Genomic DNA, 72,089 nt, shown 5'->3' on the forward strand with positions numbered 1-72,089 from the left:
AGGGGGTCCACAACCTGGACACAAGCCAGGGGACGCCCCCCTTATGGCGCGCCCCTGTCTAGTGGCCCCCTCGGGCACCGCCTTGACGTGCGTCCGACGCCAAAGAATCCTATAAATCAAGAAACCTCCAGAAAAAACCCTGGATGGGGAGTTCCGCCGCTGCAAGCCTTTGTAGGCATGAAAAACCAATCGGGATCCCGTTCCGGCACCCTGCCGGAGGGGGAAACCATCACGGGAGGCAATCTTCGTCATCCCGGCGGTCTCCATGACGAGGAGGGAGTATTTGACCCTCGGGGCTGAGGTTATGTACCAGTAGATATGTGTTTGATCTCTCTCTCTCTCGTGTTCTTGAGATGCCACGATCTTGATGTACCGCGAGGATTATTAATATAGATGAATCATATGGAGTTTTCCCCTCTCGATCTTCTTGTGATGAATGGAGTTTTCCCTTTAAAATTTTCTTATCGTATTGAGTCTTTATGGATTTGAGAACAATTGATGTATGTCTTGCGATGGGATATCCGTGGTGATAATGGGATGTTATATTGATCCACTTGATGTATGTTTTGGTGATCAACTTGCGGGTTCCGTGACCTTGGGAATCTATGCATAGGGGTTGGCACACATTTTCAGCTAGACTCTCCGGTAGAAACTTTGGGGCACTCTTTGAAGTTCTTTTGTGTTGGACCGAACATGATGGATCTGAAATTGTGTGATGCATGTCGTATAATCAAGCCCATGGGTGCTTGTGGTGACATTGGAGTATCTAGGTGACATTAGGGTTTTGGTTGATGTGTGTCTTAAGGTGTTATTTTAGTACGAACTCTAGGCCTGTTCGTGACACTTATAGGTATAGCTCATAAGACTGATCGGAAAAGATAACTTTGAAGCGGTTTCGTCCCCTACAATACTTCCTTTGTTTGTTCTCTGCTATTGGTGACTTTGGAGTGAACTCTTTGTCGTACGTGAGGGATTTGTATATGATTCAACTATGTTAGTATTGTTGGGAGAACTTGCACTAGTGAAAGTATGGACCTTAGGCCCTGTTTTCCAAGCATTTGTACAATGTTTTGCTCGTTGTTTACTATTTGTTACCTTGCTATTTATATATTTTTTAGATTACAAAAACCTATGTCTACGATCCATATTACACTTGTTTGACCATCTCTTCACCGAACTAGTGCACCTACAATTTACCATTGTATTGGGTGTGTTGGGGACACAAGAGACTCTTTGTTATTTGATTGTAAGGTTGCTTAGGTCATGCACTTGAGGGAAACTTGCTATTGTCCTACAAAACTCTGAGCTTGGAGGCCCAACATGAGTCTACAAGATGAAGGTTGTGTAATAGACATCACTAGATATGGTCGGACCACTTAAATGGGGGACTAATAAAAAGAAATACCTCCTAATTATGGGGGACAAGTTCACTAAGTGGATCGAAGCCAAGCTTGTAAGCTATGCCAAAGAAAAGGTGGTGACTGAATTCATATCCAGCGTTGTACACCGTTATGTTGTCCGGCACAACATAATAATGGACAATGGATCCAACTTCACGGCCTAGGAGTTCAGAGATTGGTGCGCAAACTTGGGCATTAAGCTCGATTATGCCTTGGTATATCACTCCCAAACAAACGACCAAGTTAAACGAGCCAATGGGCTCATTATGACTAGTATCAAACCTCGGCTGGTCTGATCTCTAAAAGAATCTAACGGCCACTAGGTGGAGGACCTCAACTATGTGCTATGGGGCCTACGCACCACCCAGAATCGCTCAACAGGGTACACAATGTTTTTATGGTGTACGGGGCCGAAGCGGTCCTCCCTTGCGATATCATCCACGACGCACCTTGGGTGCACATGTATGAGGAAAGAGAGGCTAAGTTAGATCGACAAGATGACTTGGATGCATTGGAAGGCGAGCGTGATATAGCTCGGGCCCGTACTACTTTTTATCAATAGCAAGCTCGGTGCTTTCAAAGCAGAGAAGTCCGGGAAAAGGAATACAACATGGGCGAACTCGTCCTACGCCTCCCAGAGAAGCAGACGCATAAACTTAACCCTAAATGGGAGGGCCCTTTCATAATTGCTGAATTCTTGACAGGAGGAACTTATCGCTTGCGCAACCGAGATGATAATCACCTCGATCCAAACCCAAGGATTGCAGCTCGCCTTCTATGTTTCTACGGCTAGATCGATGTTCCTCCCTTCTTCATAACCTAACACTTCTTCTTTTTTCAGGTTTTTCTTGTTTTACTTTTTATAAGATCACTTAAATTTACCCAGGATATGTTAGGATCAACCAAACTGTTTCAAGCACTTATCGGAATACATTCATGATAAATAGAGTGTCTACCCCAATTTCACCTGGGGGCTTCTATAGCGAAGCCGACCAAAGTATATGTTTCTCCTACATCTTTATGTGCTATATGCCTCGACTGAATATTGATCTATGCTACTATATGCATCATTAGGACTTAAGATTCTTGCAAAGCTGGGTTGCCTTGCTCCTATGCTTACCCCCTACATTACCAAATGTTCGGCTAGGGGGTAAAGGGAGCACCTCTGCGATTGTTACGACTGGTTCACCCGGATACGTACCTCAGACGGGTGAAGCCGAAAGCAAGCGTATCTTAGGATACAACTTGGTCGGCTATGAACGAGGTTCATATAATCAGCATTATTCCCTAAGAAAGTGGGTTATTCATCCCAAAATAGTAGTTGTTTGCACTACAAGCATACATAGTTATAACACCTACATTTTATGTAGTACCCCGAAGAAAGGAACCCATCAAGGAAGCATTTTCTTCGGGAGATTGTTCTTACGTTTCGTCGTAATATAACATAATCCTATCGCGCGCTCCCTGTCTGTTCGCACCACATGGCGGGATTGCCTAGTTCTCAAAAATTAGTTCCTCTTACGATAGGATACGCAGTATGGAACACTACCCAGTTATTGACACGGGAGGTACAAGACAATGGCCAGTTAATGACAAAATTTTAAAACACGGAAGGAAGTGTCTTGATACACGAATACAAAAATTACACATCATCACGTGCTTGGAGACTGGTCAAGATGATCTATTATAGCATCTAAGGGGCAATCTTCTTATGAAAGACGGGCGACGTGCATCACTTGACGTAAACTAGATGAAGCAGAATCTCCTTGCCATCCAGCCCTACTGGCCCAACCCGAGCCATGTGTTCTCGATTCAGTTGGGTAAAGCGGGTCTTCACCATAGCCCATGCCTCTCGAGCTTCTTCGCGGCAGGGCGAAGTTTTCCGCAACTCAAAGCCATTACGGGCTCCTTTGAAACGCCGGGTAAGCACGGCCATCCCTTGCAGGGGACTTTCATTCAGCCATAGCGATTTGACCATACTCCTCATAGCTTTTCGAGCTGTCTCATGCACAATGGATAACTCCTTTAATAGCCCCCCCAAAGGAGGTCGCCTCTTCCTCAAGACAACCAGTCAAGAGACCCGGTCAACACGAATTGCACATCTTTATGATCAACACAATAAAAAGCGAATTATCACATTCCACAATTGACATTTTACTTGCAGAATATGCCTCCCTTTAATTTCTGATTCTCGTCATGGTTTTGCACGAATTGAGCTTTCAGGTTCTCAATCTCTTCGGCTTGCCTCTTATTCTCCTCCTTCAGTTGGTTATTTTCTTCACGACATTGCTTTAATACGTGATGACCAGCTTCAAGCTGGGATTCGGCATACCCCTGAGACTCTTGAGATGCGTCTAGGCCCTTTTGCAATTAGCCTATAGATTCGCCTATGACAACAAAGTTTTCTATTATAAAGGTAACCCCATGGAAATCCAGCACATTGCAAAATATTTTACTCATTGTGTGCTTCTTCGGTGAACTTATTCACCCCATCTAGTTCGACCTTGCTAGCTTGCAATTCGGTCTGGCTTAGCTTGAAATCTTTGTCTAGTTTATCATTCTCCTTCTTTAGAGTCTTCATAGTGGTAAACTATCAATTCAACCCTTAATTCGGCCATACCAACCAAATTAAGGTTCATGGGCTACTAGGTCTGAACTTATGTTCGGTTACCAAAAATCGATGACTTACCTGCAGGTGGGAAGATGTCAGCTTGGCCGTTTCTTCGAGTCCGGCTGTCGCAGCCCCTAGGCACACATCTGCGGAATTGAAAGCATTAAGCTCCTATTCTAAAAAATAGGGTGGCACAAGGACTGCTTTGGCCGCCCATGATTCATTAAGCTTTCGGCTTCAGAATGAGTTGTCGAAAACTCTACGGGGGTAGTCAGGAAGTAAGTCCGTATTCGGAATTCATGCATTAGTAGAGGACCTCGGATTTTGATGACTGCTGAATACTTCGGCAGCGTCTTCGGGTAAAGGCGATTGCGTACGTCTCCTGAATATTTCGGTTAAAGGTCAGGAATAGTCAAGGCAATCATTACTGTGGAAAAGGGAACGATCCATATATATACCTCTTGGTTGAAGGGGCAGTCGATATGTTTTTCGACGTTCCCCCTTGTCCGGCAATCCTGTGCACGGACGATGCAGCCCCAACCGGTATAGCTCGGCATGGAGTTTGGTGCGTGGACCGCTCACCTTCAGGATTGGAGCCAGAAGCATCTGGGATGACGGTAGGTATAGCTCTTCTCTGAGTACTGATTTTCGTCTTTTTTGTGGTGGAGGATGGAAGAGGCCTGGGATAGTCAGCCTGGAGGACTACATTGTCCTTGTCGACACTTTTCTGGTAAAGTACTTCGTCCTCAAAATCAATTGAAAGCTACGGATCCTCATGGAATTTGGGGTCATCATCATGGGAGTAGTTCTCGGGTTGAGGGGCGGGACAGTCGACCGTCTCAATCCAACGCGTCCAAGTATGTTAAGAATAGCAAGGGGTTATTGATTGGTAAAATCAAGCATACGTCCGGAATATGGGATTATGACCACACTTACCCATTCAACGGATTATACACTGAGTAGCCGTCCCTAACAGTTTGCTGGGCGAAATTCTCTTTTTCCCCCTCAAAGAGGTCGATAAAACTAGCCGCCAAAACCTCTTGATTATCCGGGCCGTGTTGCCTAGAACGGGTAGTGTCGCTTGTCCCACTATAGCGCCACATGGGTGCTTGTGCTGTTGAATTGGCTGGACACACCGGGTTATTGCTGTGGCCATCACCTCGATAATGGTCAGCCCACTGTGAGTAAGTAACCTCACCTTGGCGGCTCGACGCTGTACTTTGGGGCTCTCTTCGTGGGAGGGGTTGACCGACCGAGATCTAAACTACTTCTTCAAGGAGACCTCAGAATATTCGCGAAGACCCCTCTGAACTAGTTCAAATAAGGGAATGACATCGATATAAAACCATTCCAAAAAAACAACTCATTGGCTTCCTTCTTTCGAGCCCCGACCGGGTATCCGGTTCCGGCTATACGCCACATTGGCTCCGCCCACTTCCCAAATTGATGTTCCCCTAGTTCGGGGAATGAGGCAGAAGTATTTTATCCATAGGTCGAAGTGGGGCTCGCAGCCCAAGAACATCTTTCACAGGGCTACGAAGCCTGAGATGTGAAGGATTGAGCGAGGGATAAGATTCTGAAGCTGGAGCCCATACAACTCCAGTAAGCCCCTGAGGAAGGGGTGGACCGGAAAGCCCAGACCTTGCAGCAGGAAAGAAACAAAGCAGATCCTTTCGCCGTTTCATGAGGTAGGGAAATTCTCTACGAAGGCCTAGCCGTTGGCGGAGGTCAATCCTGGACGGGTAGGCGCGAGATGTAACATGGGAAGATATCCTTGTACTTCAAGGTTGCGCAACGGGGGTAGGGAAACGAAACAACTTCCCCAATCTCCCGAGAGGTGGCCAAAGGGTCGTGAGGAGGAACCCGTCATATCTCTGGGCGTTGGAGCTCTAGGGTTTTTCTTGCTTGGTGCGTGAGGGGTCATGGTCACCCAAGGACATATTTGATCTGTTTATAAAGAGTATGTTTCCCTCGCAGTTACAAGAAGCGGTTCCGTGTGGGACTACTAGATTTTTTGTCTTCATTAATGTGCACAAGAATTGAGTACCGCTATTGATTATCGAGTGGAAAGTTAGGAGGCCGTGGGCCCTATGATGCTTCGGTAATCGAGAACTGGTCAATGACTGGACCATCGTGCCACAAAAAAGAGGGGATGGAGGAACTCACCTTGCAAGCCGATCACTCTGGGCGCAAGAAGATGTCAAAGACCATGTACGTTAGCGTTGGATGCAAGTTTAGGGGATACTGAGGTAGTCTTGGACTAAAGGGTCCTCGGATGGTCGGCCAATCTCTTAAAGGCCGACCATTTGGGCCGTATTATTGAAGACCAGACCGGATGATGACTTCGTAATCAAGAACGAAAGCTACGAAGACTGACGAATCGTCCAAGTTTGGTAGTTTAGGTCGGCGCCCCTACCCCCGGCTCAAGGTTGGTTGTATGCAACCCTAGGGACCCCTGTTATGTATATAAACCAAAGAGTTTCCTCTCCATAGGCAAGTTGATTCATCTAGGATTTAACTCTTATAATCTCGAGGTAGATCAACTCTGTAATCCTCATACACCATCAATATAATCAAGCAGGACGTAGGGTTTTACCTCCTCAAGAGGGCCCGAACCTGGGTAAATACCGTCTGCTTCGTCTCCTCCAACCCATCTATCCAAGGTCCACAGTTCGGGACCCCCTAACCGAGATCCTCCGGTTTTGACACCGACAGCGGGGGATTTAAATAAGCGGGCTCACGCATGTTTATATGTCGCGGAAGCCGGTGACGACATCGAGCTCCGGAACAGCAACAACTTCATGCGATCTATGCCACAGTTTAGGTGTCGCACCCCGCCCCCTCGGTTTCAACCCCCATGGATATCCTCCACGGACCCACGGCTGATCTACTCTCCTTTGCTGTCAGGAATCTTCCTTCATTGCCATCGACACTCTTTTGTCATCTCGGAAGGTCGCGTTCTAAGGTGGTGGATCGACATCATCAACTGCCAAGTCATACCTCATTGATGATGAAAACAATGACAAGGGCGCCCTATCCGTCTCTTCTAAGGGTAAATAGACCATCCACGACATCACAGGGGGCACCCTGCAGACGTGCTCTTCCAAAGGGAAGTTGCCAAGCTGCGATAACAGGGAGGACACGGTGCACACCCACAGACCGAGCATTTCCATGTGGAATGGGAACATATGTGACAATTGAGGAAACCCATGATCTGTTTTGTCGTGCCTCCTCAAAGGGGGAAACTTCATATTATTGTGCTTGTAGCTTTTGCCATGCTCGGTATTTACCATGTCGTGTGAAACTTTTTCGGTCATGCAAATTGTAATGTTCGAAAGTGCCATTTGATATGGTGGAGTATGAATTGTTTAGTTCAATTTCACAAATTCCTATGCTTGGTTGTCTATAGCGACCATATACCTTGTTTAGCTGTTTTTGGTTGTTTGTACTGAACATATGTCCAATTTCCATTGTTACATTTGGTTGTTCAATCATACAATTGGTTCTTGTTAAATCTGGTGCTGTTAGCACGCCCCTGTTTATTCCAGTTTTCTCACAGTGTGATCATCAATCATACAATTTTATGTTGAAAACATGCTACGTTCTATCTTCTATGCAGTTTCAACAATACCGATATGCATGATTGTTTGGTTGCTATTTGTTCTGTTGTAGTGAGCATATGTCTCCTTTAAAGGTTTTAGGTTGTTTGTGGTTAGCATTTTTCCAGTTTCAATTGCTATATTTGGTTGTTTATACTATGCCTTGTTTTAGTTATTCACAATGCTCAGTACAATTTGATCAATACCAATTCAATGGCCATATTTGTTTGTTGTTTAGCCTGGTGTAGGAAATACACCCCCTATTTTTTTAACTCTGTGATGTTATATACAACTTGATGTTTAAGTACAAGATTTTTTCTATGCAATTCCAACAATACCATTATGAATGACTATATTTGGTTGTTGTTAAGCTTGTTGTAGTGAAAATATGCCTATTTTAATGGTTTTTGGTTCCCATGGCTATATTTGTTTCCCATGTCATACTCCCTCCATCCCATAATATAAGATGTGAATACATCCAATATGTTAGTATATTTGATGTAATTAGATCTTATATAGTAGGAGATAGAGAGTATTGTAATACATCATTGTGCATTTGCAGTTTATGTTCTAATATTACTTGTTGCTTGTAGGTACATATGTCACTAGTAAAGATCCATGCCGAGACACTTTTTGCTTATGGGGCAATGAGATATTGATCAACGAGTATCGTGCGAGGTAAGTAATAAATATTGTTAGTACAATGTGTTAAAAGGTGGCAATTAAACTATTTGTTCACAGTTTGTCCAAGACAACAATGATTTGCAGTATATTAACTCAGAACTCCATACCCTTTTTACTACACATAATGAGTTATTACATGACATTGTGTGTATATTTTTTCTTTGCAGTCGTTCCCAACGTGATCTACTCTAGATCATCTCTCAAACTACATCATAGTTATACATGCAAATGCACACATATTTCTACCATATTAGAATGACCATCTGGAAGCCATTATGAATATATTGAAGGATGGGCGGCCGACCATCACAAGGGGTTGGACTAGAGTCGTTTGTGCATTTGACATGGAGGAGGGCACACTACGGGCATTCAGCTTCACCTTTTGCATCAACTAAAATATCTTTTGCCTCTTTGTGTACCATTTTCAATACAAGTATTCAACCGTCGTTCATCATTCTTTATTTCGTGCTTATGTAACTGTTTTGTGGACGTAACTCATAAACGGCTGTACCCGTGAATCAAATAATGCATTGGTTTTTGAACCTATCTATGTATATGATGGATATGTAAAAAACTATTCCCTACTTTCAAATTCAAATTGTGTGAAACTTTAAATTATAGCGATCAAAATAGAAAAAATATGCTTTGCAGGTCATTATGGCGCACATGGTTTGCAATCTCAACGTTTGTGATATACCTCATGATCCGACACGTTTAACACATAAAAAACATGTGCGACCATGCACACAATCCCCGTTTCCAAACCGTGTGTGTGATGTCAGACAATATCACAAATGGTGCAACCAAATTCAGTGTTAGTGATAGAATCTCTACCGCACACAATTTAAAATAATAAACTGTTTGTGATGTAGTACACATCATAGACATTATGTTATCGTGTGTGACGTTAGTATGACATTTAGACATTTTTTAAACTTATCTGACACTTGTAGGACGGTTAAATTATCTTGTTAGTTAAATATCACAAACGATTCGAAAAATAAGTGTGCATGATATACTCCTTATCCTACATTATTTCAACTGTGAACTGTTTGTGATGCGATGCACATCGTAAATGGTGCACCACATGATGCTAATGTGATCCCACATGAATTTCAAGGATGAATCATTTGGTAAATATTACATATCTCAAACGGTTGACTGATGACTCTTGTTTGTGATAGATGAGGACATGCCATACACATAGTTTTGTGAAATGTTTGCGTTCGTTGATCACCATCACCAATGAGTTTTCTGTGTCGTGTGGGACAAATTCCCTATCACCCACAAAAGCAAGGCGAGAGTTTAGAACTGTATCATAGAAAGATGTTAAATACCGTTCGTATAGGACGTCACTTCATGAGTGCTAGTTTATATTATCACAGGAGGAAGTTCAATGAGGATATCAAATGGCTCACTCATAGAGCCACTAGAAAAGGTTACCATGCCTTTTCGACTTTTGTTGACTCTTTTAGATAGTCCCGAGCTATTTTGTGTATAGTTTGATTTCCTTTTGTTTATTTTATGTTGCTCATGTACAACAATTCTTTTATATTTCATTCTTTGAACCTCGTATCATTTATTGGAAAATTAATAAAAACACACCACAAAGTCCCATTTTTTCCCTAAAAAAGATTACGTGGACAGATGGAAACAAGATTGAAGTCGTGGAGGTACATGGCTTGGGGGCGCTCATCACACAAACCTGGTTTCGCGAAGGGTATGACAACGACGCTTTTGGAGCATATTTGTCCATGTGCGGATTTGGTAATTGATCACAATCCCTATGAACAATGGTTGCTTTGATGTTTTACTTCAACGATTTGTCCATAGGAAATTCTTGAAGTCCATTTGTAGATTTCACGGGGTTTATATGATGACCAAGGTGGTATTCAAGGATTTATCTAAAGATTGGTCATGTGGGAGTTGAGCTTATTGCAAGCATGTCTTGAAGAAGAATATCGCGTGAACATTCATGTTTACCTTCAAGACATCATCTTTATATAGAGAAAATAAGGGACAAGGTTTCCATGGAAATAAGTACAAAGAGTGGATTCAAGTTGATCAACACACAAATTGTAGAAGATGTACCAAGTGGTATCAACTGATCTCATGGTATGGTAAGTGTTGTCCATTACACTTTTTTGTACTAACCCATGATCTTTCTGAGTGTTCTTTGTGGGGTTACGTATGTTTCCATGGGCATGGATCGAAAGGAAGATCACATACATCCCGTGGAGGATGACATCAAGTGGTGATCGTTATCAAGGTTGCGGTATGCAAGTTCAAGTGAAGCATCATGAAGAGAACACAAGCTTGAAGCATGCTATTCATTATGGTGGTAATAGACATGTGAACATGTGCCGAAAAGAGGGTCACCCATAGTGGAGTATGGGAGAGCAACCTACTAGTCTTTATCGATCGGTGCAATCAAGAAAGGTGGTCCATCTTGAGGAGGACAAGATCGTGATCATCTATCTCAAGTGGACCATGCGCAAGGCAAAGGTTTGTCCTTGATAGGTTTTTTATTCTACTCATATCATGGTGGTAGTTGGCAGACCAGGTTATAGGATCGATAATCGTACTATCAAGGGGGGGGGCTCTGGAGTGAGTAGCTTGATTGTATCGTTCATTGAGAGCTTAAACCATTGCATTATCGGCATCATCATATTTTTTGGTTCTTGTTTGGCTTTTTGTTTTGGGAGTTTTGTAGCTTATGATCTTCATCATGATAAGCTCAAGTTTATAAAAAACGGATTTTGTATTCTTATTTTCGGTGTTGGAGATTTTGGCAGATAATACTTGGGAAGGCCACCTTCCTTATCCTAGTGGCATTTATTCTCCATTGATGTTGGATAGCTCTTGTCATCGTCTATCGAACAAGCTTGAGTTTCCTCAATTTGGAGTTCATATGCGAAAGTTATGGCATATCAGGTTTTACTGTATCCATCTGTTTTGCTTGGGGTTCTTTGTAGGACTCCCTCGGTAGTACTGCTTTGGGAAGCAGTAGTGCCGCTTATAAGCGGTACTTCCACTAACCAATACCGTGGCTACTACCGCTGCTTCTAGGGACTCAACTTTTGTGTCAGGTTGCACGATAGTTGAACGGTAGTGTGAGTAGTAATACCGCTTATATGCGCTACTACCGCCTGCCCAATACCGCTCCACTTCCGCTTATTAGTAGTAGTACCGCTAGGTCAAGCGATAGTACTGCTACGGCAACACTATTGCCTCGTGGCTCCTCGCCATTGCTTTGCTCTATCCACTACTAGGAAAGGGCTTATAGGTGACCTCAAATCAGTGGCAGGCGCAGTCTAGCACCCGCCACTGTTATTAGCAGTGGTGAGCTCCAAAACAGTCCCACCACCACTATTAGCTTAGCAGTGGCGGGCACAAGTTTGCGCCTCCCACTGGTAGTACGTGTCTAGATTTGTTGTGGGATGAAAGTTACCAATGGCGATCGATTGTTTCTGCCCGCCACTCATACTTCAGTTAATAGTGGCTGGTGGTAATACGCGCCCGTCACTATTATTGTTTGGTCCCACAGTAAATATGTACAAAATACCACTAGCGGGTGGTAGTATGGGCCCTCCACTCATAACACAAAAAACAGAGATGTAATAGCCAGAGACCGACACAGCCTTGTTTCAACTATGTTTGGTTAGCATATTATAGCAGGAATAGTGCGTGGCTGAGCTGATTAGTGCATCTGTACTCCACCGAAGGGATCATGGGTTCGAAACCCATGCACCCCAATTTTTCCATGTTTATTTTTTCTTTTGCATACACACACACTGATCTGGGTTTGCTTGCCAACCACATCAATATTTTTGCATGCATGTTGCATCCATGCCAGTTGATCTCGTGTTGCACATATCTTTTAACTGTAGCACCGTTACTGATGACCTATATGCGTCAACCGACAAGAATGACGTACAATCACATGCTTCACCTCTTGCTACGTTAAACAACATTTAAACTAAGTATTTAAAATGTGGAGTTTTGTCCATATGCAACTCGTTGCATATTGACCTTCACTTAATGTGTAGGTTTGATTGTTATGAATTGCCATGCCATGCCTTGCGTACTTTAAATGGACATGCATCATATTAGGTTGTGCATCAAATCGTGCATGTGCCGTGGTGAATATTGTGTGTTGATTCTTGTTTCTGGTTTGCTTCTTCTCGATGGAGTTCAGATCCGCTTCGGAATGTGAGGATCCATTCAACTACGTTGGTGCGTCTGCTTCACGGATTTGTTCTTCTTCCAAGCGGGATCACAGGCAAGATGACCATTTCCCTAGTTACCATTACTATCATTGCCATGCTAATTGTCTCGTTTCTTGCACTAGGTCTTGTTCCCTACCACCTATTTAATAAGCCTCTCAAGATTGCCATGAATACTTTTAACCTTTCTACAACCTAGAAAACCAGTGTGTGGCTATATTACTGCTTGCTCAACTTTTTGATAGCATTGCTAGTTGTAGGTGCAGTTGCTTCCATGCGATAACATGGGTTCCTTGTTATATCACCCTATAATTGCTACTTAATTTAATGCACCTATATACTTGGTAAAAGGTGGAAGGCTTGGCCTTCTAGCCTGGTGTTTTGTTCCACCTTTGCTGCCTTAGTTTGGGCTACCGGTGTTATATTCCATTATTGAGCGCTCCTAACACGCTCGGGGTTGTTCTGGGGACCCCGTTGATAACTCGTATTAGTTTAAAACTGGTCTGGCAAGGCCGAACTTTTTAACTACATTTTCCTAATAACTAATAAAAAGCATAGGGACCCTCCGGCACACGCGAATAATTCATCAACCGCCGGGCTAGTGCGCCTCATGAGTGTTAGTCTAAAATGGGCAGACTGCGGGGCCACCACGGGGCAACTCGTCGTTTGGTTTAACTCGTAGTGTGACTCATCCGGTCGTGTCCTAAGAACGAGATAAGCGGCTCCTATCGGGTTTGTTGACACGTCGGGCGACCTTACTAGACTTTTTTGATCTTTTACGAAATGTGTAGCGCATCAGGATTCTGGTGATGCTTTGGGCTATCTAAGAATTGATGTTTTCCACTAAGGAATCAGAGAGATCATGAGTTTCGTGGTCGAGGCTTTATATGCGGCTTTTGGTAATTTGTGATGGACTAGTTGGAGCACCCTTGCAGGGTTAAATCTTTCGGGAAGCCGTGCCCGTGGTTTTGCGGAAAACTTGGAAACTTTGTTTAACATCCGGTTATAGATAACTTGAAGTAAGCTTAATTAAAATAGTCCAACTGTGTGCGTAATCGTGATTGTCTCTTTCGTGAGCTCTTCCTTCGATTGAGGACACGGTGGGGTATGTTAGATGTAAGTAGGTGTTCAGGATCATTCATTTGGTCATCATTAGTTCAAGTCTGTTATACGTAGATCACCCCCCTTTTAATGTTGAACTCACAAGTTAGCCACCTCAAATAAATGCTAAATCGCTTGTTGCAGCCTCACCACTTAACCACACCTCACCCATTAAGCTATGCTAGCCTTGATACCTTTGGAAAGGAGATTGCTAAGTCCGTGCGGCTCACATTTTACTACAACAACAGTTGCAGGTACAGGTAAAGCGATACTTTGACATGAGCGCGCTGATTGCTCTATTTGGAGTTTCTTCGTCTTCTTCATCATCGATCTAGGATGGGTTCGAGGCCGGAAGCCTCGGATAGCAAGGATAGATGTCATTCTTTTATCCGTTATTTTCATCCATAGATGGAGCCTGCTCTTCTACATGGTGATTGAATATGTTGATGTATTGATGTGATATTGTTGTAGCTTGTGGAGAGTGTAAGCCAATTCCATATACTCAGCTCTTTAATACATGTACTTGTAACGATATCCATTCTTGTAAAACGACGAGATACGCTTCTATCCTTGTCGAGGCCCTCGTGCCAAAATAAGGATAGGACCGCATCTTGGGCGTTACAAGTTGGTATTAGAGCAGTACCGACCTAGGATCCCCCTTTATTGATTGAACTAGTCCGAGTTGAGCCTAGTGAAAACTACTTTGAGTCTAGTTATATATCGGAGAGTAGGATTCTGTTTACTCCTCTTCTATGCTCTCATGAGGTATCTTGACGTAATAATTTTAATTCTACTCCTCGTCTCACTAAAAAAATTTAGGATCGCGCGGATATTTTGGAATATATATGATGTTGATGGAGTTCTGACTTGGTGCCTCCTACTGTGTTGATTTTATTCCTGGGAGTTGAGCTCCAGGGGATTCTTGAGCACATCGTTATCATTCAGATTTCTTAGTATCTCAGGATGGAGGATGTTTGAAATTGTCTCCATACTAGTAGTGGTGGAGAGAGTTCGTATGTACTACCATACTTGGTATCGTTGTGATTACGAGGGTCTGAGATAGATGAGTTCCCGATATCTCTAGTTATGTGTTGATGGATGTGATACACTGGACGAGTAGTGTTACTGCTAGGAGTTGAGTGATGGATTTTACTCCTTGTATCGGTGGACCCGATTCCATGACGAGAAAATTTCAGAAGTTCTTAGGTGGGAATTCAAGTAGTTACCTATAGGACAATCTTTCAACAGATGCATGATGTAAGGTTGGGGTTCAAAATCTAGTGGATTCGTTTGTTCACTGTCGTTTTTACAGAGGTCAGTCTCGATATATGTCATCAGTATGCTTCGACAAGCCTTGTAGTTCGCTACACCTAGGGAGCATATTCGAGCTTCATTTCAATATGACAATCCAATGTACGATCGAGCCCCGAACCTTACCATGAAAATATCAGATGAAATCTCTGTCATCAATTTGTTCTGGCTTGTATCGTAAGCCTCATATTTTGTTTTTTTGGAATATGGTGATTCGAGTTGCTCCAGTCTCAAGTGGTGATTAAATATCTTTTCCAAGTGGTGTTCTCATATTTTTATGGGAATGCTAATTATTTTTATCAATCAAATTACCATATCAATTCTTGTCAACCGGAGACATCATGTCAATTCTTTTCCAACCGGAGCGCTTCTCTTCAAGATAATTCAATATTCCCCAATATTTGCAAGATCAATCACTCTTTTCTTTCCAGTGTTTGTCTCATCTGTCCAAGTGGTCTTTGTTTTTCGCCACCGTCCCTCCTTTTTATTCACGGATTTAATTATCATCCATGTGCCTTTATTTTTAGTGTTGCTCCGCTATCTTATCTTGTGTGTTGTTTTGGGTGATTAATTTTGAAGATTCTCAGGAGTTTTGAGTTCATCATGCTTCATTCTTGTTTTCTTCTCCGGTGGATTCAATTCAAGCTTTTAGTGTTCATCACACCCTTTTCATTTTTTCAATGCTTTCCAGTGTTGGAAATTCTCAGCCAAGTCTCTCTGATTTATTCATCCATCTCTATTCTATCTGGAGTGCTGAAGATATCTCAAAAGTTTCTTGTTTTCAATCCTTTCATTTACTTCCAGGTTCTCAACCTCAACAAGTTTTCATTTATACCGGTGCAAGCTCTATTTTGTAATCAATTGTTTCAATGCTGTTTTCTTTGAGTGGGCCCATAACCCATAGGTTTCTCTCAGGATCTTTCCTGGATCTTCTAACATTTTCCAGAGATATCAAAATCTTTTCAAGTGTGACGTAAGAATGGATTCCATCAGTGATATTCCTTCTCCAAGATCGCTTTGAATTATTTCTAATCATTGGCTCAACCTTTTTCTTATTCATCATTCCGGAGTATCTCAGTAATTCTGGTAGTGTCCCTTCTCATCATTCTCAACTTGGAAGACCGAAGGAGAGTTTCTCTTAAATCTTGTCCATTCTTTTGATGGTTGTCATCTCAGCTTCATGCCATCTTCTCAATTGTTATCAATAATGAGTAATTCCTTCCATTTCTAACCAGTGCATTTCAGAGTTGTTTTCGTTTCTTTATTCTCCGAAGGCCATGATTTCAGAAGATATCTTCGTTCTCAGCTTTCACCTTTCTTCCTCAAATTCTTCCCAATTGTTGTTTCTTCGTTCATCTCTAATTATTCCGGTGCCTCATTCAAGTTTTATGTTGGGCGGCTCAAGATCTCTTTGTTCTCATGTATTCCATCCATTTCTAGTGTCCCCATATGTTCTAAATTCTTCAGGTTGATCACGATTTCTTCGTTCTCATGTATCTTCATTCATCCATGGTATTCCCATTCATTTGGGAATTCTTACCGGTGGCTTGTTCAAGCATTCTCTAATTGAATCATGCTCTTGTTGTCCTCATGTAGTCCAGTTCATTTGTATTATCCTCTTTCATTCCCAATTCTTACCGGTGTTTCTTCCAAGAATTCTTCAAGTGTGTGCCTTATCTATCGTTGTTTTGTATTTTTAAGAAGAATAAGTGGTATGGTAAATCCATTGCTTGTCATCCATTTAACTTGATGAAGGATGAGCATAGCGTAATTCTTATTGTTGTTTCATCAACTGATTTCAATTCCTTCTTCCGGAGTAGCTCATGATAGAAATTTTCTATTCTATGTTGTTCATCTTATTTTTTCGGAGTTCCAAGTTTTCTCAAGCATCTGTTCGTGAAGCTTCGTCTAAATCTTTGCAAGGACATAATCTTATTCTTTTCAACCTTCAATTATTTTCTATCATCATTTCATTCGGGTGTTCTTCAAGTGGTTCTTCATGGTGGTTCGTAGAGTATGTAATTCATTCTCAAGGTGTTCTTCAAGATTCTTGTTGGAGAACCTCAAGTATTCTTTCTCTTGCATTCCAAAGATCAATTCTTCCTCATTCATCCTTTGTGGTGGTGTTATAGCGTTCTTGATTCATGAGGAGCCTCGAAGAGAAGTTGTTTCAAAAATGAGATAATTAAACCCACCAATTCCTTCAAGCATGAGATATTTTCAACACATGATTTCTTCATCGAGCTATATTGGTTTAGATTTCAGCTGAAGCTTTTCCTATGGATTGTTGCTATTATGGTGATTATCATTGAACCAAGTTCTCAATGTGTCCTCTTAGTGAAAGAAGTTGTACATATCTTGTTGCTCCCAATCTATCCTTGTTTCTGTTAGTGGCTGCTTGTCACCTCATTATTTTGGGATGGTTTTCATAAGTCCACTACAAGCTTATTCTTTTCATTGTTGGCTTTCCAACAACTCCGTTCAATTCTTCTTGCAAGGATGCTTGTCAAATTCAATTACGGTAGAAGTTTTCATTTTCTTCTTCATTCTTTCTTCCCAATGATCTAGATTCTATTCTCTTGTTCCAGAGTTGTTGTGATGTTGCTCTCCTTTATGTGTTATCTAGTTTTGTCAAGATCGTGTTCTTTCCTTTCTTACTCGCTTAACAGGAGTGCGCGTCTTCTTTCATGTTTCTCCCTTGCTTATCAATTTAGTTGGTTTGTTGTGAATTTTGTCATGATCTTTCCATCTTATCAAATTTTGCCCTCTTTCCTACCGAAGTGCTGCCGAAATTTTGTTTGAATTCTTGCTTGTTCTTCGTGTCATTCTTCAACCCCTTTGTAACCTTCAAGGATCGTTGGTTTCACTCGTTTGTCAAGAAGCACCTAAGTTTTAGCACTTGCTCCTCCTCTTTTTCTGCCCCTTTTCATTCTTAGATCTCGGGTCGAGATCTCTTGTTAGTGTAGCAGAGTTGTAACAGCCCGAGACCGACGGAACCTTGTTTCAACTACGTTTGGTTAGCCTATTATAGCAGTAATAGTTTGTGGCTGAGTTGGTTAGTGCATCTAGACTCCACCCAAAAGATCCTGGGTTCGAAACCCATGCACCCCAATTTTGCCATGCTTATTTTTCCTTTTGCACACACACACACACACTAATCTGGGTTCACTTGCCATCCACTTCAATATTTTTGCATGCATGTTGCATCCATGCTAGTTGATCTTGTGTTGCACGTATCTTTTAAACGTAGCTCCGTTAGCGATGACCTATATGTGTAAACCGACTAGAATGACATAGAATCACATGCTTCACCTCTTGCCATGTTAAACAACATTAAATCTTGCCGGGTAAATAAACGAGAGTGAACTAAGTAATTAGAATGTGGAGTTTCGTCCATATGCAACTCGTTGCATATTGAGCTTCACTTAATGTGTAGGTTTGATTTTTGTGAATTTCCATGCCATGCGTTGCATAATTGAAATGGACATGCATCATGTTAGGTTGTGCATCATATCGTGCATGTGCCTGGTGAATATCGTGTGTTGATTCTTGTTTCCGGTTTGCTTCTTCTCGATAGAGTTCCAACCCACTACGAAATATTAGGATCCTTTCGACTATGTCGGTGCGTCTGCTTCACAGATTTGTTCTTCTTCCAAGAGGAATCACAGGCAAGACGATCATTTCCCTACATACCATTACTATCATTGCCAAGCTAGTTGTCTCGTTTCTTTCGCTATGTCTCGCTGCCTACCACCTGTTTAATAAGCCTCTCAACATTGCCATGAATACCTTTAACCTTTCTACAACCTAGCAAACCACTGTGTGGCTATGTTACTGCTTGCTCAGCCTTTTTATAGCATTACTAGTTGCTTCCATGTGACAACATGGGATCCTTGTTATATCACCCTATTATTGCTACTGAATTTAATGCACATATATACTTGGTAAAAGGTGGAAGGCTTGACCTTCTAGCCTGGTGTTTTGTTCCACCTTTGTCGCCTTAGTTTCGGCTACGAGTGTTAGATTCCATAATTGAGGGCTCTTAACATGCTCGGGGTTATTATGGGGACCCCCTTGATAATTCGTCTTAGTTTAAAGCTGGTCTGGCAAGGCCCAACTTTGGTACTACATTTGCCTAATAACTAATAAAAAGCACATGTACCAGCCGACACCCGTGAATAACTAATCCACCCCAGGCCAGTGCTCCTCATGAGTGTTTCTCTAAAAAGGGCAGAATGCGGGGCCACGACGGGGCAACTCGAGGTTTGGTTTTACTTGTAGTGTGACCCATCCGGTCGTATCCGGAGAACGAGTTACGTAGATCCTATCGGGTTTGTCGACACATCGGGTGGCCTTGCTGGACTTGTTTTATCTTTTACGAAATATCTTGTGCATCGGGATTCCGGTGATACTTTGGGCTATCTCAGAGTTAAGGTTTTCCACTAAGGAATTGGAGGAGATCACGAGTTTCATGATCGAGTCTTTCTGCGCAACTTGTGGTAATTTGTGATGGACTAGTTGAAGCACCCCTTCAAGGTTAAATATTTCGGAAATCCATGCCTGCTATTATCTGGAAAACTTGGAAACTTTGTTTAACATCCGGCTCTAGATAACTTGAAGTAAGCTTAATTAAAATATGCCAACTATGTGCGTAACCGTGACTGTGTTTTTGGTGACCTCCACCTTCGATTGAGGACACGGTGGGGTTATGTTTGATGTAAGTAGGTGTTCAGGACCATTCATTTGATCATCATTAGCTCATGTCCGTTATAAGTAGATCACCCCCCTTTTAATCTTGTACTCGTAAGTTAGCCACCTCAAATAAATGCTTAGTCGCTTGTTGCAGCTTCACCAGTTAACCACACCTCACCCATTAAGCTATGCTAGTCTTGATACCTTTGGAAATGAGATTGCTGAGTCCATGTGGCTCACAGTTTACTAAAACAACAGTTGCAGGTACATGTAAAGCGATACTTTGGCGTGAGCATGTTGATTGTTCTATTTAAGGTTTCTTCTTCTTCTTCTTCATCAATCTATGATGGGTTCCAGGCCTGTAGCCTGGGATAGCAAGGATGGACATAATTCTTTTATCGTTTATTTTTGTCCATAGCCAGACCCCGCTCTTCTACATGGTGATTGAATATGTTGATGTATCAATGTGATATTGTTGTAGCTTGTGGCAAGTGTAAGCCAATTCCATATACGCATTTCTTCAGTACATGTACTTGTAACGATATCCATTGTTGCAAAACTACGAGATGCGCTTCTATCCCTGTCGAGGCCCTCATGCCAAAATAAGGATAGGGTCGCATCTTGGGTGTTACAAGTGATGGGCCCAAAAACACGCCCATCACTCCTAATTTTGGACAGATTTACCGATGGAGTGCAAATACCAGTGGTATGCACTTATTGATTTCGTTTCGAGTCTACAATAGCGCGCCACTTTGTATTTGGCCCAACAATTTAAAAAAACCAAGTAAAGGTAAAAAACGGGTTGCGGGCACTAGGGAAAAATGATCCATTCCCGTCCCCACACAACCTTCTCTCTCTCACCACCCTTCTCTCTCGATCCCCTCACTCCTCCTCGCCACCGCCATGAACTCCCTGATTCTAGCAAGACCCGACGGCCATGGACAGTGCAGAACACTGCCTTAAGCTTGATTCACTCTGCTACTTCATCACCGCTTGCTAGATCCGACTTTCATGGCCCCCATCACTCACGTGCGATCCCTCACCATGCCTAGGGTTTCGGGTGGACTTCATGTCACGTGCTAGCGAGACACCGACGACCTTCTGCTTGTTCTCTTCATGGCCTACCACTTCCTCTTGGGCATCCATGAGCCTGGTGGCAGTTGAGTGGTAGGTGATGCCGGCTATGGCTATGGCTCCAAGGTAAAATCTCTAGTGTTTTCTTAATATTCTTTTGCATCGTACATCTCATACTATTCAAATTGTTTATACGGCATAGTTGATGCGTTGGAAACCCTTGAGCTAATTTATTTTTAGATCTGTCTATGTTCGTCCGCTCTCGTGCATCTCGTTCAATAGCAATATAGATTAGCTTAGGTGCACGAAATATGGGGTCGGCTGGGGTCATTGCTATAGAGATAGCACTCTATATTTCTTTCATAAATTTATTTAGTTACATCTTCCTTGAAAACTCCAAGAAAGAGTTCTACACCAGCGATATTTTCTGGAAGAAAAAGAAGTACATAAAATGATTGCAGTTATAGTGCGAAGGCAAAAATAATTTTTAGATTTGGCAAGATTTATGAAGAAGAAAACATGCATGTATAATGCAATTATGCAAGCTCATTAGAATATTAGAAATTGACTTTGTGTTAAACAAGTACAACCAAAATCCAAAACTAATTGATTAATTTCAATAAGAAGGGAACCCTAGAATTGGAGCTTATTGAGGCAACGAAATTTTTTTTCTTGAAAAATTCATAGTTTAGTTTCAATTCTAAAATAACTTTTAATATTTACTTTCACTCGTTTTGCGCTATTTTTTGACGAGTCACCATTGCGTACTAGCCTTGCCCAATTCAGTGGTCGGCCGATGGTCGCCGCTCCGTGCTCGCTGCATCCGCGTCCTACCCGATCCCGTCTCAACGCATAATGAGGCCTTCACATGGATTTCCACTTTGCAGGATTTTTGAACCAACGAATGGACAAATTGGGCGCCTACATAGTGTAATTTTGTTTTTAGCAAAGTGAATTATTGTTTTAATTCACCCGTTTGGTGTACTCACAAGACCGATGCAACCGGGCCACCAACAAGTCATCAATTACTCATGACATGCAAGGCCACCATGCCTTCAAGGTCTATCTCCCCTCAACCCTTCCATGTAGTTTCATCGTTCTTCTTTTATTTTATTAGCCGAGATGCTGGGTGTGCTTCAGTTGTCTCCTTGAAATGAGGTGTGCCATTGCTGAGGTTGTACATTTGGAAAGGTTGTACACAACTGAAGTTAATAAGATGGTATTGGTGCTTCGTAAATTCGAGGGCTTTATTCTTGATAATTATTTTGAGCATCACCCTTTGCAGTTCTTGGTGGTAGATGCCCACGTACACTCTACTGCTGCACATGAACATAGATTGTATACACCCTTAATTTATATGTTCTTGGTGATACTCGTCCGCTCTCTGCTGCTGCACACGAACATGAATATTGTACATTCCTAATTTTGATGTTATTGTTGGAAAATACCCACGTATAAAGATGTAGCAAAGTGCCGCTGATATGTGTGTTGCCACAAAATTAGTCATTGAAATAGATTCTACTTTCCTATGCAATTGTTTTGTGTAGCATAGCATGCACTAGTTTCTGGATTGTCACACGCTAAGATTCTTTTAAACTTACAATCTGAAACACTTGGTGATTACAAGAATATCCGTGTCGAATTTAATTTTTATCTATCTTTAACTGTGCAAGAGCATGTCCTATTTTCAGGATTTTCAAAGCCAAATCGGCTCAAGGCCAAGGACCAAAAGCGACTTTAACCCAATGACCAGACTTGAAGATAATGACCTGAAAATCCAAAGGAGCGAGGGCATGAACTGAGAACCTTTGGGAGCACCTTTGGACTGCGACATCGACTCCAGTCAAACTACGTAAAGACCTCATTAGTGCATTTGGTATATTGGTTCCATAGCTTATTATATTCAGCATGTTGGCTCATGTTTAGAGATCTTCAGAAAAAAGGACATTTGCCTTATGTGTCGTGGGAATAAACCTGACAGTAGAGGAGTAGGGTACGAATGGAGAGGGCAAACTCCTAGCTACGGCAAGCTTGTACACAAGATGTATGAGTTCAGGCCCCTCTCTTAGATGTAATAGCCCTACGTCTCAGTGCTCGGGTGCACTTGTGGTGTGGAATGTGTGTTACAGGTGGTCCAAACCCTTGTGCCAGAGGGGAGGGGTGGCTTATATAGAGTGCGCTACCCCTCATCAAGGCCTCTACATCTAAGGGCTCGATCAATATGGTTTAAAAATACACGTTAGTGGTAACATATGTATGTAATTAATGCTATTCATGCCCATTACGTGAGCATACGCCCGTTGGCCTCCGTGGATGTGGCTTCTGGTCTTCTGTGTCGAGTGGGACCTTCCGAGTGAAAGTTGGTTGTCGAGTGGAGGGAAATATATTCTGAGTGACTTTGTACCGAGTGACTTTTTAGGTGCGATGGCCATCCAGCCGGACTCTTCTTTTGACTGAAAGTGCATGTTATGCCCCTAATCGTCTTTTGGTATTAATGACAACACATACATAGGAAACTAATTCTATTTCTTGAGTGTATCTCACGATGACAAGTACTTTAGTAGATTGAGAATTATGTGCCAAAGGTTGTCTGAGAAGTTTGGGGATTTATATTTCGAGAAGGCTCGGGATTAAGAAAAGATGATGTGGACTCGTCTTTTGAGTTTACTGATATTGAGTATAGGGATCCCGCACTATTAAGAGGGGATCACAGGTTTTGCGATGAACTTGCTCATACCACATCTTTACTATCATACCCAATACCACATATTCTCCACTCTGTTCTTATATCAAAACAGGTCTATTGCCTCAGACATCCGGCTCCCTCCAGACGTCCGAGGGTCGGACGTCCGGCAGGCTTCGGAAATCCGCAGCCCTTCACCAGAAGTTTGTGAGTCATATAACTCGCAAATCCGGCTCCCTTCGGACATCCGAGGGCCGGACGTCCGACCATCCCCGGAAATCCGGAGCCCTGCACCAGTAGAAGTTGAGTTCTATAACTCGGATTTCCGGCTCCCTCCGGACGTCCGAGGGCCGGACGTCCGACCTCCTTCGGAAATCCGGAACCTACCTCCAGAAGAAGTTGAGTCGTATAACTCGGATTTCCGGTCCTCTCCGGACGTCCGGTCGCTGTTCAATTCAAATAGTTCAGTCGTATCTACAGGCCTCGGACGACCGACCCCTGTCAGACGTCCGACCCCTCGCGAACGCCCGGACTTTCGGCAACTGTCGGACGTCCGGACCCTGTGTGACTTAAGGTGCCCCTAACGGCTGGATTTCACTCCCCACTATATATACTCTTCTCCTACCTCGTGAAAGGGGGTTCAACACAACTAGAATACACCCAAGAACTCCTTTCCTCTCATTCACTCTTGTCTACACCAAATCCTAGATCCCAAGAGCATTTGTGAGTCCCTTTGAGTGTTGTTCCAATCAAAAGATAGATCATCTCCCTCTCCTCCTTCCCACCAAAGTGATTTGTGATTTGAGGAAGTTTTGAGCAACCCACGTGATCTTGTTACTCTTGGAGGTTGGAGACTCCTAGGCGGTAGGAGTCTTTGGAGAGGAATGAAACCATTGTGATATCCCCCGGAAAGTTTGTGCAGGTTTGGAAGCCACCTCAAGGCTTACCACTAGTGGTTGAGAAACGCCTTCGTGGAGTTATCTCAAAGGGAGAATAGGGTGAGCCTTTGTGGCGTTGGTGTGCCTTCGTGGTAACATCCGCCCCTCCAACGGTGAAGTAGCTTCCCTCCAAGGAAGTGAACATCGGGATACATCCTTGTCTCTCTTGGAGTTTCGGTTATTCCTAACCCAAACTCTCTACTTGTGTTAATCCTTATTACGTACTTGTATTTGATTATTGTTTACCATTTGTCTTACTTCACTCTAAATAGCTTACTCCTTGTCATAGCAATTATTAGGCTTACACTCATATTCCGCACTTTTGCCTAAAATTGCTAAGTAATTATTAAAATTTGGATTTGTACCTATTCACCCCCCTCTAGGTCCATCTCGATCCTTTTCAGTTGGTATCAGAGCCTCGTGCTCTATTCGTGTGGCTTAACCGCCCTAGAGCGAGATGGACGGCGAACCAGGTACGGTAGCTCCAGTGCAGAGGGATGGGACTTCCTCGGAAGTCAAGTATTTCACCTCTGAGGACCTGAAACGGGCCCTAGCCAAGCAAAAAGAGGAGCATGATGCTTCTCTTGAGGCCATGGTCCAAATGAGATTAGCATCACTAACCACGGGGACAACCACGTCTCGGAGGGCCTCAGGGCCACATGTGCACGATACTCCATTTGGCCAACAACCTCCAGAAAGGAACCAAACCAGTGTTCCATGGCTTTATGCTAGATCTCAAATTGAGAAACCTAAGTACAATCCTGGAGGAAAACCTCCCTTGCTTGATGACAATTCCGATTTTGCTTTGTGGAGAGTTGGTATGCAGGATCATCTTAGGTACGCCAATGATGAGATGTTGGACATCCTCGAGCATGGGTACAGTCCTGTAGATCCAAGGTGCCTCACTCCGAGAGAAACTTATGACAAGCATCTCAATGACACTGCGATCATGTGCATAAGAAAAGGAATGAATGACAAGCAACGAAGACCTTACATTCACATCACAAGTGCCAAGGAACTGTGGGTAAGCATTATAAGGACCAAGACCGGTACCTCCACTCTTCGGCTTGCTCAATATGAAATTGCCAAGGGGTAATTACAGAATTTCTATATGGAAAAGGGTGAATCTCCCAAGCAACTACTAGAATGGCTCATGACTCTCGCCGCAGACATTGAGTCATGTGACTGTGACAAGATGCAAGATGGTTTCAATCTCACCAAGAGATTTCTTGTGGACAAGTTACTTCATGCTTTTGCTCCGTATCACCATCAAATGGTATGGGACATGAGGCAGCACCATGGGTTCAAAGAAATGACTCACGATGTCATCATATCCACTTTCCAATTATTTGAAGAGTCAAAGGCAAATGCAACAAATGACCTTGCCATGCATGGCACTTCAACATCAAAGATCAATCTTTCTTTGAAAGCCAAGCATGAATGTGACAAAGAAGAAAGTGAAGAAGAAGAGGGTGATGATGATTGCAAAGATGATGATGATGTTGACTCTGATGAAAGCCCATCTTTTGAGGACATTGCTCTCTTTGTAAAGAAGTGCAGTGTAGGAAAGTTCAAGGGAAGATTCCCAAAGAAGAAGGTAAGGAAATGCTATAACTGTGAGGAAACCAACCACTTCTCCAATGACTGCCCTTATGAGAAGAGAGAAGACAAACCAAGGTTTCCAAAGACCTCTGTAAAGAAGAAGTTGCCAAACCCTATGAACTCCAAGTTCAAGAGGACAGATGGAAGAGCAATGGTTGCACAATAAGAATCAGATCCAGAAGATGTTGGTGGAGTTGCCGGAGTAGCTCAGGATACACAAAACACATTGAGGCTAGTTAACAAAAGTGGTGATGTTGTTCACTACAACTATATGAAGAACTACAAGGGCAACGCTCACAAGTGTTTGATGGCAAGGACTGCCATGGGAGATGAGGAAGACCAAAACTCCCATGATAAGGTCAAGGTAACTCCACGGTTAAGCTCTTTCAGTCTAGCTTCTACTCCATCTGATGAGTATCTTGATGCGGAAGATCACTATGAGGATAATGACATAGATCATCCCATGTTTGCTAAAATAAACAAATTTATGTGCTCTCTTAAAGGTAAGAAGCTCACTATGTTTCGCATACTTATGGAAATGGTGAGTAAGCACACCAATACCATCAAGGAACTCGAAACCCTCGTCACTGAGGAGAAGGAAAGAAATGAAATCCTTGAGCAGAAAGTCCTGTATGAGGAAGCACAAAATGATGCACTATGTTCAAAAGTAGGTGAAAACCTTGATAAACATGCTAATGATCTTGCCTCCTTGAAAAATGCTGAATCTGTGTGCAAAGAATTACTAAATGATAAAGACCGACTTGTGAACTCTCATGCTTCCCTTTCTAAGGACTGTGAGCGTCTATCCTTGTCTCTCAAAGACAAGGAAGAGAAACTTACTGTTCTTACAAAGAGCTTTGAGGCACTTAAGGTCACTTATCTTGACACTCTAGCTAAGGCCTACTCCTCACCTATTATTAATGTTGTTACCTGCACTACTAACTCTAGTAGTGAACTGACATCTATCCTTGACGAAAACTGTTCGCTAAAGGCACAGCTAGAGAGAGGTCTCATGACATGTGCACAAGGACAAAAGACTCTCAATGAGATCTTAAGTCGACACAATGGAGGCTTCGCCAAGGAAGGGCTTGGGTTCAACCCAAGCACTGCCAAGAAAAGTGCATCTCCTCTCAAATGTACCACTCCGCTTAAAGAAATATTTGTACGAGAGGGACACATGGAGAAAGGTAAGGTTGTGAGTGGATCGGCCACTAGGGGTTCGTCTACTCACAAGAAGACAACCGAATTCATGCCTCCATCCTATGCACTACGCAAATCAAAGGAAGGAGAGGTCTATGCTAAATGCGTTGGTCCTCGTAATGCATTCCGATTCTATGCTATTTGGGTCCCTAAGACTCTTGTAACTAATGTGAAAGGCCCCATGACAAAATAGGTACCTCAAACCAAGTCTTAATTCGTTACAGGCTGTTTTCTCCGGAGGAGCCAAATGGGTGATCGACAGTGGATTCACCAATCATATGACCGGAGATAGTAACTTGCTCTATGACTTCATGCAAGCCATTCGACCATAGATGAGCATTGTATTTGGTGGAGGGTCGAAAGGGCAGGTAATTGGGTTGGGCAAGGTGGCAATCACAAATGACATGTCTATTGCAAATGTCATGCTTGTCCAATCTCTTTAAATCATTTACTTTCAGTTCGCCAATTGGCTCCCGTCGGTTATGACACATTATTTGGACTAACGGATGTGAAAGTCTTTAAGAGAAACACTCTTGAAGTGGCCTTTGTTGGAGAGTTGGATGGCAACCTTTACACGGTTGACTTCTCAAAAGAGAGAACCTTCCATACAACTTGTCTAATGGCCAAGGCCGACATGGGATGGCTGTGGCATCGCCGGCTCGCCCATGTTAGCATGAAAAATCTCCAAAATCTCTTAAACGCCAATCACATCCTTGGACTAACAAATCTATCTTTTAAGAAAGATCGTGTGTGCAGTGCATGCATAGCTGGGAAACAACATCAATCAAGACATCCACCCAAGAACATTGTATCCACTTCGAGGCCGTTAGAGCTCCTTCATGTGGATCTGTTTGAGCCTCCTTCATGGGCAAGTCTTGGAGGGAAAAAGTATGGCCTAGTCATTATTGATGATTACTCAAGATATACATGGGTGTTCTTTCTCAAGTCCAAGGACGAGACGAAGATCGCCTTCATTGACTTTGCCAAACAAGCCCAGCGGAAGTTTGACAAGGACATCAAGGCAGTAAGAAGTGATAATGGCTCTGAGTTCAAGAACTACACCCTAGAAGAATTTCTTAGTGATGAGGGAATTGAACATCAGTACTCCGCGGCTTACACCCCTCAACAAAATGGTGTGGCAGAGAGGAAGAACTGGACACTTGTGGAAATGGCAAGGTCCATGTTAGACGAATACAAGTCACCACATAGTTTTTGGGCTGAGGCCGTCAACACCGAAATGGATCTCACCGCCCCTGAACGAATCGCAGCCAGAAGACATGACGGAGAGTGAAAATGCAAACTTGTCGGAAGTTGCTTTGACGCCTGCGCCACGGTGGGCGCAAACTGTCGTGGGAATAAACCTGATGGTAGAGGTGTAGGGTACGATTGGAGAGGGCAGAGTCCTAGCTACGGTAAGCTTGCACACAAGATGTATGAGTTCTGGCCCCTCTCTTAGAGGTAATAGCCCTACGTCTGAGTGCTCGGGAGCTCTTGTGGTGTGAACTGTGTGTTACAGGGGTTGCGAACCGTTGTGCTAGAGGGGAGGGGTGGCTTATATAGAGTGCGCTACCCCCGTATGTTAATGATAACGTATGTATTTAATTAATGTTATTCATGACCATTAGCTGAGCGTACGCCCGTTGGCCTCCATGGAGGTGGCTTCTGGTCTGCTGTGACGACTGGAACCTTCCGAGTGAAATTTTGTTGTCGAGTGGAGGGAAATATATTCCAAGTGACTTTGTACCGAGTGACTTTTTAGGTGTCATGGGCATCCATTCGGAATCTTCTTTGTGACCCCAAGCTAATAATGAGGTACCCTTAGGCAGGACACTTAGGTCAGGCCTTTGACCTTACCCTAGGTACATAAGTAAAGTAAATAAGATGGTATTGGTGCTTCATGAACTAGAGTGCTTTATTCTTGTTAATTATTTTGAGCATCACTCTTTGAAGTTCTTGGTGGTAGATGCCCACATACACTCTACTGCTGCACATGAACATAGATTGTATACACCCTTAGTTTATATGTTCATGGTGATACTCGTCCGCTCTCTACTGCTGCACACGAACACGAATATCGTACATTCCTAATTTTAATGTTATTATCGGCAAATACCCACGTACAGAGATGTAGCAAAGTGCTGTTGATATGTGTGTTGCCACAAAATTAGTTATTCAAATAGATTAGACTTTCCAATGCAATTTTTTTGTGTAGCATAGCATGCCACTTGTTTCTTGATTGTCACACGCTAAGATTCTTTTAAATTTATAATCTGAAACACTTGGTGATTACAAGAATATCCGTGTTGAATTTAATTTTTATCTATCTTTAATTGTGCAAGAGCATGCCCTATTTTCAGGATTTTCAAAGCCAAATCGGCCAAGGCCAAGGACCAAAAGCGACATTAAGCCAATGACCAGACTTGAAGATAATGACCTAAAAATCTAGAGGAGCGAGGGTATGAATTGAGCACCTTTGGCACCTTTGGACTGCGACATCGACTCAAGTCACACTACGTGAGCAACTGATTAGTGCATTTGGTACAGTGGTTCCGTAGCTTAGTAGATTCTTCTTGTTGGGTCCTGTTTAGAGATCTTCAGAAAAAAATACAACTACCTTATCTAGTCGGGCTTCAAGAAATGTGCATTACTTTCCATGTGTATCCTTAATTTTTTCCTATGTTTCTAGCATCTTTAGTTTCGTGCTCAGAGTGATGTTGTGTATGTACATATGTGTATTACATGGACGGTACTGTGTATATCACAGTACAATATTGTAAGTCCATCTAGTGCCCCTTAGTGATTTTGGTGGTTTGAAAACTTATAGGTTATGAGACAGATATGTTTGCGAGTATATACATGCTTTATAAGTCGCTGAGGAGGTTGAGTTATCCGATGAGTATCGACCCCTAAAAATGTATGTCTTCGGGTGAAGACTTTGGTATTTCCTTGAATACTTTGAACGCGAAGAAATTGCGAAGAAATTGATATTCCTCATGAAGATATTGAAGATGAGGAATTTGGTGTGTCCTGAAGATACCACTCTGAAGACTTTGAAGCGTGAAGATTTACTCTTTCTGTTTCATTTTCTTTACTCCTGAGTCATAGGACCACCGTACTGTTAAAGGGGGTCGAGGTAAAACTATGGAATAATTTTCCACATGATGCTCAACCCAAGTCTAAATCCACCAAAGCCTCAAAGTGAAGATTATGAGAGACATGAGGACTTTCGCAGTTGAAAGTTCCGACCGTTGCCATGCCACACGTCACCTCAGTGATATTATCCACCCAACGGTCTTATTATCTAAGGGTATTTATTTCAAATCATGTCAGGATGCTCCTAAGCTATAAATAGCCGTCCCACAACCACTAGCTGGTTGGCTGCTCCGAGAGAAACTGAGACATGTCATTTAGAGCAACCCAAATTCCTCAGAGTCCGAGAGAGAAAATCATCAAGTGAGGAAATAACCCTAACACCAAACCCAAACCAAAAACCAAAGTGATTGAGCATCACTGAAGAAGTTGTTCCTATGTGGAATTGACGCTTCTTACCTTTGAGGACTGTGCATCCTCCAGACGGTTAGGCGTCATGGTCTAGAGGATCCAGCAGTTAGTTGTGGATCGCTGGGTGAACGAGTTTGTGAGGGTTTGGAAGTCTTCCCAGAAGACTTACCACGAGTGTTGGGCGAGGATTGTGTGTCCTTAGCTCAAGGAGAATACGGTAGGGACTGTGTGTCCTTTTGGTTTCAATACCAAGCCGCTCCGAACCAGATGTACAACTATCACTGCAGTTGGAACTATGTCATCAACATGTGTCTTCATCAAGCTACGCGTTTAATTTCTTCAACTCTTTCATTGCCTTAACTATATGTTGAAGAATTTCATCTATACTGTTGGAAGAATTTGTCTGAAGACTTTCTCTGAATTTACTCAACCTCAAATTCTTCACTTGAGTTAATCTTCACCTGTTTACTACGAACTATGCAAACTGAATATCTGAAATCTCATTGAGTACTTTGCTGTAGTCGTTTTTGCACACATGATCATGTACTATTTTGGATGCACTTAGTTCATGATTGAGGAAATTCTAAAAATTGCCTATTCACCCCCCTCTAGTCGATATAACGCACTTTCAAATATGTGCATTTTTTAAATCCTAAAACAACTAGCAGTGGCGGGCGGAGCATAGTGCTCGCCACTCGTCATCCTTGTTACGGTGCAAACTAGCTCTCGTGCACCATATTAGGAGTGGACTATGCTACTTCATGCTCGCCACTTGTGGCCTTTTAATAGTGGTGGGAGGTTAGTAACGAGCTTCGCTAGGCCCCTAGCCCGCCACTGGTTCTATTTTGCGTCCACCACTGCTATGCATTCCTGCCGTAGTTATGGGTACTACCGTTCGAGCGGTAGTACCGCTTATGTGCGGGATGCGGGCATGACGGTTGAATTTGGAAGGGCCTATTTAAGGGGGTCTTCTTCCCCAATGGTTCTTATCCTTTGAGCTTGTGTTTGCACCCCATTGTTGACATTCTTCGAGCTTGTTATTCTCAATCCCTCCAATAATTCTTGTTAGTTCTTTAGGGAAAAGAGAGAGGATATTGGACATGGTCGAACTACTCCTAATACTAATTTTGTATGTATTGATATATTAGACACAACAAGGTTGAAAGTTGAAGGTGAGCATATGCAAAAATATATAGTTTTTAGTCACAAATATAAAGAGGGAGTTGAAGCATCAAACACATTAACATACGCGGAAGGGACGATCTCTCGCATTGTCCACGTAGGCAATGCTAGGAGATAAATCATTAGCTAGGCCCGCGACGTCATTCGAGTTGGGCATGTACAATGGTGCTATCTTAGGAGTGCCACATAGGATAAATGATGAGGAGGAGCAGAGAGAACTTGAAAAAAGGCTTTGCTTTCTCTTATTTAAGAGAAGACATAACTGATCTCTTAGCACAATATGTCTCACCATGTTTTTTGGAATAACTAATTATAGAAGATAAGGCTATGAAATGACCCATTGTAGACTTTCTTTTTTGTCATCTCTAAATTACATGCAAGATTTAAGATAAGATTATCTTGTCAACCATTGTACATGCCCTAAAGGAAAAGAGGAGGAGAAAATCGCCTTGAGCCCCTTCTGCACGCGACCTCCTTTCCTTTCCGAGAAATCTCTTTCGTTTTCTTCCGGGTGGATTGCCGCCACCGCCACTTCCTCGTCCCTACTACTCATCTCAGCCACCAGCGACGACCTCATATGGGCGGACAGGCGTGCTGCACTATCCATCATCGCCCTCTCCTCCGCCTTCTCCACTGACACCTTCTCCTCCTCGTCCTCCCACTCCTACTCCACTTCCTCCTCCCGCACGTTTCCACCCTCCTCGGGAGCGCCAACTACCTCAGACGCTAGTGCTCGCCCCCCGCCGTAGAGCACCGCCCCCTTGCTGGAAAGCAACTCAGCTTCTCCATCCTCACTCTCTCTGACAAGGTCCTGTCGGGCCAAGGCACGCGGGGCCGGTCCTTCTACGACATGTTGTTGGCCGTCACACGGAACTAGCGCGCCTATGCGGCCACGCACGGGTACCGCCTTGCCGTGATGCCCCATGGCGCCGTCGACCCCTGTCGTCCACCCGCGTGGAGTAAGATCCTTGCCCTCCAAGCACATCTTGGCCATCACCACTGGCTCTACTTGAACGACATGGTGGGTCCCTACCCACTACTCACTACCACTCTCTGTTGTTTCCATGTTCTGCTACACAAGAAACTATGTGATGTGATGGCTCAAACTACTTGGAGCCAATCGTGGTGGTTTATTGATCTTAATCGATCCTTGATTTCGGCACACACTCGTTACTCACCCTGAAATTTTGTTGCTAAGCCTGATACTTCTATTGAATCTTGTTCTAAGCACTAAGTTTACAAGAATATTTCGAGGTCCTCTGATTTTCTTATTTACTTAGTTACCATAAGTTCTTTTTCTCATGATTTGTTTTCTGAAGGAGGAGATTTTGTTGTCGGTGATTGGGCATAGTGATTTTGATGCATCGCCTAATCTCATTCTTATAGATGATATCAATGGGGTGAATGCTGGTAGGCGGAACTTGCACATTGTTCGTTTTTTTACTTTATTTTTGTCCAAATCATTTGACAAGCAAAGCAATGGCAATATTTGTGATATATCACGCTCATTAACGCTGAATATCTGTTCACCTACTACTTTATCTTGTGAATACACATATGATAGTTTAGTATGATAATTTGTGCAATGAGGCTGATCCATCAATATTTGTGGGCTAGAGCAAACCGATCCAGGGATCATGCACCAACTGTTGGGACCCCGATGCAAAGCCATAGGAATCCAGCCTCTAACAAGTTGCATCCCTTTGCGGTCTCACGCACGGTTATCCCCATGGCTGCCACCTTGCATTAGCCGGGACCGTTTGCACCTTTTGACTCATGTATGCATTAGTGTCGCTAGCATTCCAAAGTCAAAGAACCCGGGTCGACATATCTAGTCATAAACTTAAGTGGCTCGACTATACAGAGACAGGCATACATAACCCAACAAAGCAGGTGTTGGTCAAGAGCGAGTGTAGACGAGTCGTAGCAAGCTACAAGGACTCCATTACACCGCGTGACATTTTCCCGAAGGGACAGACAGAGCAGCTAAGAAGGATACATGTCGGTCAACCAATGTGTCTGGAGCAGTAGCGAACTACCAAGGCTCGGTGGAATCACAAAGGGGCATTTCTCTGTATAGAGAGCTACTAAGGCATACGACTAGGTGTCAAATCCCATACATATGCCAGTGCATCAGACGTACGCATGACATACTAGATATGTATAGATACAACTATGGCATCACAAAATAACCATACAACATCATGACATTTATTTAGAAGACTCGGAACAGCCTCACACATAATATTATCCAGATAGGGGTCTCACGACCCATCATCACAAGTCATTCAAACAAGTATTACAAGCCAGCGGATGATTAAAACTGTCTGAATACAGACAAATGGACAGGTAAAAGGCACATGGCCTGACTATCTAGATACCCAACCTAGGGCCAGATCGTAGCTCGGACACCAGCTACTCGTCGTAGTCAACGTCTAGATAGAACCCACCACTAGGGTCATTAACATCCTGTGCAACAATTTATTAAGCAAACGTGAGTACAAAAGTACTCAGCAAGACTTTACAACAAATCTATCTACTCATGCAAATGTATCAACAAGGGGTTGTGGGGTTTCATGCAGAAAGCCAGCTTTGACTATTGGCTAGACAAAACTACGTTTTAAAATAGTTTTGACAACTTTGTTTTATCACACACGAGTCCACTAACTCCACAACAATAAACCATCATGGAATCATTCCCGTATTCCTACGGAAATGCCATCCATGACACTCACACTTATCTTGATACTTTTATGAGTAGCCATTAAAGTTATCTATGAACAACATATGTCTCCAAGTAGTCCATATCCGCGGACGCGGCTATTCGAATAGATTATAACCCTGCAGGGGTGTACTTCTTCACACACGCTCTCACCACTTATTGCCATGTGCATGTTATGCACCTCGGCAACCTTCAAGCGGAAGCCCAGCGAGGGATCAAGCCACGACCGTTAACCACATGAGTACCTAGTCCAGGTTTATCGCCTATTTGAGGGTAACCCGCACGGAATTCCGGCCGAGATTTCCGCCACGGCCCCAAACGATGTGTGCAAGGTTCCGAAGCCCACCATCCGGGTACCACTTGGTACACCGTGCCACTTCCTACCGCATCATAGCCCACCTCTAAGGTCAGCACCATGCACGGCCTCCAGCATGACTATAAACACTAGAAACAACTTGCGACTCCTGGAACGAGTACTAGGCGATTAATAATTCGAGCGGGGTCATATTTCAGGGCCCAGCATGTGGTAGTATCTCGTCTTGGATTACATACACGGAACTCAGTTCCTAAGGACGATTCGAATGAAACAACCCGCCATGTACTCCTACATAGCCTTTCAGCGGTACCTTCACCAAATCAGGTTCAACACACAACCTTTATTAATAGAACACATTTTCACGATCCTGTTCATCACCCAGATGACAGGCCAAACACAACTCTAAGCATAGCATGCATAGCAGGATAAGACACATCATGGCTCAAGCATCTACCAGGTATGCTAGGTTGCAAGGTTTAGCTAATTACTGTGACAAAGACAGATCATGCAAAGGAATGGGTTCAACTAACGTGGTAAAAGAATTTGAAGCATTTTGACCTAATGCAATAAATAAGAGCAGGAGTGAGAACATGGGATTTATCGGGATGATAAAAAATGTTTCTTGCCTTGTTGCTCAGCAGAGGGGTGATAACCGTCAGTCGGATAATCAGTCGTATCCGGAGGGGCGGGTCCTACCGAAATAACAACATACAATTAATAGCAATCATATGCAACAATCATGATTCATGAACATGGCATGAAATGAAGGGTGATATGATTTAGTGTGGTTGGTGAAACCTTAGTTTGCATGTGGTTTGAAATCCAAATTCAAATATCATTTGAAATGGCAAATTTATCTTAATCATTTAATCTATTTGACCTAATGTTGTGTCATAACTTTGCTTTTCATGCATGAGAGTAGCACCATTGTGTTCACTGAATTTTTCTGATCAATTTGCATTTATTATTTGTCTGATTTGGAATTATAATCAAATTTCTATGAATTTCCAAAGTTTTGCAATTATTCTGGAATTATTTAAAAACCAGAATTGGTTTATTGCATCAGCATGACATCAGCAGGCAGTTGGTCGTTTGAAAGTCAAACCTGACCAGTGGGACCTACTAGTGCGTGACTCTGGCCAGTTTTAAATTAAGTTTTAATCTAAATAGATAATTAACAGGGCTGGACCCACATGTCAGTGACTGTTTAGGGTTTAACAAATTCTCTATTTTTATTTTTATTAAACTCAATTAACCAGGGGGCAGGCCCCACTTGCTAGTGACTCAGGGGAGTCAACCCCACCGGCGATGGGGTCAAACCCACCGGCTGCGAGGCTCTTGCGACTACCAGAATGGCGGAGGGCCTCGACTTTGCATCTCCGGCGTCCAAATGCAAGGCGGAAGGCACCAGACGATCGGCCGCTCGATCGCAGATCCATTTTTGCTAAGAACAAGTGCTAAGATGGCCGGAGATGACGCCGGCGACGAGCTCAGCGGCTGCCGGAGTTTGGGCTATGACGAAGTCATCGAATCCGAGGGCAAATCACGCGGGGTTGGGCTCCTAGAGCTTCTACGCGATGCACTGATGCTGCTGGTGGCCTTAGAATGACCAACCGATCACCAGAGAGCTACCGGCGACGAGCTCCCGCGGCGGATCTCGTCGGGCTCCAGTGGAATAGGGGCCTATACCACGGAATCGAAGGGGAAAATGTGGGGGGCAATCTTCCTGGGCTCACTGGGATTGCAGAGGCGTCGAGATCAGGCTCGGAGGAGGACTGAGGACGGAGAATGACGGCGGCGAGCTCTGGGCATCTGAGGTTGAAGACGATGGCATCATGGCGTCTCAGGGGTTCTCGGCGTCGAGCATCTAGCTGGAGAGATTCAGGAGACCATGGCGAAGCTTTTGCGCAGCTCAGGTGAGAGGGAGAGGGACTGGGGCGACTGCGAGCTCGAGCTCGGCTCGGGCTCTAATGACGGCCGAGAGGGGAGAGAGCAGGGGGCGAATGAGGAGGGGGAGAGCACGGGAGGAGGTCGTGGGAGGCTTAGCCCTTCCTTGCCAGCACAAAGCGGCGGTCAGGCAGGCACGCAGGTGCGTGGCCGCGCCGGAGGGAGCGGCAGCCACCTCCTGCTGCTCGCCGGCACGAGGAAGACGACAGGGCGAGCTGGGTTGGGCCAAGGGTGAGCGACAGGTAAGTTTTTTTCTATCTTTTTCCATTTTTGTTTTCTGTTAAAGCATTTCTGACTTTGTTTCATTTTATTTTTGGCTCCAAACTATTCCTAAAATAGCTTGAAACATGCTGGGGTGTTATTTGGAATATTTCCAAACATATATAAAGTTTTCAACACTTTTGGAAACTTTGGATTATTTTAAATCAATTATATAGTTGAATTCAGTAACTTTTAAATTTAAAATAGAATACCAAAGGCATTTTGAAAATATATTTCACCCGTGATATTTTGTTTTCAACATTTATCAAAAATGATGAACTTTTCCAATGGCCATTTTGGGTTCATTGATTTGTCACCGAAATTTGGAATTGTTTTGAATTAGAGTTTCTAGGGTTTGCTTTTGTTTTATTTTCTTTGCTTTTGACTTCATTTCATTTACATGGATGCAAAGGAAAAGACATGAGCACAAACTTGCTAAACTCTAGTAGGGATTCAGGGATGTGACAATTCACCACCATTCAAAAGAATCTCGTCTCGATATTTGGAAGTCGTTGGGAATAGCGTGGGATACTCAAGCCGTAGACGATCCTCTCTTTCCCATGTTGCCTCTTTTTCAGAATGATTTGACCATTGAACTTTAAGAAACTTGAGGTTTCGACGTCGAGTGGTACGCTCAGCTTGATCAAGAGTACGAACGGGGTATTCTCGGTATGAAAGGTTATCTTGGAGATCAAGCGCTTCGTGGTCCACTTCATGGATAGGATCCGAAAAGCAACGCCTGAGTTGCGAGACATGGAATACACCATGAACCTTGGAAAGATGCGGAGGAAGTTCCAATTGATAGGCAACTTCTCCTCGTTTGGCAAGAATACGAAAAGTACCGATGTAACGTGGAGCCAACTTGCCTTTGATACCGAAACGATGGGTACCCTTCAGAGGTGTAACCCGAAGGTAAGCCTTCTCGTCAACTTCAAAGGTCACAGCCTTATGATGACGATCATATTGGATCTTTTGATGAGACTAGGCTGTTTTCAACTTTTCACGAATAAAGCGAACTTGCTCTTCTGCTTCCTGGATCATATCCGGACCAAGAGTTGCCTCTCTCCGGTTTCGGACAAATCAAGAGGTGTTCGACACCTTCGTCCATAGAGAACTTCAAAAGGGGCTTTGCCCAAACTTGATTGATAACTATTGTTATAAGCAAATTCGGCGAATGGAAGGTACTTCTCCCAATTCATACCGAGCGATATAACACAAGCTCGGAGCATATCTTCTAGGATTTGATTCACTGTTTCTACTTGACCACTTGATTTAGGATGGAAAGCAGTGCTAAAAGATAGGTGAGTCCCCATGGCATTCTGAAAACTTTCCCAGAAGCGAGAAGTAAAAATACATCCACGATCTGAATTAATCTCCAGAGGAACACCGTGAAGAGACACTATTCGAGAGATGCATAACTCTCCTAGTTGGCTAGCTGTTATCCTCTCACGAACTGGAAGAAAATGAGCTACTTTGGAAAGACGGTCAATGACACAAAGATAGCATTATTTCCTTTCTTGGTCTTGGGAAATCCAGTGATGAAATCCATACTGACTTTATCCCATTTCCATTCAGGAATAGCTAAAGGTTGAAGGGTGCCAGCAGGCCTTTGATGTTCTGCCTTAACTCGACGACAAACGTCGCAGTTAGAAACGAACTCAGCAATTTCTCTCTTCATCCTAGTCCACCAAAACCTCTGGCGTAGGTCCTGATACATCTTAGTTCTACCAGGATGAATGGTGAGAGGAGAATCATGAGCCTCCTTAAGGATCAACTGCCTTAGAGAATTCATGGAGAATTTCTTAGCGTTTCCGCTAATAATATTCTCCTTGATCCATGATATACCCTTGTCACGCTTTTTGCCAGCTATGATCTGATCCCTAAGAGTAGGTTTCGCCACCAGGTTAGAAATGAATCCTTGAGGAACAATATGGAGATTTAACTTTCGAAATTACTCATAGAGATGTGGTTGACCTCGTTGTAACATCAGATTGTTACTATAAGACTTACGACTTAGTGCATCAGCCATAACATTGGCCTTCCCCAGGGTGTAAGTTATCCCTAAGTCACAATCTGTGATCACCTCAACCCACCATCTTTGCCTGAGATTCAAATCCGGTTGGGTTAAGATATATTTCAGACTTTGGTGATCAGTGAATATGTCGCAACGATTACCAAGAAGGTAATGTCGCCAGGTTTTAAGTACATGGACTACAACTGCAAGCAAAATATCATGTCTGGGAGAATTATCCTCATGCGGACGCAACTGTCGAGATGCGTATGCAATCGCATGACGATCCTGCATGAGAATGCAACCTAATCCTTGTCGCGAGGCGTCACAATAGAAAACAAAGTCCTTAGAAAAATCTGGTGGTAGCAACACACGTGCGGAAGTCAGGCGTCTTTTCAGTCCCTGAAAAGTATGCTCACACTGTGGTGTCCACTCGAACTTTTTATCTTTCTTGAGGAGTTCACTTAGAGGCTTTGCAACCTTGGAGAAATTCTCGACAAAGCGGCAACAATAGCTCGCTAGACCAAGAAAACTCCTAACTTGCTTAACCGATTCATGTTGAGTCCAATCTAGGACGGCTTGAACTCTCTCGGGATTTACAACAATACCCTTACCAGAGATTGTGTTGCCTACATAGGTCACTTCTCGTAACCAAAATTCACATTTTGAAAACTTGGCATAAAGACGATGCTCTCGAAGTTTCATCAATACGAGCCTTAGATGCTCGGCATGTTCTTGTTCGTTCTTCGAGTAGATGAGAATATCATCGAGGTATACCACGACGAATTTATCCAAATACTCCATGAAGATTGAATTCATCAAGAGAGAGAAGGTGGATGGGGTATTGCTTAAAACTAAGGACATGACGGTGTACTCGTATTGGCCATAACGAGTGACAAAAGCCGTTTTTGGAATGTCCCCGTTCTTGATCTTGATTTGATGGTAACCCAACCTCAAATCCATTTTGGAGAAGACTGAGGATCCAGGGAGCTGATTATATAGATCGTTGATCCTGGGAGCGGATACTTGTTCTTTATGGTGACCAGGTTAACTGGTCGATAATCTACAACCATTCGCTCCGTTCCATCCTTCTTCTTGACGAAGACGACATGGCAAGCCCAAGGAGAAGAGCTAGGACGAATGAAACCTTTATTCAAGGCCTCATCTAATTCCTTGTTAAGTACGGCTAGCTCCAGGGGTGCCATCTTATAAGGTCTTCTGGCTATTGGAACAGTTCCCGGAACTAGGTCTATCACAAACTCTACATCCCTGTCAAGGTGGAATTCCTGGCAGTTCTTCTGGACAAATATCCGGGAAGTCACGGACTACCGGAATGTCTTCATGTTCTGGAAGAGGGTTGGCATTGAGGGAATAGAGTTGGCATTTGGCAACTTGAGTAGAGACATTAACTATCTCACCCGAGGGATGGGTAAGCTGAACATTTGTAGAATGAGTATCAATCTTGGCATAGTGAGCTGACAACCAGTCCATACCCAAGATGATATTGTTATCTGAAGATTTCAGGGCTATCAAAGATGCTAGAAAAACTATCTTGTCTACTAGGATTTGACTGTCATAGGTTATCGTGAAGGTTTGCCACTTACTACGAGGGGTTTGGACAACCAATGGGATTGGCATATCACAAAAGGACATGTTATGCAACTGTGCAGAACTTTCTGAAATGAAGGAATGAGATGACCATGTGCCAAAAAGAACAGACGCTGGGTGATGTTACCCAATATGACGTCGGGATCCTCTACAGCTTCTTCTGCTGAAACATAGTTCACGTGGCCACATGCAGGAGTTGGCTTCACATAGTAAGGTTTTCCCAACTTGCCTTGCCCAAGGGACTTTCCAGGTTGCTTGGCACCTATGTTATGGGGACACTCTCGTGAGTAGTGCCCTGGTTCTCCACACTTGTAGCAGATCACCTGATTGGCACGTGGTGCAGCATTGCTAGCTGGACCACCATAGGTCTTTGCTGGAGGGTTGGTCTGGTTCACCTGAGGCGCCACATAGGATGGCCTCGGGGTATATCTTGGCGGCAGAGAGCTATTCGGAACCCACATCCTGCGTTTTGGAAACGCGGAACCATATGAGGAGCTAGAGTCACGAAAGTGCTTCTTCGTGGCTTCATAATCTGTATGACCAATCTCGGCACTGATCGCCTTGTTGACAAGAGCTTGAAAGCTTGTACATTCATGGAGGCGCAGGTCACGACGCAGTTCAGGGCTCAGACCCTTGCGGAATCTTGCTTGCTTCTTCGCATCAATTGACACCTCTTCAGTTGCATAGCAAACGAGGTTACCGAACTCACGGCTATAAGCATCCACGGTCAACTTTCCCTCGGTGAAGGCACATAATTCCTCTCTCTTACGGTCCATCAGACCCTCTGGAATGTGGTGCAGATGGAAGGCTGCACTGAAGTCTGCCCATGTGGTTGCTGGTCCGGTAGGACGCATAGCTTCAAAATTCTCCCACCACAGATTGGCGGGTCCTTCCAGAAAGTACACCGCAAAGGTCACCTTGTCAACCTCAGAAACATTGGCAGAGCGAATCTTGCGCGATATAATGCACAACTAGTCATCAGCGTTGAGAGGATCGACGGAGTGATGGAACTTCGGGGGCTTCAGCTTCTCAAAGTCATTGAGGGACACTGCATCATTCCTTGGCTGACGAGCCGTATTTTCCTCAATACGCTCTTGCAGACGATTGGTCTCTCTTTTGTTTGTTTCTGCCTCAAGCATAACTTTCGCCAGAGAAGGCGGGTGAGGCAATTCCTCCTGCGATGCGTGACTACCTTCTCCCTGCTCATGGGTAGGGGCACGGTTCAGCCTGGTGAACATCATCCTGACAAACAAACTCATAGCTTAGACTAATATCAACATCAATACTAGCTATGGATTAAGAATGCACTGAACACATGGAATGCGGAAATGAACATCCAAACAACATGGTAACAAGCAACTGCTATATATACACCATGGTTCATACACACCATTACATAGTTCAGTACAATATCAACCAAATAGCAAACTACTGAAAAAATGATACTACTCACAAGAGGCTTTCCAAGCTTCCTATATATTATTTATCTATGCCTCCGGAACTCATCTCACGACATAAGCATACTCCACCAGACACACAGGACTGTGGAAGTACAGCTACTACCATACTACTCTTCCACTCACGGTTCAGGCATCCGCATAAAATATCTCATAAAGGTTGCCTCTATGGCCTGGGAGCTCAACATGTGGATCAGGAAATTTTCGAGCCTGAGACCCGTGGGAACCGTAAGGGCACGGGTGTGACCTTGGTCCCCTGACTAGTGGTAGTAGAGGTCCGCGAAGAGGGGTGACTACTCCTATAGCAGGCCAGCCAACATGAACTGGAAGATGGGTCCTAACAGGGTTCAACATCTCCATATCTCCATACCCTATCTGGACTATAGGTGTCAGCTGTGTCAGAGCCGTCTACAGACGAGCACGTGTAGCATAGAGCTCCATACGAAGGACACGAGCATCTCTGTCTCTATTCTCTAACATCTCAGCGGTGGACTGCAGCAGCGGATCCTCCATAGAGGAATCAAAGTAGACCCCACTGAGGTATCCTTCTTCTCCTGGCTGAGAGGCGGGAACATAGCAGAACTCTAAGTTCTGCAGCAATGCATGTCTGGCTCTCATGATGGTCAACATTGAATAAGAAGCATCTTGTACTGCCATGTCAACAGTAACCCCCAATCCATCAGACTAATGGATCAGATCAGCTCCTCGGCTCCAAGGTAATCTGGGAATACCCTAACAGTGCACAAATACTGACTCTGATTAAAATCCCTATACTACTCCTCCACTGTATACTCTGGGTACCAGCTGTAACCGGCTACTGACATCATCCTGACTAGCATGGCCGTGTGACCCGGCACATCAATGCACCTAGTCAGACGTACCACCTGATGAGAAGGACGGACATGCATATGAAAATAGAGAGTAATGCAAAGGCATTAGAGCTCTGGAGACAAAATTGGGCAGCATAACGGCTGTAAATGCTCAAAAACAACTTTGAGACAACCCAAAAAAGATAGGATAGCATAACCAGTCAACTATCAAGTTCAATTCCATGGTCGTCAAAACTTACTTTCTTTTACCTGGAACAAAAGAAACTCGGAGTAACTCTCGACTCGTTGTCCTATAATCTACGATTAATAATACACGATCCTAAGAGAAAGATAAGTAACCTAGTTCTTAATCCCCGTAGAAAAGACGAGTATGACCAGAATAGAATGACTTGAGAAGAGAAGCAAGAATCTTACGTTCCCTTCCACAAACAATTCCCTTATATATAACTAGAGCAATTCAAGACTGAACTTCGGCGAGTTTGGCTTGGTAATCCTACAGTCAGTCAGGCTCTGATACCAACGCTGTCGGGACCCCGATCATAAGCCATAGGAATCTAGCATCTAACACATTGCATCACATTGCGGTCTCACGCACGGTTATCCCCGCGACTGCCACCTTACCTTAGTCGGGACCGTTTGTGCCTTTCGACTCACGTATGCATTAGTGTCGCTAGCATTCCAATGTCAAAGAATCCGGGTCGACATATCTAGTCATAAACTTAAGTGGCTCGACTATACAGAGACATGCATACATAACCCAGCAAAGCAGGTGTCGGTCAACAGCGAGTGTAGACGAGTCGTAGCAAGCTACAAGGACTCCATTACACCGCGTGACATTTCCCTGAAGGGAGATACACAGCAGCTAAGAAGGATACATGCCAGTCAACCAATGTGTCCGGAGCAGTAGCGAACTACCAAGCCTCGGTGGAATCACAAAGGGCCATTTCTCTATATAGAGAGCTACTAAGGCAGACGACTAGGTGTCCAATCCCATACATATCCCAGTGCATCACACGTACGCATGACATACTAGATATGTATAGATACAACTATGGCATCACAACATAACCATACAACATCACGAGATTTATTTAAAAGACTCAGAAGAGCCTCACACATAATATTACACAGATACTAGTCTCACGACCCATCATCATAGGTCATTCAAACAAGTCCTACAAGCCAGCGGAAGATTAAAACTGTCTGAATACAGACAGATGGGAAGGTAAAAGGCACATGGCCTGACTATCTATAGACGCAACCTAGGGCCAGATCGTAGTTGGGACAGCATCTACTCGTCGTCGTCAACGTCTAGATAGAACCCACCAATAGGGTCATTAACATCCACTGCGACAATTTATTAAGCAAACGTGAGTACAAAAGTACTCAACAAGACTTTAGAACAAATCTATCTACTCAGGCAAATGTATCAACAAGGGGTTGTGGGGTTTCATGCAGAAAGCCAGCTTTGACTCTTGGCTAGACAAAACTATGTTTTAAAATAGTTTTGACAACTTTGTTTTATCACACACGAGTCCACTAACTCCACAAAAATACACCATCATGGAATCATTCCCGTCTTCCTACGGAAATGCCATCCATGACACTCACACTTATCTTGATACTTTTATGAGTAGCCATTAAAGTTATCTATGAACAACATATGTCTCCAAGTAGTCCTTATCCGCGGACACGGCTATTCGAATAGATCATAACCCTTCCGGGGTGTACTTCTTCACACACGCTCTCGCCACTAATCGCCATGTGCACGTCATGCACCTCGGCAACCTTCAAGCGGAAGCCCAGCAAGGGAGTCGGCCACGACCGTTAACCAGATAAGATCCTAGTCCAGGTTTATCGCCTATTTGAGGGTAACCCGAAGGGAAGTCCGGCCGAGGTTTCCGCCACGGCCCCAAACGATGTTCGCAGGGTTCCCAAGCCCACCATCCGGGTGCCACTTGGTACACCGTTCCACTGCCTACCGCATCATAGCCCACCTCTAAGTTCAGCACCATGCATGACCTCCAGCATGACTATAAACACCAGAAACTACTTGCGACTCCTGGAACGAGTACTAGGCAATTAATAAGTCGAGCGGGGTCATATTTCAGGGCCCAGCATGTGGTAGTATCTCTTCTTAGATTGCATACACGGAATTCAGTTCCCAAGTACGGTTCCAATTTAACAACCTGCCATGTACTCCTACATAGCATTTCACCGGTACCTTTACCAAATCAGGTTCAACACACAACCTTTATTAATAGAACACAGTCTTACGATCCTGTTCATCATCCAGATGACAGACCAAACACAACTCTAAGCATAGCACGCATAGCAGGATAAGACACATCATGGCTCAAGCATCTACCAGGTATGCTAGGTTGCAAAGTTTAGCTAATTACCGTGAAAAAGAAAGGTCATGCAAAAGAATTGATTCAACTAACGTGGTAAACACATTTGAAGCATTTTGACCTAATGCAATAAATAAGAGCAGGAGCGAGAACATGGGATTTATTGGGATGATCAAAATTGTTGCTTGCCTTGTTGCTCAGCAGAGGGGTGATAACCATCAATCGGACAATCAGTCGTATCTGGAGGGGCGGGGCCTACCGAAATAACAACAAACAATTAATAGCAATCATATGCAACAATCATGATGCATGAACATGGCATGAAATGAAGGGTGATATGATTCTGTGTGGTTGGTGAAACCTTAGTTTGCATCTAGTTTGAAATCCAAATTCAAATATCATTTGAAATGACATATTTATCTTAATCATTTAATTGATTTGACGTGATGCTGTTTCATAACTTTGTTTTTCATGCATGAAAGTAGCACCATTGTGTTCACTGAATTTTTTTGATCAATTTGCATATATTATTTTTCTGATTTGGAATTATAATCAAATTTCTATGAATTTGCAAAGTTTTGCAATTATTCTGGAATTATTTAAAAACCAGAATTGGATTTATTGCATCACCATGACATCAGCAGGTTAGCTCGCCGTTGGAAAGTCAAACCTGGTTAGTGGGACCCACTGGTCAGTGACTCTAGCCAGTTTCAAATTAAGTTTTAAACTAAACAGATAATTAAAAGGGCTGGAGCCACATGTCAGTGACTGTTTAGGGTTTAACAAATTCTCTATTTTTATTTTTATTAAACTCAATTAACCAGGGGGCAGGCCCCACTTGCTAGTGACTCAGGGGAGTCAACCCCACCGGTGATGCGGTCAAACCCACCGGCGGTGAGGCTCCTGCGACCACCAGAACGGCGGAGGGCCTCGGGTTTGCATCTCCGGCGACCAAACGCAAGGCGGAAAGCACCAGACGATCGGCCGCTCGATCGCAAATCCATTTTTGGTAAGAACAGGGGCTAAGATGGCCGGAGATGATGTCGGCGACGAGCTCAGCGGCTACCGGAGTTCAGGCTATGACGAAGTCATCGAATCCGAGGGCAAATCACGCGGGGTTGGGCTCCTAGAGCTTCTAAGCGATGTACTGATGCTGCTGGTGGCCTCAGAATGACCAGCCGAGCACTAGAGAGCTACCGATGACGAGCTGCTGCGGCAGATCTCGTCGGGCTACAGTGGAATCGGGGCCTAGACCACGAAATCGAAGGGGAAAACATGGGGGGTAATCTTCCTGGGCTCACTAGGATTGCAGAGGCGTCGAGATCAGGGTCGGAGGAGGACCGAGGAGGGAGAACGACGGCGGCGAGCTCCGGGGATCCGAGGTTAAAGACGATGGCGTCATGGTGTCTCAGGGGTTCTCGGCGTCGAGCAGCTAGCTGGAGAGCTTCAGGAGACCATGGCGAAGCTTTTCTACAGCTCAGGTGAGAGGGAGAGGGACTGGGGCGACGGCGAGCTCGAGCTCGGCTCGGGCTGTAATGGCGGCCGAGAGGGGACAGAGCAGGGGGCGAATGAGGAGGGGGAGAGCACGGGAGTAGGTCGCGGTAGGCTTATCCCTTCCTTTACAGTGCGGATCGGCGGCCAGACAGGCACGCAGGTGCGTGGCCGCACCGGAGGGAGCGGCAGCCACCTCCTGCTCCTCGCTGGCACGAGGAAGACGACAGGACGAGCTGGGCTGGGCCAAGGGTGAGCGACATGTAAGTTTTTTCTATTTTTTCCATTTCTGTTTTCTATTAATGCATTTCTGACTTTGTTTCATTTTATTTTTGGCTCCAAACTATTCCTAAAATAGCTTGAAACATGCTGGGGTGTTATTTGGAATATTTCCAAACATATATAAAGTTTTCAACATTTTTGGAAACTTTGGATTATTTGAAATCAATTATATAGTTGAATTCAATAACTTTTAAATTTAAAATAAAATGCCAAAGGCATTTTGAAAATATATTTCACCCCTGATATTTTGTTTTCAATATTTATCAGAAATGATGAACTTTTCTAATGGCCATTTTGGGTTCATTGATTTGTCACCAAAATTTGGAATTGTTTTGATTTAGAGTTGCTAGGGTTTGCTTTTTTTTTGTTTCTTTGCTTTTTAATTCATTTCATTTACTTGGATGCAAAGGAAAAGACATGAGCACAAACTTGCTAAACTCTAGTAGGGATTCGGGGATGTGACACCAACATTGACATCTTACTAATATCCTAGGAAAGCACACTTGGAAAAATACATCAATAATAATTCATTTCACTTTTCTTATTATTTGGTTTCTATAGTTCACAATCTTACAATACCGTTCTTATGCACAGGAGGTTCAGCACAAAGCTAGATATAAATTTCATCCATCGAATATTGACCATGCTATTCATGCAGAATTGTTCTTCATAAGAAGGCCCAAATGGAGTGAGAGATTATTGCATACATGGTGGAACCATACATCATTTGTACAATTTGGCTCCACAAAAAGTGGAGAAATGCAACTCTGGAGCATATCGTGGGTCACTTATCACGTGAAGAAACACAAGCACACATCCATATAACAAATGCAATGTCTCTTCAACTCATACCCTAGGGTTGCTACATGGAAATCAGTTCACCGCGTGATCTTCCAACCATCCGCCATATGGAAAGGTTTCCTGTTATGCTTATTCACTAGTCATTTCATAGATGCAACAATTGTTTACATTCGGAAGTAAAAGAGGGACTCATTTTACAATGAAGTGTGCCCTAATAAGGGTTCTTTAGATTTATCTTGTAATCCACTATGCTCATATTAATTATTAGCTTTACCAAAAGTTAACATAGCTGATACAAGCTGAAGTGGTCGGTACCTGTGCCATTTTTCAGTCAATACTAGCTAAACGATGCACTAATATTTAGAATTGAGTACACGACATATGCGGTTGAAGTGTAATGTTTCTGAATACATGAATATTCCCACTTTTAAGAAACAAAATCTGAATTAAATCAGGAGTTTATTACTCATGAAAAAGAGAGATGACATGTATTGCTCTCTACCAATTCATGTACAGTCCTCTCAAGAAAGATGTCATATATAACATAGACCTTGTGTTTGAGCACATATCAATTGCTTATAACCAACCACACACTGGGTTCTTCTTGGTTACCTTATTCCTGTTGGCCACTACTTCACTAATTTTTGACCAAATCTTAATTGTTAACTGAAGAAAGCCATTCACTCAAGTAAAGATTCCCTTTATTTAGAAGAAGTTTTGTCTGTCATGTGTGGCACATATCAGGAGCAAGTATCCATTTCATGAAAATATGAAAAGTTAGGCCTCGATGAATTTAGAAGGTGGACATTAGTTAATGAAACATCTATTTGAAGTGTCAACTTCAAACTTGACTCGTGTTAGGAGAAACTAAAAGGAGAAGTCATTGACATATTCTAAGTTATGTAAATCGGCAAAAAAACTAACAAACATAGAAGTCACCACTGAGAACAGTTTTCTCCTTTTCATTTATCATCACACAAATAAATTTTAAATTGAAAATTTAAAGCTATGTTTGATGAGGCAAAATTTCATGTTTTGACCCTTTTCTAAAACTTAATCCAGTTAACATGCCCATGGGAGTCTATCAGGCAATCCTCTCGCTTATATGTTGTTCACCTCGCCACATTGGAAGGATGTCTGTGAGTGGTTCTGACTAGATGGGTAATTTATTCATCCATTGTTCTTGTTCTTATTTTTTATGGTGTTGCTAAGTGTCCTTATAAATATTCATAATATGTTGTGCCATCCTTTAAGTTTATCCTTTTCCATCTAAAAACTGTAGGGTTATTAGAATGCTTCTTTTTGTATTAATTAATTGTGCGCTTATCCTACTATGTAGGTATAGGAGTTACATATTTCAAATTCGGGTGGGTTAGTTGCACATGTAAGTTTTACCTTACAAGTAATATGCTTTCTAGAATGTTGCTTCCTTTTTGCCAGTTATTTCGCACTGTGTCTTAATAGAATCTTGCTTTCTTTTTATAATGACCACGCATTCTGCTTATCTAGCAATCTAGTCATATTTCACACATTTTCTTTCATTGGATCTTACTCTCAAGTTGTACGAGGTAATGATTTTCAGTATCTCACTACATTATTTTTGGTTAATCATTTTCTATTCCTCTTACCAGTGCCACTATGGGCAACTATCTTCATTGCTTTTCAAATGATGATAATTAAATGAACCTCCCTTGTAAAGATGGAAAACACCGTTTAATTGTTATTTAGAAGTTGGAGAATATTGTAACCATTTGCTGGCAGGTTGATCAAAGAGTTGTCATCATGATTATTTGCTTATTTTAATATCAAACGTTTTGAGGTATATCAATCATGGTAAGTTTCTTAGCCTCTTGACATTGCACACATAATATCTTTCGATTTCCTAGGAATATGATAAATCCATGACATAGGATAAACATTTATTTGTTGATATAGCTACTTTACTGATATCCTACTTCTACTCATGTCACTTTTGAATGGTACCTTTTTCATGGTTTAACATGAATGGTACATTACGCATTGCATATGAACGATAATTTTGCTGCAGCTTTAGTTGATAATCCACAACAAAATACTTATATAGTAATTTGTTGAATTCTGGAGTAAGCGTGAAATGCATTTGCATGACATGACATTCGTCGATGTGCCCTTATTTTTCATATAGGCACGAATGAAAACATGGTTCAGAATTCTGATGGATATTCACACCATGCTTGTTTATACGTGGCCATGTTGGTTGCTTATATGTCCGTAGTTATGTGTATTAATTAGACAATTATTCTTTTTTGTTTGTAGACAACTTGAGTGTGTCCATTACGTCCATTGCACATAAAAGCATCTCCACCAGCGGCGATAAAAAGCGCACGCGCAGTAAATTGAGTATTTAGCACGCGCGGGACGAAAACGCGCGTTCCAGCGGAGGCGGGAAATTAGCGCGTGCTAGATTTGGCCGCACCACTTTCGGCGCGCCTATAAATTGTGGCGCTCGCCATGCGGCTTCCCATCGCCCTCCGCACTACCACGCATGCTCTGCCACTTCCTCGCCGCTTCCTCCGCCGCGTCGCCACATACACGCCCCCACCGAGCCACCATGCCAGCGCGCCACCGTGGATCTTCGTGCCACAAAGGCGTCCGCGAGCTCCCCTCCGACATCTACTACGCCGAGAACACCTTCTGGGTGGAGAGGGCGGCAAGGCGCCGCACGGAGGAGGATGACATGCATCGGCTCAAGGCATTGGCCATATCGTAGTGCGAGGTCATCAACGCCGGTGGGATGTCGTTCTTCGAGAGTGATGTTGAACATTGGGATGACATTTGGCTCGATACCTCGGACACCGAGGATGATGATGAAGATGACTCCGATTAGGTTCTAGTAGTTGCACCGTACTTTTTATGTCGTTTACCTATCTATGTATAAAACGATACGTCATTTATCTATCTATCTATGTATATCTATGTCGTTTTTATCTATCCATCTATCTATGTATAACTAGTCGTACACTGCATTTTAGCGCGCGTGCTGGAGCTACGCGCGTGCGCTGCATTTTAGCGCGCCTGCTAGAGCCAGCGCTGGCCGTCGCGCCAAAGTAGGCGAACGGCACGCTGCAAACTGATTTTTAGCGCGCCGTGGGTTGGGCGACTATTGGAGATGCTCTTAGTACATTCCAAATAGTGTATGCAATCAACATACATATTGGTGTATATTTTTATTTTTCTCATATATGGAAATGATGGAACCATTGAGATTCTGATAATCCAGCTTTTATAATCTATATTGTAACCAAACATGACAGATTATGTTGTAGGTTATGAAAACTAGATTAAGAAATTATTAAAACTCACAATCTATTCTACCCGAGATAAAACCATATTATGGATTGCTAATGACCCATTATCCTTGTAAAGTTAGAGGTAATTACTAATCTCTTCCACCGCCAACCTCCTTTTTCTCCTCAGCGCTCGCACAGGGAAGACAGGTCATTATGCAATGTAAAAAACCTGGATTAGAGTTCATATAATCTGGCCTTCAAACATGCCCACCTAGATTATTTTTATAAACGGGATTATATAATTTATCTTTGTAATACACATTATCATAATCTATTGTTGTTCCCAACAGGGTCTAAATATTATGAGTAAGATATTAGCTAGTGGTGTCGGGCAGTGGACAAATGGAGAAGATGACACCAGGGTCGATGAAGCTGCTAGTGACACACGATCACATGATCAACGAGCAAGAGGATTCTCACCTGACGTGCACTAGTAGAAAAGAGGCCTTTGGTCCAGGGCCTGCAATCCCATTAGTCCCGGTTCACCCACGAACCGGGACCTATGGTTTCATTGGTCCCGATTCGTGAGGCCAGGGCGCCAGCCAGGCATCTTGGGCCATCGGTCCCGGTTCGTGTCAACCCTTTGGTCCCGGTTGCAGACACGCACCGTGACCAACAGGCCGGAACCGTTCGTATCCACCTTTAGTCCCGATTGGTGGATCAAACCGGGACCAGGTGGACCGTTCGTATCCCCCTTTAGTCCCGGTTAGTTGAACAAACTAGGACGAAGTGGTGGTGGGAACCGTTGGTTGCTCAACCCGGGACTAAAGGCCCAAACGGTTTGCCTCCCGCTTCATTTCCAGCGATGAAAAGCGCAACCGAAGTAGATTCTATGGCCATTTCTCTATTATTCTCCTCTCTCGCTCTCCTCTTTTTCCTCTCTTCTTTCCCTCTCTTCTTCCCTTCTCTTCTTCCATTATGCCAACTCTCTACGGAGAGGTGCTCGCACATGGCAAGACCAAGCTCGATGTCGTGTACACGAACAACAGCAGCGAGATGCCGCATTTTCTTAGACAGTTGAAGGGAAGGCTTGACGGCATGGTGAGCATGAGAAGTTATTGGGGCTTGATCTGGAGTACACGGCCGATCAACGAGGTGTTGCCGTCATCCAACTATATTTCAAACTCTATGTCTTGATCTTCCAATGGGCGGGGTATGTTTTAAGGCTTTCTATCACATCCCTAGAATTCCTCTTCTTGATTAGCAAGATTGTGCTCATGTTTTATTCTTGCATTAAAAAGTGAAAATAGGAATCAAAGAAACACCCTACCACTTCTATATTCAACTCAATTCAAATGTAGTAAAATTTCAATGAACCCAAAATGGCCTCCATAAAAGCCCACCCTTTTTGATAAATATTGGAAACAATATTTCAGGGGTGGATTTCTTTTTAAAAATACTTTTGGCATTTTATTTATCTCACAAAATCCACTGATAATATCCAAATAAGGGGTTTTAAATATCTTTGGTTATTATAAAATGTTGAACTATTTTTCATGACTTGCAAATATTCCAAGTAACACCCCAAAATTATTTTCACTATTTATAGAAATAGTTTGTAGCCAAAAATAAAACAAACAAATGCCAGAAAGGTTTAACAAAAAAAAGAAATGAAAAAATGGAAAAACCTTACCTGTCGCTCACCTTGGCCCAGCCCACCATATCTCTATCGTCTTCCTCGTCGCAAGTCGCCAGTAGGAGGTGGCCGCCGTCTCTCCTCGCCGCGGCACGCAGCTGTGTGGTTGTCTGCCTCCCGCGTCGCGCTAGACGCGATGAGATAACCCTCCTAAGCCCGTTCCAACCCTCTCCCTCTCCCCATTCGCTCTCCTGCCCCCCTTCTCTTGGCTGCCATTAGATCCGAGCTCAAGCTCGAGCTCGCCGTCGTCTCCGGCCACAGCAAGCTCCCCGAGCACGCCATCGTCTCCACCTCGTCAAACTCGTCGTCTACACCAAAGGAAACGATCCCCCGAGCCCTGCATCACCCACAACGCCGTCTTCTTCCACTTTCGGTTGCCCGCAAGTCGTCGTCGATTCACCGGATTCAGCACCTCCCCGAGCAACCTGAGCTTCTCATCATCATCCCCGCGAGCTCCACAGTGTTTCCCCCCATTTTCCCCTCTATCTCCTGCAACCTAGCGCCGTGGCCATCGAATCCGATCTCCGGCCGCCGCCATGGCTCGTCGCCGGTGCTCTGTGGCCAACCCTAGCTCCTCTCGCTACCCGTGTCATATGAGCTCGAGCCTAGGCTTCATCCCAGTGCTCTCGGCACTCAAATCCGAGCCCCGTAGCAAGTTTTAGAGCAACTCCGGCGAGGATCCGCCGCGGGTTTGGTCACCGTCGGCGAAGCTCCGGTTGGGGCCGATGTGGACAACTCATTAGAGCCTAATCCACCCCCTACATCCACTGACAGTGGGCCCTAGGGTGGGTCAACCCCCACTTAGCCTCTGATCAGCGCGGGATTAGCACCTGAGCCACTGACCAGTGGGCCCTACTGGTCAGGTTTGACCTGGCCAGCCCCTATTGACCCAATGACGTCAGCCTGGCGCAATAAATCTATTTCTATGATTTAAATAATTCCAGAAAATGCTAAAACTTTGGAAATTCAAAGAAAATTAAATATAACTCCAAATTTGACAAATAATATATGTAAAATGATCAAAAAACTTCAGTGAACACAATGGTGCTACTTTCATGCATGACAAACAAAGTTAGGAAACAATATCATGTCAAATTAATTAAATGAATTTGATAAATAGCTTATTTCAAATAATATTTGAATTTTGAATTCAAATCAGATTCATACTAAGGTTCTGGTAGTCACCTCAAACCATGCTACATTTCATTTCATGCCATGATCATGCATCATATTGTTGCATACGAATGTTATTGATTGTCGTTATTATTTCGGTAGGCTCTGCCCCTCCGGATATGTCCGAATATCCGACTGACGGATTTAATCCTTCTACTGAGCAACAAGGCACACACCCTTTTGATCATCTCAATATAATCCCATGTTCCTGCTCCTGCTCTCATTCATTGCATTAGGAAAAAATATTTCAAATGCTTTAGTTCGGTAGCTGAACCTATTCCTTTGCATGACCTGGTATTGTCACAGTAAATAGCCAAACGTTGCAACCTAGCATACCTGGTAGTTGCTTAAGCCATGATGTGTGTTATCCTGCTATGCCTGCTATGCGTAGAGTTGTGTCAGGTCTGTTTCATCTGGGTGATAAACATGAATGGATGAATGTGTAGTAGTGACAAAGAATAAGTGTGGAACCTGATTTGGTAAAGGTACTGATGAAAGGCTATGTAGGAGTGCATGGCGGGTTGTTTCATTGGAACCGTTCTTAGAACTGAGTTCTGTGTATGTAATCCAAGACTAGATACTACCACACGCTGGGATACTTAATTGACCCTCTCGGCTTATTAATCGCCTAGTACTTGGTCCAGGAGTTGCGAGTAGTTTTTGGTGTTTATAGTGATGGTGGAGGCCGTGCATGGTGCTGACCTTAGAGGTGGGCTGTGACGCGGTAGGCAGTGGCACGGTGTACGAACTGGCACCCGGATGGTGGGCTTGGGAACCCTGCGCACATCGTTTGGGGCCGTAGCGGAAACTTCGTCCGGACTTCTGTGCGGGTTCACTCTCAAATAGGCGATAAACCTAGACTAGGTATTAGTGTGGTTAACGGTCGTGGCCAACTCCCTCGTTGGGCTTCCGCTTGAAGGTTGCCGAGGTGCATGATGTGAACATGGTGATAAGTGGCGAGAGCGTGTGTGAAGAAATACACCCGTACAGGGTTATGATCTATTCGAATAGCCGCGTCCGCGGATATGGACTACTTGGAGACTATGTTGTTCATAGATAACTTTAATGGCTACTCATAAAAGTATCAAGATAAGTGTGAGTATCTAGTCAAAGCTGGCCTGCTGCATGAAACCCCACAACCACCTTTGTTAATACATGCGCATGAGTAGATAGATCTGTTCTAAAGTGTTGGTGAGTACCTTTGTACTCATGTTTGTTTAATAAATGTTGCAGAAGATACCCACGAGTCAACAGGTGGGTTCTACCTAGACCTCGATTATGATGAGTATCTGGTGTCCCAGGTAAGACCTGGCCCCTTTCAGAAGAGATCTGTAGATAGTCAGGCTTTATGCCTTTTCCTTTCAACCTCGATGATGACGAGTAGCTGGTGTCCGAGCTACGACACACCTTTAATGCTTCCGCTTGGTTTGTATGACTCTGCTTGTATGACTTGAGTGTCGGGTCATGTGACCCCTACCTGTATGTGCTTATTATGCAAGACTCGTCCAAGTCTTCTAACTAAATGTTTTGACGTTGTATGGTTAAGTTGTGATGCCATTATTGTATCTATGCATATCGAGTATCTCACGCGCACGTGTGATGTACTGTGATATGTATGGGATTAGACACCTAGTCGAATGCCCTTAGTAGCTCTCTATACAGAGAAATGCCCCCTTGTGCTTCCACCGAGCCTTGGTAGTTCGCTACTGCTCCGGACACTTTGGTTGACTGACATGGATCCTTCTTAGTTTTTATGTCTGTCCCTACAGGGAAATGTCAGACGGTGTAATGGAGTCCTTGTATCTTGCTACGACTCGTCTACACTCGCTCATGACTGACACCTGATTTGCTGGTTTATGCATGTATGTCTCTGTACAGTTGAGACACTTGAGTTTATGACTAGTTATGTCGACCCGGATTCTTTGACATTGGAATGCTAGCGACACAATTGCATCCGTGAGTCAAAAGGCGCAAACGGTCCCGGCTAAGGTAAGGTGGCAGCCGTGGGGTTAACCGTGCGTGAGACCGCAGAAGGATGCGATGTGTTACACGCTGGATTCCTATGACTTAGGATTAGGGTCCCTTCAGCGTTGGTATCAGAGCCTGACTGACTGTAGGATTACCAAGCCAAACTGGTCGAAGTCGAGTCTAGCAATGCTTTAGTTATATGTAAGGGAATTGTTTGTGGAAGGGAACGTAAGGCTCTTGCTTCTCTTCTCAAGTCATTCTGTTCTAGTCATCGTCATGTTTTCTACGGGGGTTAAGAACTAGGTTTTTTATCTATCTCTTAGGATCGCGTGTTACAAATCGATTGATTATAGGAAAAACGGTTCGAGAGTTAATCTGAGTTTTCTTTTGTTCCAAGGAAAAGAAAATAAGTATTTGATGACCACGGAATTGAACTTGATAGTTGAGTGGTTATTGTTGGAAATATGCCCTAGAGGCAATAATAAATTAGTTATTATTATATTTCTTAGTTCATGATAATCGTTTATTATCCATGCTATAATTGTATTGATTGGAAACACAATACTTGTGTGGATACATAGACAAAACACTGTCCCTAGTAAGCCTCTAGTTGACTAGCTCGTTGATCAAAGATGGTCAAGGTTTCCTGGCCATAGGCAAGTGTTGTCACTTGATAAACGGGATCACATCATTAGGAGAATCATGTCATGGACTAGACCCAAACTAATAGACGTAGCATGTTGATCGTGTCATTTTGTTGCTACTGTTTTCTGCGTGTCAAGTATTTGTTCCTATGACCATGAGATCATATAACTCACGGACACCGGAGGAATGCTTTGTGTGTATCAAACGTCGCAACGTAACTGGGTGACTATAAAGATGCTCTACAGGTATCTCCGAAGGTGTTCGTTGAGTTAGTATAGATCGACACTGGGATTTGTCACTCCGTGTGACGGAGAGGTATCTCGGGGCCCACTCGGTAATACAACATCACACACAAGCCTTGCAAGCAATGTAACTTAATGTAAGTTGCGGGATCTTGTATTACGGAACGAGTAAAGAGACTTGCCGGTAAACGAGATTGAAATAGGTATGCGGATACTAACGATCGAATCTCGGGCAAGTAACATACCGAAGGACAAAGGGAATGACATACGGGATTATATGAATCCCTGGCACTGAGGTTCAAACGATAAGATCTTCGTAGAATATGTAGGATCCAATATGGGCATCCAGGTCCCGCTATTGGATATTGACCGAGGAGTCTCTCGGGTCATGTCTACATAGTTCTCGAATCCGCAGGGTCTGCACACTTAAGGTTCGACGTTGTTTTATGCGTATTTGAGTTATATGGTTGGTTACCGAATGTTGTTCGGAGTCCCGGATGAGATCACGGACGTCACGAGGGTTTCCGGAATGGTCCGGAAACGAAGATTGATATATAGGATGACCTCATTTGGTTACCGGAAGGTTTTCGTGCATTACCGGAAAAGTTTCGGGCTCATCGGTAGTGTACCGGGAGTGCCGGGAGGGGTGCCGGGAATCATCTGGAGGGGTGTCACGCCCCAAGGGGTCTCATGGGCTATGGGAAGAGATAAACCAGCCCCTAGTGGGCTGGAATAAGTTCCCACTAAGGCCCATAAGGTTTGAGAAGGAAAAAACACAAGGTGGAAAGAGTTTCCAAGTGGGAAGGTGGAATCCTACTCCAAGTAGGATTGGAGTAGGACTCCTCCACCTCCAATTTCGGCCAAACCTTTAGGTTTTGAGGCTGCCTCCTCCCCTCCCTCCCACCTATATATACGGAGGTTTTAGGGCTGATTTGAGACGACTTTCTCACGGCTGCCCGACCACATACCTCCATAGTTTTTCCTCTAGATCGCGTTTCTGCGGAGCTCGGGCGGAGCCCTGCTGAGACAAGATCATCACCAACCTCCGGAGCGCCGTCACGCTGCCGGAGAACTCTTCTACCTCTCCGTCTCTCTTGCTGGATCAAGAAGGCCGAGATCATCGTCGAGTTGTACGTGTGCTGAACGCGGAGGTGCCGTCCGTTCGGTACTAGATCGTGGGACTGATCGCGGGATTGTTCGCGGGGCGGATCGAGGGACGTGAGGACGTTCCACTACATCAACCGCGTTCACTAACGCTTCTGCTGTACGATCTACAAGGGTACGTAGATCACTCATCCCCTCTCGTAGATGGACATCACCATGATAGGTCTTCGTGCGCGTAGGAAAATTTTTGTTTCCCTTGCGAAGTTCCCCAACAGTGGCATCATGAGCTAGGTTCATGCGTAGATGTCTTCTCGAGTAGAACACAAAAGGTTTTGTGGGCGGTGATGTGCGTTTTGCTGCCCTCCTTAGTCTTTTCTTGATTCCGCGGTATTGTTGGATTGAAGCGGCTTGGACCGACATTACTCGTACGCTTACGAGAGACTGGTTTCATCGTTACGAGTAACCCCCTTTGCTCAAAGATGACTGGCAAGTGACGGTTTCTCCAACTTTAGTTGAATCAGATTTGACCGAGGAGGTCCTTGGATGAGGTTAAATAGCAACTCATATATCTCCGTTGTGGTGTTTGCGTAAGTAAGATGCGATCCTACTAGATACCCTTGGTCACCACGTAAAACATGCAACAACAAAATTAGAGGACGTCTAACTTGTTTTTGCAGGGTATGATTGTGATGTGATATGGCCAATGATGTGATGTGATATATTGGATGTATGAGATGATCATGTTGTAATAGAAATATCAACTTGCACGTCGATGGTACGGCAACCGGCAGGAGCCATAGGGTTGTCTTTATACTAACATATGTGCTTGCAGATGCGTTTACTATTTTGCTAGGATGTAGCTTTAGTAGTAATAGCATAAGTAGCACGACAACCCCGATGGCAACACGTTGATGGATGATCATGGTGTGGCGCCGGTGACAAGAAGATCGTGCCGGTGATGGAGATCAAGAAGCACGTGATGATGGCCATATCATGTCACTTATGAATTGCATGTGATGTTAATCCTTTTATGCACCTTATTTTGCTTAGAACGACGGTAGCATTATGAGGTGATCTCTCACTGAAATTTCAAGACGAAATTGTGTTCTCCCCGACTGTGCACCGTTGCGACAGTTCTTCGTTTCGAGACACCACGTGATGATCGGGTGTGATAGACTCAACGTTCACATACAACGGGTGCAAAACAGTTGCACACGCGGAACACTCGGGTTAAGCTTGACGAGCCTAGCATGTGCAGACATGGCCTCGAAACACATGAGACCGAAAGGTCGAGCATGAATCGTATAGTTGATATGATTAGCATAGGGATGCTTACCACTGAAACTATTCTCAACTCACGTGATGATCGGACTTGAGATAGCGGATTGGATCATGTACCACTCAAATGACTAGAGAGATGTACTTTTTGAGTGGGAGTTCTTAAGTAATATGATTAATTGAACTAATTGTCATGAATATAGTCTAATGGTCTTTGTGAATTACGATGTAGCTTGCGCTATAGCTCTACTGTTTTTATATGTTCCTAGAGAAAATTTAGTTGAAAATTGATAGTAGCAACCTTTGCAGACTGAGTCTGTAAAACCGAGGATTGTCCTCGTTGCTACGCAGAAGGCTTATGTCCTTAATGCACCACTCGGTGTGCTGCACCTCGAGCGTCGTCTGTGGATGCTATGAACATCCGACATACACGTTACTGATGACTACACGATAGTTCAGTGCAAGATACTTGATGGCTTAGAAGCAAGGCGCCGAAAACGTTGTAAAACGTCACGGAACATAAGTGATGTTCCGAAGAGATGAAATTGTGATTTCATGCTTGTGCCCTTGTTAAGAGGTGCGAGACCTCCAAACAAGATTCTTTGTCCACAAAGTAAAGGAGAAAAGCTCAATCGTTGAGCGTGTGCTCAGATTGTCTGAGTACGACAATCGCTTGAATCAAGTGGGAGTTAATCTTCCAGGTGAGATAGTGATGGTTCTCCAAAGTCATTGCCACCAAGCTATGAGAGCTTCGTGATGAACTATAACATATCAAGGATAGATACTATGATCTTTTGAGCGATTCGCGATGTTTGACACTGCGAAAGTAGAAATCAAGAAGGAGCATCAATAGTTGATGGTTTGTAAAACCACTGAGTTTCAAGAAAGGCAAGGGCTAGAAGGGATACTTCGTGAAACGGCAAAGCAGTTGCTGCACTAATGAAGAGACCCAAGATTAAACCCAAACCCGAGACTAAGTGCTTCTGTAATGAGGGGAACAGTCACTGAGGCGGAAACAACTCTAGATACTTGGTAGATAAGAAGGCTGGCAAAAGTCGAAAGAAGTGTATTTGATATACATAATGTTGATGTGTACTTTACTGGTACTCCTAGTAGCATGAGGGTATTAGATACCGGTTCGGTTGCTAAGTGATTAGTAACACGAAATGAAAGCTACGACATAAACGGAGACTAGCTAAAGGCGAGGTGACGATACGTGTTGGAAGTGTTTCCAAGGTTGATATGATCAAACGTCGCACGCTCCCTCTACCATCGGGATTGGGGTTAAACCTAAATAATTGTTATTTGGTGCTTGCGTTAAGCATGAACATGATTGGATCGTGTTTATTGCAATACGATTATTCATTTAAGGAGAATAATGGTTACTCTATTTTCTTGAATATTCACCTTCAATGGTTTATTGAATCTTGATCGTAGTGTCACACATGTTCATGATATTGGTGCCAAAAGATACGAGTTAATGATGATAGTACCACTTACTTGTGGCACTGCCGCTTGAGTCATGTTTGTATAAATTGCATGAAGAGGCTCCATGCTGATGGATCTTTGTACTCACCTGATTTCGAATCACTAGTGACATGCAAATCATACCACATGAGCAAGGCCTTGTTTTCATTGAGATGAAATAAGATAGTAACTTGTTGGAAGTGATACATTTTGATGTATGCAGTCCAATGGGTGCTGAGGCACGCAGTGGATATCATTATGTTCTTACTTCACTGACGATTTGAGTAGATACTAGAGTATTTACTTAATGAATCACAAGTCTGAAATATTGAAAAGTTCAATTCTGTTTCAGAGTGAAGTTCGTCGTAACAAGAGGATAAACTGTCTACGATATGATCATAGAAATGAATATCTGAGTTACGAGTTTTGGTACGCAGTTAAGACAATGTGGAAGTTATTTCGCGGTTCATGCCACCTGGAACATCATAGTGTGATGATGTGTCTGAACATCATAGCCACACACTATTTGGTATAATACATACTATGGTGTCTCTTATCGAATTACCACTATCGTTTATGGGTTATGCATTAGAGACAACCGCACTCACTTTAAATAGGGCACCGCGTATTTCCGTTGAAGATGACACAGTATAGACTGAGGTTTAGAGAAATCTAAACTGTCGTTTCTTGAAAGTTTGGGTTTTCGACACTTATGTGAAAAAGTTTCAGTCTGATAAGCTCGAACCCAAAGCGGATAAATGCATCTTCATAGGATATCCAAAACAGTTGGGTACATCTCCTATCTCAGATCCGAAAGCAAAGTGTTTGTTTCTAGAAACGGATCCTTTCTCGAGGAAAGGTTTCTCTTGAAAGAATTGAGTGGGAGGGTAGTAGAACTTGATGAGGTCATTGAATCATCACTTCAACCAGTGTGTAGCAGGGCGCAGGAAGTTGTTCATGTGGCGCCTACACCAATTGAAGTGGAAGCCGATGATGATGATCATTGAGCTTCGAATCAAGTTACTACAAAACCTCGTAGGTCGACAAGGTCGCGTACTGCTGCAGAGTAGTACGGTAACCCTATCTTGGAGGTCATGTTGTTGAGCAACAGTGAACCTACGAGTTATGGAGAAAGCGATGGTGGGCCCGGGTTCCGACAAATGGCTGGAAGCCATGAAATCCGAGAGAGGATCCATGTATGAAACCAAAGTGTAGACTTTGGAAGAACTACTTGATGGTCATAGGACTATTGAGTAAAGATGGATCTTTAAAAGGAAGACAGACGATGATAGTGATAAGTCACTATTAAGAAAAGCTCGACTTGTCGCAAAGATGTTTCCGACAAGATCAAACAGTTGACTATGATGAGACTTTCTCACTCGTAGCGATGCTGAAAGTCTGTTAGAATTATGTTAGTAGTTGCTGCATTATTTATGAAATATTGCATGTAGGATGTCAAAACATTGTTTCCTCAACGGTTTCCTTGAGCAAACATTGTATGAGATACAACCATGAGGTTTTGTCGATCCTAAAGATACTAGCAAGTATGCAAGCTCCAGTGATCCTTCAATGGACTGGTGCAAGCATCTCGGAGTTGGAATATACACTTTGATGAGATGATCAAAGATTTTGGGTTTTTTACAAAGTTTATGAGAAACCTGTATTTCCAAAGAAGTGAGTGGGAGCACTATAGAATTTCTGATAGGTATATGTGGTTGACATATTGTGGATCAGAAGTAATGTAGAATTTCTGTAAAGCATACAAGGTTGTTTTGAAAGAAGTTTTCAAAGGAGTACCTGGATTACGCTACTTGAACGTTGAGCATCAAAGATCTATGGAGATAGATCGAAAAGCACTTAACGGAAGTTTCAACAAGATGCATGCCTTGACAAGTTTTTGAAAGGAGTTCAAAATAGGTCAGCAAAGAAGGAGTTCTTGGTTGCGTTGTGAGGTGTGAATTTGAGTAAGACTCAAAACCCGACCCGGGCAGAATAAAGAGAATAGACGAAGGTCGTCTTCTATGCCTTAGCCGTCGAATCTAAAGTATGCCATGCTGTGTACCGCACCTGATGTGTGCTTTGACTCAAAGTATGTTGAGAGGTACAGAGAGTGATCCATGATTGAATCACTAGCAGCGGTCAAAATTTATCCTTAGTAACTAATGGACTAAGGAATTTTTTCTCGATTATGGAGGTGGTTAAAGAGTTCGTCGTAAAGGGTTACGTTGATGCAAGCTTTGACACTAATCCGAATAACTATGAGTAGTGAAACGGATTCGTATAGTAGAGTAGATATTTGGAGCATTTCCGAATAGCACGTAGTAGCAGCATCTATAAGATGACATAAAGATTTGTAAAGAACGCACGAATCTGAAAGTTTCAGAACCGTTGACTAAAACCTCTCTCACGAGCAAGACGTGATCAGACCCCATAACTATATGGGTGTTGGACTCGTTGGAATCACATGGTGATGTGAACTAGATTATTGACTCTAGTGCAAGTGGGAGACTGTTGGAAATATGCCCTAGAGGCAATAATAAATTAGTTATTATTATATTTCTTAGTTCATGATAATCGTTTATTATCCATGCTATAATTGTATTGATTGGAAACACAATACTTGTGTGGATACATAGACAAAACACTGTCCCTAGTAAGCCTCTAGTTGACTAGCTCGTTGATCAAAGATGGTCAAGGTTTCCTGGCCATAGGCAAGTGTTGTCACTTGATAAACGGGATCACATCATTAGGAGAATCATGTCATGGACTAGACCCAAACTAATAGACGTAGCATGTTGATCGTGTCATTTTGTTGCTACTGTTTTCTGCGTGTCAAGTATTTGTTCCTATGACCATGAGATCATATAACTCACGGACACCGGAGGAATGCTTTGTGTGTATCAAACGTCGCAACGTAACTGGGTGACTATAAAGATGCTCTACAGGTATCTCCGAAGGTGTTCGTTGAGTTAGTATAGATCGAGACTGGGATTTGTCACTCCGTGTGACGGAGAGGTATCTCGGGGCCCACTCGGTAATACAACATCACATACAAGCCTTGCAAGCAATGTAACTTAATGTAAGTTGCGGGATCTTGTATTACGGAACGAGTAAAGAGACTTTCCGGTAAACGAGATTGAAATAGGTATGCGGATACTAACGATCGAATCTCGGGCAAGTAACATACCGAAGGACAAAGGGAATGACATACGGGATTATATGAATCCCTGGCACTGAGGTTCAAACGATAAGATCTTCGTAGAATATGTAGGTTCCAATATGGGCATCCAGGTCCCGCTATTGGATATTGACCGAGGTGTCTCTCGGGTCATGTCTACATAGTTCTCGAACCCGCAGGGTCTGCACACTTAAGGTTCGACGTTGTTTTATGCGTATTTGAGTTATATGGTTGGTTACCGAATGTTGTTCGGAGTCCCGGATGAGATCACGGACGTCACGAGGGTTTCCGGAATGGTCCGGAAATGAAGATTGATATATAGGATGACCTCATTTGGTTACCGGAAGGTTTTCGTGCATTACCGGAAAAGTTTCGGGCTCATCGGTAGTGTACCGGGAGTGCCGGGAGGGGTGCCGGGAACCATCGGGAGGGGTGTCACGTCCCAAGGGGTCTCATGGGCTATGGGAAGAGATAAACCAGCCCCTAGTGGGCTGGAATTAGTTCCCACTAAGGCCCATAAGGTTTGAGAAGGAAAAAACACAAGGTGGAAAGAGTTTCCAAGTGGGAAGGTGGAATCCTACTCCAAGTAGGATTGGAGTAGGACTCCTCCACCTCCAATTTCGGCCAAACCTTTAGGTTTTGAGGCTGCCTCCTCCCCTCCCTCCCACCTATATATACGGAGGTTTTAGGGCTGATTTGAGACGACTTTCTCACGGCTGCCCGACCACATACCTCCATAGTTTTTCCTCTAGATCGCGTTTCTGCGGAGCTCGGGCGGAGCCCTGCTGAGACAAGATCATCACCAACCTCCGAAGCGCCGTCACGCTGCCGGAGAACTCTTCTACCTCTCCGTCTCTCTTGCTGGATCAAGAAGGCCGAGATCATCGTCGAGTTGTACGTGTGCTGAACGCGGAGGTGCCGTCCGTTCGGTACTAGATCGTGGGACTGATCGCGGGATTGTTCGCGGGGCGGATCGAGGGACGTGAGGACGTTCCACTACATCAACCGCGTTCACTAACGCTTCTGCTGTACGATCTACAAGGGTACGTAGATCACTCATCCCCTCTCGTAGATGGACATCACCATGATAGGTCTTCGTGCGCGTAGGAAAATTTTTGTTTCCCTTGCGAAGTTCCCCAACAGTTATGCTATCCTATCTTTTGTGGGTTGTCTCAAAATTATTTTTGAGCATTTACAGCCGTTATGCTGCCCAATTTCATTTCCAGAGCTTAATGCCTTTGCATTATTCTCTATTTCAGATGCTTGCCTGTCCTTTTCGTCAGGTGGTCCATCTGACTAGGTGGATTGATGTACCGGTTCGCACGGCCATGCTGGTCAGGATGATGTCAGTAGCCGGTTACCGCTGGTACCCAGAGTATAGAGTGGAGGAGGAGTACCAGGATTTCAACCAGAGTTAGTACCTGTGCACCGTTACGGTATTCCCAGATTACCCTGGAGCCGAGGAGCCGATCCATTGGTCTTATGGATTGGGGGTTACCGTTGACATGGCGGTACAAGATGCCGCCTATTCAATGTTGACCATCATGAGAGCCAGACATGCACTGCTGCAGAATTCAGGGTTCTGTTATGTTCAAGCTTCTCAGCCAGGAGAAGAAGGATATCTCAGTGGAGTGTACTTTAATTCTTCATTGGAGGATCCGCTGCTGCAGATTTCCACTCAGATGTAAGAGAATAGAGACTGAGATGCTCGTGCCCTTCGTATGGAGCTTTACGCTACTCGTGCCCATCTCTGGACAGCCTTGACACAGCTGGCACCCGTAGTTCAGACAGGCTATGGAGATATGGTGATGTTGAACCCAGTTAGGACTCAACTTCCAGCTCATGTTGACTAGCCTGCTATCGGAGGTGTCACCCCTCTTCGGGGACCTCTATTGCCACCAGTGAGGGGACCAAGGCCACACTCGTGTCCTTACGGTTCCGAGGGGTCTCAGGCTAGAGTGTTTCCTGATCCGCAGGTTCAGCTTCCAGGTCATGGAGGCAATCTGTATGAGATGTTTTATGCGGATGCTTGAGCCAGTGTGTGGAATGGTAGTATTGTAGTAGTTATATTTCACAGTCCTTTGTGTCTTCTGGAATATGACTATGTTGTGAGATGAGTTTCGAAGGCATAGATAAATAATGTATAGGACGCCTAGAAAGCCTCTGATGAGCAGTACCATCTTTTCAGTATTTTGCTCTTCAGTTTGAGGTTGTACTAAACTATGTTATGGTGTGCATGAACCATGGCGTATATATAGCATATTGCTTGTTACCATGTTGTTCTGATGTACATTTCCGCATTCCATGTTGTTCAGTGCATTCTTAATCCATAGTTAGTATTGATGTTGATCTAGTATATGCTGTGAGTTTGTTTTCCAGGATGGTGTTTACCAGGCACAACCGTGCCCCTAGCCATGAGCACGGAGAAGGTAGTCAGGCAGCACAGGAGGAACTGCCTCACCCGCCTTCTTTGGCGGAGGTTATATTGGAGGCAGAAAGGAACAAGAGAGAGACCAACCGTTTGCTTGAGCGTATTGAACAAAATACGGCACGCCAGCCACAAAATGATGCAGTGTCCCTCAATGAGTTTGTGAAGCTAAATCCCCTGAAGTTCCATCACTCTGTCGATCCTCTCGACGCTGATTACTGGTTGTGCAGTATATTGCACAAGATTCGCTCTGCCAACGATTCTGAGGCTGACAAGGTGACCTTCGTTTTGTACTTTTTGGAAGGCCCCGCCAATCTGTGGTGGGAGAATTTTGAAGATATGCGTCCTGCTAGACCTGCCGCCACTTGGGCTGATTTTAGCGCAGCTTTCCGCCTGCATCACATTCCAGAGGGTCTCATGGACCCTAAGAGAGAGGAATTTTGTGCCTTCACTCAGGGAAAGTTGACCATGGATGCTTATAGCCGCGAGTTCGGTAACCTCGCTCGCTACGCAACTGAAGAGGTGTCAACAGATGCCAAGAAGCAAGAAAGATTCTGCAAGGGACTGAGCCCCAAACTTCGTCGTGACTTGCGCTTTCATGAATGTACAAGTTTGCAAGCTCTTGTCAACAAGGCAATCAGTGTCGAGACTGGTCATACCGACTATGAAGCCACGAAGAAGCACTCTCGTGATTCTGGCTCCTCATCCGGTTCAGCGTTTCCAAAGCATCGGGTGTGGGTCCCGAATAGTTCTTTGCCGCCAAGATATACCCCGAGGCCATCCTATCTAGCGCCTCAGGAAAACCAGACCAACCCCCCAGCCAAGACCTATGGTGGTCCAGCTTGCAACGCTGCACCACGTGCCAATCAGGTGATCTATTACAAGTGTGGAGAACCAGGACACTATTCACGAGAGTGTCCCCAGAAAATAGCTGCCAAGCAACCTGGGAAGTTTGTTGGGCAAGGCAAGTCGGGCAAAGCATATTATGTGAAGCCAACTCCTGCGCGTGGCCGCGTGAATTATGCTTTAGCATAAGAAGCTGCAGAGGATCCCGATGTCATTTTGGGTACGCTCCTTGTGAATCGTCACCCAACGTCTGTTCTTTTTGACACTAGGTCATCTCATTCCTTCATTTCTGAAAGTTATGCGCAATTGCATAATATGTCCTTTTGTGATATGCCAATCCCATTAGTTGTCCAAACTCCAGGTAGTAAATGATAGACTTCTAAGATAAGTTATGATAATGAAATTCTAGTGGACATGCTAGTTTTTCTAGCATCACTAATAGCCCTTAAATCCTGAGATATCAATATCATCTTGGGTATGGACTGGCTGTCAGCTCATTACGCCAAGATTGATACCCATTCTAGGAATCTCCAGCTTACCCATCCCTCGGTTGAGATAGTTAACGTCTCAACTCGAGTTGCCAAATGCCAGCTCTATTCCCTCAATGCTAGTCCTCTTCCAGAATTTGAAGAGATTCCGGTAGTCCGTGACTTTCCGGATGTTTTTCCAGAAGAACTGCCAGGAATTCCACCTCAGAGGGATGTAGAGTTTGTGATAGATCTTGTTCCAGGAACTGTCCCAATAGCCAGAAGGCCCTATAAGATGGCACCCTTGGAGCTAGCCGAACTTAAGAAACAATTAGATGAGGCCTTAAATAAAGGTTTCATTCGACCTAGCTCTTCTCCTTGGGCTTGTCCCGTCCTCTTCGCCAAGAAGAAGGATGGAACGGGTCGGATGATTGTAGATTATCGACCAATTAATCTAGTCACCATAAAGAACAAGTATCCACTCCCGAGGATCAACGATCTGTATGATCAGCTCGCTGGATCCTCGGTTTTCTCCAAAATGGATTTGAGGTTGGGTTACCATCAAATCAAGATCAAGAACGGGGACATTCCAAAAACGGCCTTTGTCACTCGTTATGGCCAATACGAGTACACCGTCATTTTCTTCGATTTAACCAATGCCCCAGCCACTTTCTCTCGCTTGATGAATTCGATCTTCATGGAGTATTTGGCTAAATTCGTCGTGGTATACCTCGATGATATTCTCATCTACTCGAAGAACGAACAAGAACATGTCGAGCATCCAAGGCTGGTATTGATGAAACTTCGAGAGCATCGCCTTTATGCCAAGTTTTCAAAATGTGAATTTTGGTTACCAGAAGTGACCTATCTAGGCCACATAATCTCTGGTAAGGGTATTGCTGTCAATCCCGAGAGAGTTCAAGCCATCCTTGATTGGACTCAACCTGAATCGGTTAAGCAAGTTAGGAGTTTTCTTGGTCTAGTGAGCTATTGCTGCCACTTTGTCGAGAACTTCTCCAAGGTTGCAAAGCCTCTAACTGAACTCCTCAAGAAAGATAAAAAGTTTGAGTGGACACCACAGTGTGAGCATAGCTTCCACTAACTAAAAAGACGCCCGACTTCCACACCTGTGTTACTACCACCAGATTTTTCTAAGGACTTTGTTATCTATTGCGACGCCTCGCGACAAGGATTAGGTTGCATTCTCATGCAGGATCGTCCTGTGATTCATACGCATCTCGAAAGTTGCGTCCACATGAGGATAATTATCCCACACATGTTCTTCAGCTTGCAGTTGTAGTCCATGCACTAAAAACCTGGCGACATTACCTTCTTGGTAATCATTGCGAAATATTCACTGATCACCAAAGTCTGAAATATATCTTCACCCAGCCGGATTTGAATCTCAGGCAAAGACGGTGGGTCGAGTTGATCACATCTTACGACTTAGGGATAACTTACACCCCGGGGAAGGCCAATGTCATGGCTTACGCACTAAGTCGTAAGTCTTATTGTAACAATTTGATGTTACAACGAGGTCAACCACGTCTCTATGAGGAATTTCAGAAGTTAAACCTCCACACTGTTTCTCAAGGATTCCTTTCTACCCTGGTGGCGAAACCTACTCTTGGGAATCAAATCATAGTTGTGCAGAGATATAATAAGGATATATCCCAGATCAAAGAGAATATTGCTAGCGGAAACGCTAAGGATTTCTCTATTAACGAGCAAGGCGTTGTGTTCTTCGAGAACCGTTTTGTGGTTCCTAAGAGAAAACGTCTGCAATAGTTGATCTTTAAGGAGGCTCATGATTCTCCTCTCACGATTCATCCTGGTAGTACCAAGATGTATCAGGACCTACGCCAGAGGTTTTGGTGGACCAGGAGGAAGAGAGAAATTGCTGAGTTCGTTGCTAACTACGACGTTTGTCGTCGAGTTAAAGCGGAACATCAAGGGCCTGCTGGCACCCTTCAACCTTTAGCTATTCCTGAATGGAAATGCGATAAAGTTAGTATGGATTTCATTACTGGATTTCCCAGGACCAAGAAAGGGAATAATGCTATCTTTGTGGTCATTGACCATCTTTCCAAGGTAGCTCATTTTCTTCCAGTTCGTGAGAGTATAACAGCTAGCCAGATAGCAGAGTTATATATCTCTCAAATAGTGTCTCTTCATGGTGTCCCTCTGGAGATTAATTCAGATCGAGGAAGTATTTTTACTTCTCGTTTCTGGGAAAGCTTTCAGAATGCCATGGGGACTCACTTATCTTTTAGCACTGCTTTCCATCCTCAATCATGTGGTCAAGTAGAAAGAGTCAACCAAATCCTAGAGGATATGCTTCGAGCTTGTGTTATATCGTTTGGTATGAATTGGGAGAAGTGTCTTCCATTCGCCGAATTTGCTTATAACAATAGTTATCAATCAAGCTTGGGCAAAGCCCCTTTTGAAGTTCTCTATGGACGAAGATGTCGAACACCTCTTAATTGGTCACAAACCAGAGAGAGGCAACTCTTTGGCCCGAATATGATCCACGAAGCTGAAGAGCAAGTTCGCATTATTCGTGAAAAGTTGAAGACAACCCAATGTGGTCAAAAGAGCCAATATGATCGTCATCATAAGGCCGTGACCTTTGAAGTTGACGAGAAGGCTTACCTTCGGGTTACACCTTTGAAGGGTACCCATCGCTTCGGTATCAAAGGCAAATTGGCTCCTCGTTACATTGGTCCTTTTCGCATTCTTGCCAAACGAGGAGAAGTTGCCTACCAATTGGAACTTCCTCCGCATCTTTCCAAGGTTCATGATGTTTTCCACGTCTCGCAACTCAGGCGTTGCTTCTCGGATCCTAACCGTGAAATGGACCACGAAACACTTGATCTCCAGGATAACCTTTCATACCGAGAATACCCTGTTTGTATTCTTGATCAAGCTGAGCGTACCACTCGACGTCGAAACCTCAAGTTTCTTAAAGTTCAATTGTCAAATCATTCTGAAAAAGAAGCAACATGGGAAAGAGAGGATCATTTCCGACTTGAGTATCCCGCGCTCTTCCCGACGACTTCCAAATCTCGGGACGAGATTCTATTGAGTGGGGGTGAGTTCTCACATCCCTAGAATTCCTTTTGTTGATTAGCAAGATTGTGCTCATGTTTTATTCTTGCATTAAAAAGTGAAAATAGGAATCAAATAAAAACCCTAGCACTTCTATATTCAACTCAATTCAAATAAACTAAAAGTTCAATGAACCCAAAATGGCCTTCATAAAAGCCCACCCTTTTTGATAAATAATGGAAACAATATTTCAGGGGTGGATTTCTTTTTAAATATACTTTTGGCATTATATTTATCTCACAAAAGCCACTGATAATATCCAAATAAGGGGTTTTAAATATCTCTGGTTAGTATAAAATGTTGAATTATTTTTAGTGACTTGCAAATATTCCAAGTAACACTCCAAAATTATTTTCACTATTTATAGAAATTGTTTGGAGCCAGAAATAAAACAAAAAAAAATGCCAGAAAGGTTTAACAGAAAACGGTAATGAAAAATATGGAAAAACCTTACCTGTCGCTCACCTTGGCCCAGCCCACCATCTCTCTGTCGTCTTCCTCCTCGCCAGTCGGCAGCAGGAGGTTGTCGTCATCTCTCCTCACAGCGGCACGCAGCTGTGTGGATGTCTGCCCCCAGCGTCGTGTTGGCCGCGATGAGATAACCCTCCTGAGCCCGTTCCAACCCCCTCCCTCTCCCCATGGCTCTCCTGCTCCCCCTTCTCTTGGCCGCCATTAGAGCCGAGCTCGAGCTCGAGCTCGCCGTCATCTCCGGCCACAACAAGCCTCCCCGAGCACGCCATGGTCTCCACCTCGTCGAACTCGTCGTCTACGCCAAAGGAAATGAGCCCCCGAGCCCTGCATCACCCTCAACGTCGTCGTCTTCCACCTTCGGCCGCCGGCAAGTCATCGTCGATTCACCGGATTCAGCATGTCCCCGAGCAGCCCGAGGCTCTCATTGTCATCACCATGAGGTCCAGAGTGTTTCCCCCCATTTTCCCCTCTCTCTCGTGCACTCTAGCCCCGTGGTCGTCGAACCCGATCTCCGGCCACTGCCATGGCTTGTTGCCGATGCTCTCCGGCCACCCCTAGCTCCTCTCGCTGCCCCTGTTAGATGAGGCCGAGCTTGGGCTTCATCCCAGTGCTCTCGGCACTCAAATACGAGCCCCGTAGCAAGCTTTAGAGCAACTCCGACGAGGATCCGCCGCGGTATGGTCGCCGTCGGCAAAGCTCTGGTGGGGGCTGACGTGGACAAACCATTAGAGCCTAATCCACCCCCTAGAGCCACTGAGAGTGGGCCCCAGGGTGGGTCAAACCCCACTTAGCTTCAGGTCAGCACGGGATTAACCCCTGAGCCACTGACGAGTGGGCCATACTTGTTAGGTTTGACCTGGCAAGCCCC

The 72,089-nt window shown here is 43.9% G+C and overlaps 1 pseudogene; it reads left to right on the forward strand.

The window, feature by feature from the left end:
• The first annotated feature begins 32,381 nt into the window (after positions 1–32,381).
• Positions 32,382–36,713, forward strand: LOC123450531 (annotated as a pseudogene).
• The last annotated feature ends 35,376 nt before the right edge of the window (positions 36,714–72,089 follow it).

The sequence above is a fragment of the Hordeum vulgare genome, chromosome 4H (genome assembly GCF_904849725.1).
Source record: "Hordeum vulgare subsp. vulgare chromosome 4H, MorexV3_pseudomolecules_assembly, whole genome shotgun sequence".
Lineage (NCBI taxonomy): Eukaryota > Viridiplantae > Streptophyta > Magnoliopsida > Poales > Poaceae > Hordeum > Hordeum vulgare.